Raw genomic sequence first — 72,089 nt, forward strand, 5'->3', positions numbered from 1 at the left:
CAATCCTGAATATTCACTGGAAGGACTGATGCTGAGGCTGAAGCTCCAATACTTCTGCCACCTGATGCGAAGAGCTGACTTATTAGAAAAGGCCCTATTACTGGGAAAGATTGAGGGCAGGAGAAGTGGGTGACAGAGGATGAGAAGGTTGGATGGCATCATCAACTCAGTGGACATGAGTTTTTGAGAAAACTCCGGGAGCTAGTGAAGGACAGGGAAACCTGGAATGCTGCAGTCCAGGGGGTCACAAAGAGTTGGACATGACTGAGCAACTGAACAACAAAATCTTTACAAAAGTATTTTGCTTATTGTATTCTAGTATTTAGAACTTTAGAGATAATCTTATTTAATCTGAGAAAAATGAAAAAAATGAAGCCCATTAAAACTCCTAGTCATTACTGGGAATTTCTGCCACCCAAACAGGATCTTTCCACCATGAAATACTTGCTCTCTGGTTTCTGGTTGTCTCCAAAAAAAAAAAAAAAAAGGATATTCAGAGTTGACAAGGAAAAAGAACAATAACTAAACTCCACTCAACCTATCCAAAGACTGGCACTATTAGCAACAACCATTAAGCAACATCCACTTAGCAACACCCACTAAGTTTTTTAATGGCAAAAGATAAATGAGCTGGTCAACACAATCTCAGGTAACATGAAGACAAAGAAAAAAAAAAAAAAACTCAGCTCCTCTAATCAAGAAAGAAACTCACTGGCTAATGTAGCCAAGTGGTTGTTTTCTTTCTTGTTGATTTTTTCTTTTGAGACTATTTCAAAGCTGGAACTCAGAAATCTTTTTTAGCAGGATTGCTTTAAGTTGTTAGGGATGTCACAAGACAGCCTTTTACAAGGCACCTACACAGCCTTCTGCTTCAATGTGAGGAAAAAAAAACTGCAAGAAGCACAATAAAATTTTAAGTTCTTTTCAAAGTGTTACAAAGAGGGAAGAAAACAACAGTTTGAGTTAGATTTTTTAAATGTCGTGAGAAGATTAAAAAGGCAATTCTTATTAACTAGATACTAAATATATATAGTTTATATAAAAGACTAAGTAATTTTCAGTTATTATAAAAATTCACAATATAAAGAACTGAGAAAGACTAATGAGAAAAAATGTAGTAGAAATTAGAATGTGTGATTCATGATCGTGTGTTAAAGCAATACAGTAAAGGTACCTGATACATCAGTGTAGTTTTAGGTTCATTCCTCTCTTGTGATATTCTGGTTGTGCTAAGAAGGCAGAGGAGACAATCCATTGCAACTGCCAAATCTTTATAAAAAAGTAGATGGTTCCCCACATAACACATTATGAATGATGGATGCTTAAAAAAAAATAAGGTTCTGGTGTAAGTCGATGTTTTACTGACACTTGTGTGATTTTATGAGAAAAAGAATACAGATTCTGACTGAAACTCATTTAGAGTGGGAAAAATCTTTCACTGCTTGTTTTAATGCTATTGGACATACATTTTTTAAAAAACACATTGGGTGAGGGGGCTTGAAAAGCTGGTGGGATGCTAGATTCTAAGAACACTGAATTCTAGTCATCTGTAGGAAAATCACAATCGTTAACAAAATATTTCTCCAAATTGGGGCTCAACTAAATAAAAAATTAAAACCAAGCCCTGCAGAAGTATATATTTTTTTAAAAAAATGGATTTCTAACTTTCAAAGGAGTAAAGCACAGCTTCCCTAATGACATTGCTTTTCTGGTATCACATCAACTGAGGAAAAGCTATTCTGGAGAGCCATTTCCAAGGCTAACCTCTCTCCAAAATCAAATACTGCCTTTTTATTTCACTTAGTATTTTTTGTTTAGAAATATTTCCTAATTATTCAATACTTTGATTCATTCATTCAACAAATATACATTGAAAGGTCCATATAGTCAAAGCTATGGTTTTTCCAGTAGCCATGTACAGACGTGAAAGTCAGACCATAAAGGCTGAGGGCGAAAGAATTGATGCTTTTGAATTGTGGTGCTGTGGAAGATTCCTGGAGTCCCTTGGGACAGCAAGATCAAACCAGTCAGTCCTAAAGGAAAGCTACCCTGAATATTCACTGGAAGGACTGATGCTGTAGCTAAAGCTTCAATAATTTGGCCACCTGATACAAAGAGCCAACTCACTTGAAAAGACTCTGATGCTGGGAAAGACTGAGGGCAGAAAAAGGGAGCGACAGGATGAGATGGTTAGATGGCATCACTGACGCAACGGACATGAGTTTGAGCAAACTCTCCGAGACAGTGAAGACAGGGAGGTTGGGTGTGCTGCAGTCTATGTGGTCGCAAGTTGGATACAACTTAGTGACTGAACAACAAGAATAAGTCCCATTCAGTACCTAGCACAATGTAAGGTTATACCATAAAGATAAATAAGGCTCCTGTTGTGAAGGCTCATTAAATAACTCAGGAAGGCAAACATGTAACCAGACAATTATGGATACATTCATGGGTAAGAGGTATTCCTGGGCACTGCAGTGAGGTGGGCAAGAGCTAGGAGGGATGATTGCACAAGCATGGGGATAGCTTTCTGGAAGCAATACTTCCAAAGCAGTCTGCACAGAGATTTTAAAAGCTTTAACAAAGCCAAGCACTAACCTGGTAAGTGGACAAGAAGCACGGGGGGAAAATCTGGGGGTTTTAAACAAGACTGATATGTCCCAGAACTATGAGCAGGTGGGTGCTGCTCTAAAAGTATAAGGCAAGAAGTGAGACGAATATGAAGCTGAAGAGCTGAGACCAAACCAAGGAAGTCTTCAGCACTGTTCGGAGAGCCATTTTAAACAGTGAAATTGTCAACGAAATGCACAAAAATGTGAAAAACGTGGCACTAAGTACATGATGAAAAGAACATTAACAGTATGAGAGCTGAAACAAAACGCAGAATATCAGCTTATCCTACCTCAGCTGGGAATTCATGTGTCAGGAAAACTCAGAAACTTTTCATTACTCTGCACATGTCCACAGAAGACAACAAAAGCAGCCCGAGTTGACTTTGGGCATATAAACAAATTTTAACAAGTAGGCAGATTTGCCAACATGGAATTCAGGAATAATGAGGATAAACTGCATGCACACACACACACACATATACACATAAATATATATAACTCTGTATAACACCACACACTGACAATAGAGAATATATTAATACCTTCCTCAAGAATGTTTCCCCCACTGGTGGCTCAGACAATAAAGAATCTACCTGCAATGCAGGAGACCTGGGTTCAACCCCTGGATCGGGAAGATCCCTTAGATAAGGGAATGGCAACCCACTCCAGTATTCTATTGAACAACTTCAAACAGTCTAATCACGTGTAATCAGGAACCCATAAAGAGAAGATAGAACTGGTCTGAACTAAATACTCAAGGAAATAATGGCTGAAACTTCCCCAAATTTGGTAAAAGATATAAATTTACAGATTCAAAATGGTCAAAACCCAAGTAGGATGATAAATAAAGAAATCACATCAAAATGCTTTACAACCAAATTGCTGAAAACCAATTAAAAAGAGGTCTTGAAAGCAGCCAAAAAACAAAAAAGGAACATACTACAGAGGAACATTCATTTCAATGATCACTAACTCGTCGGATGTAAAATGGGTGTTCTTAGGAAATACAAGTACTCAGACATTGAGGGATAAAGATTTAAAGGACTTCTCAGGTGGCACAAGTAGTAAATAACCTGCCTGCCAATTAAGGAGACATGAGACATGGGTTCAACCCCTGGGTTGGGAAGATACTCTGAAGGAAGGCAAGGCAGTTCACCTCAGTATTCTTGCCTGGAGAATCCCACGGAGAATGGAGCCTGGCGGGCTACAGTCCATGCAGTCGCAAAGAGTTGGACACGAATGAGCAACTGAACACACACACACACAGGCAAAGATTTATGTGTGCAAACTGCTCAACTAATTCACAAAAAGAAATACCATAGAAAAGGGTACAGCAGAGGAAGTAAAATATTAATAGGGGAACTCTGGAAAGGATATATGAGAGTGCACCAAACAATCCTCGTGACTTTTCTGAAGAAAGCTAAGTGTTGCTCAGCCGTGTCCGACTCTGTGACGCCACGGACTGTAGCCTGCCAGGCTCCTCTGTCCATGGAAATCTCCAGGGAAGAATATTGGAGTGGGTTGCCATTCCCTTTTCCAGGGAATCTTCCCAACCCAGATATTGAACCGAGGTCTCCTGCCCTGCAGGCAGTTTCTTTGCCATCTGAGCCACCAGGGAAAGCACTGTGACTTTGCTAGTATTTCCTAATTCTGTCCACTGATGGAATTTAGAAGCAGTAATGCCCCCAAATGGTTAAGGCTTTAATTTCTAAATATTCTCTAAAAATTAAAAAAATGTTAAGGCTCCTTAAGTATTTGAACTGAGGGTTGGTGCAGAGAAAGTACAAATCTAGCCTGGAACACCTTATATTGCCAGAAAAGGAAGTGCTCTACAAATGATGTGGACAATGCTGAAAGAAGACAGCAGCCAATATAATGTGAAGGAGCTCTCAATCACCAAGCTGAAACTGAGCACTAGAACAATTGAAAAAAAAATTACAGCTCATAGAACATCCTTACGTCCTTACTGGTTAGATAAATAAAAGTAAATAAACAAAGGTACAGATGTTCCTTAAGAGTAAAATCCTAATTTATGAATGTAGAAGGAAAGAGGGAAACAGAAAAGCAACATCATGCAAACATCACAATACTGACAATGGATGCTAAAATTAACAGCAAAAAAGAAAAAAAAGAAAAAAATCCTGCACAGCTTCAAAAACCTGGGAGACATTTTAATCAAGTAACAAGATTAAAACCACTAGTAACATACATATCAATATATTATACCTCACATAACTTCGCAGGAGGCTCAGTGGTAAAGAATCCATCTGCCAAAGCAAGAGACCGGGGTTCAAACCCAGGACTGGGAAGATCCCCTGGAGCAGGAAATGGCAACCCTCTCCAGTATTCTTGCCTGGGAAATCCCATGGACAGCGGAGCCTGGCAGGCTGCAGTCCATGGGGTGGCAAAAGAGTCAGATATGACTTAGCAACTAAACAACAACAATCTCATCAGACAGACTGAAAAGGATACATTTCTATGGTATTCTTGACAAAAATACATATCTATATTTTCAGAATAAGGAAATAAGAAAAACAAATATGAAATATTTGCTTGGAGAGGCAAGGAAGAACTCTAGAAAGTTGAATCAGATATTGGAGGGATCAGTATGGACTCAATCCTAAAGGAAATTAACCCTGAATATTCACTGGAAGGACTGATGCTGAAGTTGAAGCTCCAATATTTTGGCCATCTGATGTGAAGAGCTGACTCACTAGAAAAGACTCTGATGCTGGGGAAGACTGAGGGCAGGAGAAGGGGGCAACAGAGGATGAGATGGCTGGGGAGCATCACTGATTCAATGGACCTGAGTTTGAGCAAACTCTTTCAGGAAACACTGAAGGACAGCAGGGAGTGGAGTGCTGCAGTCCGTGGGGTAACAAAGAGTTAGACACAACTGAGCAACTGAACAACTTCAAATATACAAACAGTTATACATGGACACTGAAAAGTTTTTTCTACAAAAGGAAAACTACAAAAATAAGTTGAAGCCACAAGATTTATGGATACAAGCAGTTAGAACTCAACTTTATTGTTACAACCAATATTTATTTACAGAATATAAATCTCTTCAAAAAGATACATTCCTTCATTTAATCAATGGTAAAAGGCCTTATTAAACAGAAATAAAGCCTAAACATCACTTATATTTAAACAGAAATACAGATTCATGAAAAGTTTGTGAACATATAGCAAAAATCCATTTTTATTTAAGCAGTTACATGAATGAGGCTGTTTTTAATTTCATTCACTGACAACCCCATTTTAACCACAGAACAAATTTTACTTAAATTAACAGCAGTAAAAATGTAAAAATTAAATTTGAAACATGAAAGTAAGCAACAAAAAACAGGAAGTATCTTCATTACCAAACAGATTACAAGTTCTCAGACACTCAGATACTTTCTGAGGCATATCAAATACACCTACCTCAAACGTTGCATTCATTTGAGAGGTATCAATATATTTTCAGTGCTGAGACTATTTGTAGCACTTACAGTATTTACAGAGCAGCATTATACTACTATGTTTCACATTTGATAAACACAAATTTAACCTTTATGCCACAATTTCCCAATTCAACATACAGCTAATGCAATGACATGTATGAATTTTGTTTTTTTCTTCTGAAATTGATAAGGTCTTTATCATTTAAGAACATGGAATAATGCCAGGTCTTCTTTCTTAAAATAATAGTATATTTTAAAATTCAAATAGTTCAAATTCTGGAAACTTCACCCAGCTATACAAAGGCTCCTAAATAGAACAGAGTTTAAAACTCTCCTCTTTGCAAATTCCCCCAATTTACAATTACTTTAGTACACGGAAGTAACAGGAAACTTCCTCAGATTACTGAACAATAAAAATGTCCGTGTATCACCACATGAATTAGGTAGCAGCACACCACAACCATGCAAGTGCTCTTATTTCCGTCACTGCTTTTTTTGGGGGGTGGTCTTTTTCCAGTTCATAGGATCTAGTATTCATGGATATCATCAGATCATGGTCTCTCTCTTAAAATCCCTTCCTTAAGAGTTTTGAAATTTAACTAATGGAACAATTCAAATCAGCCAGCTTTTTCTTACTCTTCACTAACTAGTTCAAATATAACACATAATGTTTTCAGTTTTTATAAACACCTTGTGTTTTGTCAAAATGATTAATGGTATTAATACCATTAATGGACAAGATGTAAACAAAAATATGTCTACATTTAGGGATTAAGAGGATTTTACACAGCAACTTTTTTCATAACTAGAAAAATTATAGGATGCATAATGAACACAGATTTTAACTGGCTGTTTGGTAACATCAGTAGCATCGTAAGTACATTAAGTATATGAAAGAAGAGAAAGCAGATTTCAGGATAGAACCCTACTAAAAACTTGACTTCTGAATGCCTCCAACTCAAAAAGGTATTTTTCTACAAGCACTACCATTATTTTTTCTATTCAAATAGTTGAAATCTGCCCATTTCAAATTATAATCCAGAAAGGAAACTTTTAGTGTAAAATCTGTTCAGAAAAATCCAATTCATCATCTAATATACTTATTAATTTCAGTTTTTCAAGTACTCAAGTAATGCAAACTTGAGCATTTTCTTTTAGAGCAATACATTTACACACTAAACTTCAAAGATGGGGGAAAATTCATTTAAAATAATCGCTACACTTTTCTCTCTGAAGACACCAAACCCAAGACAAAACACTGTAATCACACAAGTGGTATGTAACAGAAAAAAAGGCGGTTCCCTATAACTAATGTCTTTTGTTAAAAAAAAGAAACAAAAACAAATTGCCTTAATATATAACTAAGTTTCCAGTCAAACACATTCTAAAATCTAACGAACTATATTAGAAAATTCAGAGCAAATCAATTTTGAAATAAAAATTAAAGTTGCTTTTGGACATCCTTATAATTCAGTTTCCTTGATACATAATACTTACTAGCATTTGCCTTTTGTGTTGAGTGATGCAAGTTGCTGTCAATAACAAAACTTTCCTCCTAGCATAAAGCATTGTTAACTCTATTAATTGAACGACTGACTAATATTAAAAGCTTGTCTATATCACTTTGGAATGCAGTATAAAATGCTTATTAAAAGCAATGTAAAACAGAAAATCAAAATGATAGTTTTCTCATTTACATTATGAAGGATTTTGAAAATTGTACACAAAATGTAGGAAAGAAATACTTATATAACTTTAAAAGTGGAGGTTTTTAACTTTTAATTCAGAGCGTTTAGGGGGAATTCTTCCTTTAAATCGGGAAGCTTTCATAATACGTTTATGAAGTTAAACTAAATATTCTTAGCTCCACAAAAATGGAATTAGCAGTCATTAAAAGAACAGTTCTACCTTTTTCTGTATTTTACAATCCCCTAATGAACAATTTCATACTTAGAGAAGCCAACTGAGATATGCTTAAGTTGAACTAGAAGCTATTATTTATCATCTCCCTTGTACATATGGGACTTAAGAGTCATATTGAGATATATAAAAAATTGAAAGTGTTTTTTTGGTAGAAAAAAGTTAACAGCCTTGAAAATAGAAAAGGGTAATACTTCAGTTTGGAATCATAAAACTGCATTTTTAATTTGTTTTAGTTTAGAATCGTGACTCAAAGAATGGAATTCTTACAGAGTATTAATTTAATGTTTGCAAGAATCTAACCTCCCAAAAACTAATGGCCAAATAATGAATGGAAAAAAAGTCATATTAGGCACTGAGAGGCTAAACAAGTAAGTACTGACATTAACAAAAATGGATAACCCTATTTCCAGTTCCTCTTGTTATCCCACTGTACCGCCCCATCTGTTGGTTATTTCCAGTCTAAAACCAAAGAGCTGGACCATTCCCTTACAGAAAAATGTCTACAAAAGGGAAGAGAATGCAAAAACAATACACAATCTCATATGCAAGATACAATTCACACTAATTTACAAACTTTTATTTACACTGTTTTATATACATTCCAGGCAGACCTAGTTGATGAATTTTGTGCTCATATTGATCTCAAATGATCACGTGAACAGTATGATTTACTACCACATCTCTTTAATTCCCAGAAAGTGGTGGTAGCATGGGGTCTGGAGGGAAGAAAGTCAAGTATTACTGGTCAGGTAAGATCACACAAGTAGGTAAGGAACAAAGGGGAAAAGAACTGTGGAATCCTGCTTGTTTTATAAGCATCCAGGCCACTATGGTCTACTGACTAACAATGAGTGTACATGAATGCCACTTCTCTAACAACCATTTTCATATTTACAAAATGAGCTTACTATCAGTTATTAGGTAAGGCATTCAAGTTCCTTAACATGAAAGGGCAAAAGACATCTCAGCAAGCCACAGGACAAATTTTAGAGGAATGTTTTCCCTTGAGAATCCCTTAAATGATCAATTCAAACGGAAGCAATTTTGAACTCTATTTTAGGCTGAAGTATGATCCCCAAAACCTGAAAAGGAAGTGAGAACATCATGATACCCCAAAGAGTGGGAGAAATATCTTAAGTATCTTATTTTGTTCTCAAGATCCACTGCCTAGGGCTAAAGTGAGAGTCTTTATTCCCCTTTACATTCACTTCCTGAATCTCTCTGAACCACTTACAACGGTATCACAGCGAGCAGCTATGCACAGTCTACCAGCAATGGCTCAGTGAATCTCTATTCAAAATAGTCTGAAGAATATGGAGGAAGATAGAAAAATGATCTCCTCTCCTCCCACTGTTCTACAAGATATATACTGTTGCACTTTTAAGAAGTCAGAAAGCAAAAAAAAAAAAAAAAAAAACTCGAGTCCTACATATTCTTCATTCTAAGAAAATGTTCCAGCCAAAGATGAAAATTCCACCAAAAACAATTTCTCAAGTTCATTCTTAACATTCTATCAAAAGCTATTAACTGTTTAACTGGTTCCTTTCCTTTAGTTAATTAGGTAAAATTCTACTGATTCAACAGTAATACGGTTTATAAAAACAGAAACCAACATTTGCAACATTGGGGAGGTAGGAAACAAAGCGTGGCTAACACTGTTACATATTCAAACAGATTTTAAGATTATATTCATGTAACTAGAATTTACCATTTTAAATGCCTGTGTTTCTATTTAACTTTATTAGCTTTAAACATCTTGAGCTAATCCAAGCATTTTAAAGCACTTATCTGAGAGTGTAAGTCATTTGGAATAATACATCAGACTCCCCAGAAGATTTCACAGAGGATAGATTTGCAGTTGCATACTCTGAATATGCAGATCCATTAAGCCAACCTTGTACATGGGCACTTATGTGACCAAAGTGTGCAAACCTTCTCAGACTAATTTTCTAAGCAAAGTTAACCATGACTGCTCAACTCCACAGAGCAGTCTTCAAAACTTGAAGTTTGCTTATCTATCCCAAAGACACAAGTTCCTTCCAAATAATAACTGTCATCCTCTCACAGACAGACAAAAACAAACAAAATCAAAAGAAATCAAAACAAACAGAAGCCCTCCTACCATGAGTATTTTTGCTTAATTCACAGTTATATCAGATTTTAAGTATAGAGGATTGATGTTCTAAATGTTCCTTATTTAATTCTTTTAACCACCTCAACTTATTTCTCTGAAACTACATGTTATCAAGTAATCATTTACTATCATTCTAAAGACACAGAAGTCAAACTAAAACATAAAGCCACAGTGTAAGGAATGAACCTGGAGAAGTAAAAAAGAATTAATCTAAATGACATTTTCTTGTTACCAAATATTATAAGCATTCTACCTTTGTTTCAAAAATTAGTAACTGCTGTACTAGCTACTATTTAATAACAAACAAAATACAGAATATTCCAATAAGTGAAACAAAATTTTTGGTTAGAAACAAATTGATACAGTAAAACTTTAAAAACAAACTTTACCTTAAATGACCATACATAGTACATGAAAACATTATTTAATGCAGATTTTGGTAACAAAACCACAATATAACTATTCCAGGATTATATGGTAAATATTAATATTTATTCTGCCAGACTATGTAAGAAGAGGGAAATTTAAATTCTAAGATGATCCCCCCTCCAAAATGCTTTCCAATACTTCAGAAAGATGTACTAGGAGCATAGACAGTGAATGCATTTCACTCTCCTAAACATGTTTTTCTATGAACACTCTAAGTTGTCTAAACCAGCGTCTGGCATTTCAAGAATAAATGATTCAGTTTACTTACAGTGCGTCAGAAAGGTTACACCAAACACCAAAAATCTTTACTGAAATTAATCTTATTAAAGTAAAACATAACAAAAAAATTTTTTTTCTCTGGAAATTTTTCATTGCTTACACTCAACAAACAGATGAAACAGATGAAAGCAGTCACAAAATTCATGTTAAATTTATAATAAATAATTCACATATAACATAGATTAAATTATAAAAGGATTAAACTGACATCTTTGTATCTTTTTGCCGATTTAACAAACTTCTAACCCACCACATACTGAAAGCAGTAGGTATATTTCTTGACATCATTCAGACTATTTAAAAAATAAATTGGTTGTTAAAAGGCATAATTTGTAAAGCAAGAAAACCAAATTAAAAGAATTTTAACAAATATTGACTTTTTAGAATTTCTTAAAGATCCACAAGCATTGTTCAGCTACTTAAGAATAATTAAATGTCTTCTTTACTCGGGCACTTTTAATGCAGTAACCTCAGGCTTCATTTTAAAGTACTGGTTAAAACGAACAATTGCATACCTATCGAGAAAAGAGAGTAACAACAGAATTAGAGCTAAAAACCTTAATCCTTCCTTTATTTTCACTCACCCTTCTAAGTTGTTTTAAGTCTTAAAATTTAAAACGACATATTTTTAGTTTATTGCACCACCTACTGGACACTTTTCTAATACTGAGAACATTTAACAGACTATACCAAATTCCTTGCAAACCAACTATTAAATGCGTGCAATTTTGTAACATCTGACTAAAAATAATAGCTATATGTCCCTTATGGATTCTAAAATGAATCCAAAAAGAGTAGAGACAAATGTAATGCATACAATAAAATTAAACTTACCCAAGGAAATCAAAATCAATAGTAGAGTATTTGGCTTGAATCAAAGCCCACAATCCCCAAAAGAAATGAGAAGCCTAAAAGAAGGAAAGAAAAATTAAGAATTATGATGATGGATTTCTTTTTAAAATAAATATCAAATTGTAAGTTTTTCCTCTTTCATCAACTCCATGCATAATATTTTCTTGATGCCTTTTTAACACAAAGTATCTACAACACAGGTAATACGGAAGTGCACAATTATCTGCTGCTGCTGCTGCTAAGTCGCTTCAGTCATGTCTGACTCGGCGACCCCATAGACGGAAGCCCACCAGGGTCCCCGTCCCTGGGATCCTCCAGGCAAGAATACCGGCGTGGGCTGCTATTTCTTTCTCCAAGGCGTGAAAGTGAAAAGTGAAAGTGAAGTTGCTCGGTCATGACCGACTCTTAGCGACCCCATGGACTGCAGCCCACCAGGCTCCTCCATCCATGGGATTTTCCAGGCAAGAGTACTGGAGTGGGGTGCCATTGCCTTCTCCGGTATAATTAGGAGCTGCACAATAATTTTTTATCTATGCTTTACTAAACTCTATTTTCATTTAGACATGATAATTTAAGATTCTGATAAAACTAAGACTTCACATCCCAAGAAATATTCTATTGTAACTAGAAATACTGTAACTAGAAAAAAAATTACTAGGTCTGTGGCTGTAAGCAACTTAATTAACCCCTCTGCATCTTTGTTTCCTCATCAGTAAAATGCAGGAGTGATCATTTATAATAAGAAATAAACATCTGATCTACATTCACTGTTTCTGGTTCAGGGCTCCTTGGACTTTCCTAAGCATAAAGCAACTGGGAGCATTTTTAATATAATATCTGGTCTTTTGTCGTTGGTTCCTAAATTAGTTCCAGAGCCATAAAAGTGAAAAGAATGTCTGGTTATTCTTAACAAGTTCCTTTTACTGAGGTATCTTTTGGAAAGATGCTACACTTGAGGGCTGGTTGCTAGGGGGAACCAACCAGGAGATTAGATGGTTGCAACTTTCAACCCCATCACCTCCACACCCCAGGGGAAGGAAGAGGAGCTTGAAGACTGAGATAAATCAATGGCCAATGATTTAATCAATCTTGCCTCTGTAATGAAGCATCCATTAAAACCTAAAAGGAAGGAGTTTGGCGAGTTTCCAGATTTCACAAACCACAAACTATGCACATGCTGTGGAGGGGAGGGTTGTGTTCTACCCTAGCTCCACGGAACAGAAGTTCCTGAACCCAGGACACTTCCAGACCTCACTCTACCATACTTCTTCATCGAGCTTTCTTCTGTATCCTTATAATATCCTTAATGATAAACTGGTGTACATATGCAAACAGTTCTCTAAGGTCCCTGAGCCACTCTGGCAAATTAATAGGCCCCAAGGAGGGAATTGTGGAAACCTCCCATTTATAGTCAGTTGGTAAGAAGCACCAATAACACCCTAGACTTGCAAGTAGCATCTAAAGGGGTGAGGGCACAGTCTTGCGGGACTGTACCCTGAACTTACAGAATGTGACACTATCTCCAGGTGGACAACGTCAGTCTTGAGTAGAATATATATGTAAGACACCCCATCACTGCCTGCTGAGAACTAGAGAACTGCTCTGTGTGTGTGTGTGTGTGTGTGTGTGTGTGTGTGGGTGTGTGTGGGTGTGTGTGTTGGGGGTGGGGAAGGGGAGAACCACATCAGAGCAGCTAACAATAGTATTTACACCTGGCATACAGCAAACATCCAATAAAATGTTAATTATTATAATTACACAAAACCAGAATGACAAAAATGAGGAAGACTTTAAAAAATGGTCTTCTTTCTATATAAGGAAGTGTGTCAGGCATTGAAAGGTGAATTATGACATGCCCTCCTTCTTTTGAAAGTCTAAGTCAGCGGTTCTCAAAGTGGTCCATGAATCCATGGAAGATTCTGAGGCCCAAAACTATTTTCATAATAATACTAATATGTTACTTGTCTTTATGACTCTGTTTACATTTGCAGTAATGGAAAAGCAATAATGGGTAAAGCTCCTGGCCCCTTAACATAAGCCAAGGCAGCGGTACACCAAACCGTACTAGTATAATAGTCTTATTCTTTACCACCACACACTCCTAGTACAAATACAGTCTCACTAAAGAATGTACTTTATGAAGCCATTAAAACTATTAATCTTATTACATCTCCACCCTTGAATACATGATATTCTGTGAGATGATACAGGACGTACACATAAAGCACGGCTGATGCCTACCCAAAGTATGAAGACTGTCTCAAGGTAACACACATATGGTTGAGTTGTGACCTAAACTTGCACAATTTTAATGGAATATCATTTTTACTTGAAAGCACAACTGACATAAGAACTAGTTATTAGACTTGGGTATTTGGCAGACATTTCTCAAATATAAAAAAAGAGAACTTGTCATTTCAATGAAAATAACTGACAGTATTTGTTGCCAATGATAGACTTAAGACTATTCAACCTAAATTAGAACACTGGAAAATCTGTGTTCAACTCTGTGAGATTATCACCTTCTCAATAAAGTGCTTAATATTTTTCTGATATTGGTGGTGATATAAATAAGTGCAATTTTTCAATATATAATGAGATGTATCAACTTTGAGAAGATTATACAACTTAATAAATCCATATTTTCCAAATAACTAATGAATGACATTAAAATTACAAAATCACACACTGGTATAAGAGCCATTCAAAGTGTAAGATAAACTAACAGAGTTTAATGTAATAGAGTACAAAAGTTAACTGATATGCTCAGATTAACATATTACTACTACTATTAAACATTACTACTAACCTTTAAGAAACTATTACTTATTGAATTTTGGTGAAGCATCAAAAAAAGAATATCCACAATTCTCTGAAAAGGCAAAATACTTCTCCTTCCCAAGAACATATGTGTGTGAAACAGGACTATCTTCATACACTTCAGAGAAAACAACACATTATATGAGATGAAATGCAGAAGCAAATATGACAGTCTAGCTTTTGTTAAGTTAGACATCAGAGAAATTTGCAAAAGTATAAAATTATGTCATTTTTCTCACTGAAGTATTTTTTACTTTGGAAAACAGTTATTTTTAATTTTTAAAATGCTGTTTATGTTAATCTGAGCTTTAAAAATATATATATATTTAGTAAATATTTTAAATTTGTTTTAATTTCCAAGATGGTAAATATTGATAACTAAACCATATAAATAAGGTCTCACAGAGGTCTTCAAAAATTTTTTAAAGTATAAAAGAGGGTAATGAGACCAAAAAGTTTGAGAACACTAATAACATAAAAAATCATCTGTGAATAATATCATCTCTTTCTAATAATCTGGTTCTGTAGTAGGAAAACTAAATCAGGGAAAATTCTACACCTAAAAATAACATCAAAACAGCTCTCCCCAATGCTTCAAGCACTGTTATCAACTGTATTTCTCAATTTTTATTCATATAGTAATGTAAAATAACTAAATGATTCTATACTAGAGAAGCATTATACATAAAACCTCACTTATTTTGGTAGGTTAACATCTTTTATAGGCTGAAAAATGAAAAAATTATATCTATATTAGACTCCTATATGAATAAAAAGGAAAGTGAGGAAACAGTCCATTTATTATTTGCATTCTCAAAAATAGAAAAGTGAGAATACTGAAGTACAACTAATACAATAATCTGTGATTCTATGATTTACTATTTCTCTCAGATTTGGAAGTTACAGATATGTAAGTCTATCAAAGGGCATTTTAATTCCTAGCCTACTCACATCTGTTGCCAAGAAAAATTAGAAGCTTTATATAGTGAACAAATAACTTAAATTCTCAAACTCTTTTCTGAAAACCTCATATAACTTTAATATATTATATATAAACAATATAGTTATATGTTTATACATATATAATTATTCACAATATAACTTTACTTAGAATCTGAAGTCTGCCAACATTGTGTCTAAAAACTTGTCAGAGTTTAAAAAACCCATGCATTATCTATTTGGTTTATAATGCAAATACCTACTTTTGTTTGTCATCATTTCAACATTAATTAATTATAGTAAACAATCAATAACAAGTGAAGTCTTTTAATATTTAAAAGTCTGACCATGCCCTGAGGAATAAACATTGACCAACCATTTATTTGGGGGCTTCCCTGGTGGCTTAGCTGGTAAAGGATCCGCCTGCATTGTGGGAGACCTGGGTTTGATCCCTGGGTTGGGAAGATCCCCTGGAGAAGGGAAAGGCTACCCACTCCAATATTCTGGCCTGGAGAATTCCATGGACTGTATAATCCATGGGGTTCGAAGAATCAGACATGACTGAGTGACTTTCACATAACCATTTATTTATTTAAAACATCTACACCTCAATCTGATTACTCAAACCTCTTTTCCTCCCTTATCAAAACAGTCTTATAATGTACGTCAGTGCTGTCTTCTTCACAACAAGTGATCAAAGGAGGAGGAGGAAAGATGTTTTTAAGACACATTCATAAGGAATAAGAGGAACTTGCCAGAAAATACAGGGAAAAGGGCATCCTAGGTAGAAAGAAATAATCTATACAAAAGCATACAGGCTTAAAACACCTTGGAGTGTTTACAAACATGATGACTCTGCTAGAGGAGGAAGTGGGATGTGAGATATACAGTGGGAAATAAGAAAATCTGTAGATTCCATCATCTGTATGTCACTCTGTAAGTCATGGGGAGACATAAAGTAAAAAAGTGACACAATCAGATTCATAAATTAGATTCTAGTTATTAGAAAGTTCACTTTTAAAACGTAGAGTATGAATTACAGACAGAAAAAACCTCAAGGTGAAGAGACAAGTAAAGACTAACATAGGTGAGAGATTAAGTCCTTAATCATAGGTCATGCAATTAAGGAGAAAAGGGTTGGAAGTGACAGAATTTCAGGCACAAAAAAAAAAAAACAACCTGAAAATAGAAAAAGTGTGAGAAGAGGAACACTTGAAAGATAATTCCTTCTTTCCTGGTTTCAGAATACAGCAACAGAATGCACATCATTTTAATTAAGTTAAAACAGTACAGTAAAAAATAAATAATGGTAAACTGAACAGGATGCCAAAAATAAAACTCAAGTTTGGACACACTGTGGTCAAATACTAATGGGACCCTGGAGAGATAACAGTCCAGATCTGGAGCTTGACAGTGGGAGGAAACTCAACTTATAATCATTAAGAGAAAGGGAAGGAAAAGCCAGGGAACTAGATCACTCAATAAAAGTATGTAAAGTAGGGAATTCCCTGGTAGTTCTGTGACTAGGACTAGACACTCTCACTGCTAAGGGCCCAGGTTCAATCCCTGGTCAGGGAACTAAGATCCCACAAGCTGTGTGGCACTGCCAAAAAAATAAAGAAAGAAAGAAAATGGGGCAGAGCCCCAAATGTGAACACTAGGAAACACTTAGAAGGCAAGAGAATTAGAGGAAGAGTAAGAAGAAAGGAGAGCCAGAGAAGCAGAGAAGCAGGAGAGCACAAAAGAGAAAAACCAAGGAAAAATGGTGCCACAAAAATTAACAAAAAACTGGAACCAATGGGAAAATATACTGTCAAATGCTAGGGACAGATAAAGATAAGGACTTAAGAGTTTTAACTGGATGTAGCAATTATGCCGTTATTGTTAAGAAAACCCTATATTCTCTACTTTAAGATCATGCTTAAAAAAGAACAAATAGAAACAGCAGGCATCCTAGGACCAAATGAAGAATATGTCATTAATGTCCTAAAGTCGTCAGAACGGAAGGTAAAGAAGCCACATTTCAGCACATCCTCTTAAGATATATTCTGGATGGCTCTGGAGAAATGCTGCTTTTAATACTATGGAAACAGTACACCCATGAGCCACCACTAGGGTCTATCTATAAAGACTACATAGCAAGCAATTCCTGTGTCAATTGTAGAGAACTGTATTAAAACTAAAAAGACATAATAGCTAAAAGAACTGCAACCCAATATTCAAATTGTCTCAATACCTTAGCTGAAAGCTCACTCTCATGGCATCATGTCATTCTCAAAAGATAATTTAAATGAATTACCTTTTGAAAAAGTAGATGCATTTAGAGTAAAGAGAGGTTGGTCTTGAAAATAACAGAGCATTAAAATATCAAAGATGTGGGAAATACCTGCTTATCAAAAGGTCATGAAGACAAAATACTGTGCAGTTATGAACACAATTCTACTGGTTCTTCCAATCTACTTTTAAGCATGTTAACATGATAAGTTCATACGATGATTACATGTATTCTAGAAATAACCTCACTTCTCATAAATCTATCCTTGATTATGTTTTTTTTATAACATAAAGAAAGAGAATTCGGTATTTTTAAAAAGTGCTTCACACTTTAATCCTAACTCTAACTCAAATCCATTTATTGAACAAATACTTTTATTGAGCACTTAACCTGTAGTTTGGCATTGCTGTTCTAGGGGCTGGGGATATAGTAGTGAATGAAATAAAATCTTTGTCCTCAAAGGCATTACAGTGGGGGAATTTTAAACACTCTTGTTTTGTCATTAAACAACCAACAAGTTCACAAAACTCAAAATGGGAACTGCTTAAAAAATGATGGAAAACTTTTTTTACGCTATTAACATTGTATCAAGAACCTTTCATCAATTACTTAAATTTAAACTTACCAAAGCAAACTGATTGACTTGAATGAAGAGTATTTCTACTTCCTTTTCGGTAACCTCAGTCCCAAAACCTTTATATTCTTTGTAGGCTTCAAGGTAAGAACGCAGCCACTGGCCCTGTAGTTCTCTATCTGGATAAAGACTATAGTCTACATCACTCACACCTAAAATAGAAAAATACACTGAGATTTTTTTAAAACACATGACATATCTTCTGTCTACTTTATTAATGTGCACCATCTACCTATTTTTTCAGAAAAAAATTATTAAATGTCTCCATTTTTTGCTAAAACACTAGATATTATTAAGTAAATAGCATTTATTAAAATAAGAAACCAATCATAACATATTCCTAATTAAATTCTAATACACAATACAGTTGATCAGCATAATCAATTTTCACTGCCTCAATTTTTCCTCAAAATGTGAAACCTGAACCACCTACCACCAGGTGACACAAATCATTTACCTCAGCACCTCAGAAGATTCTTGATTCTTATGCACACTAGCATCATAGAGGCTTTTCTAGAACTGTGGCTCTGAAGCTTCTTTAACCATTACTCCCAAAGTAACAAATACATTTTTTTAAGTGAATAGACCTTTATACTTTTTGTTTTTAGGCCACGAAGCATGTGGTCTATCAGTTCCCCAACCAGTCATTGAACCTGCACCCCCTACATTGGAAGCACGGAGTCCTAACTACTGGACCACTAGTGAAAACTATAAATACATTTTTATATTGAAGCCTTACACATGCACCTGATACTAAATTTCACGAAACAATATTTACCCTAACTACACCTTCCAATTGTGATATTTCCTATTTCTTTTACATTCTTTGCTTTAATTAATTCCCCTACACATCTGATCTCATGATGTGCAGTTTGAAAAATACTAATCGAGTTCCTAGTATTTTGCCTAGCATTTAAGTTGATCCTAAGTTGATCCAAACTTACTTCTCTGGTCTTATGACACTCTATTCTCCTTCATGGATTTTATATCCTACAGGAATAGGTATATTCACCTTGAAGATTTCTTCCTTCTTCCTGCAGAGCCCTCCTTTCTATTTGTATATCCAAATTCTACCTTTTTCAATTTTTTTCTACACAAAATCATATTAAGATCACTGAAGCTTCCTCTTTTGTATCCTCACCAGTGAAGCATATTCATGGTGATAACTCTTTTTACGCACAACTACTCTCCCTTCCTATAGATAAATAAATAAATTCTTGAGCTTTTTAGTTAGATGACATTCGAAAAGCCCAGGTATACAATGGGAAGTCAAAGTCACTCAGCTGTGTCCAACTGTTTAGAACCCCATGGGCTGTAACCTTCCAGGCACCTCTGACCATGTAATTCTCCACTAGGGCTTCCCTGGTGGTTCAGCTGGTAAAGAATCCGCCTGCAATGTGGGAGACCTGGGTTTGATCCCTGGGTTGGGAAGATCCCCTGGAGAAGGGAAGAGCTACCCACTCCAGTATTCTGGCCTGGAGAATTCCATGGACTGTATAGTCCACAGAGTTGCAAAGAGTTGGACACGACTGAGTGACTTTCACTCACACACAATGGAAACAGCAAAGGCCTTTAAACGATAAAAAAAAAAAAGTTGGTTTCAAATCTTACTTCTCTGCATTTTACTGTGACCTTGGTGAATTACTTTACTCAACTATAAACTGAGAACATGGATTGTGTGTAGAAAAAATTAGATGAGATTTATGAAGCAACTATGTCAATTCTTTAACAAAAGCCACAATCATTATTTTTCTCTTATTTTCCTTAAGAAATTAAGGAAGACGTCATCATCTCTTTCCTCTAATAATAAAGAAAAATCAAAATGGTCATGAAAATAAAAATTGTTGCCCAAAGTTGATCTTCTGTAAAGAAAAAAAAAAAATTCTAAAAGCATCCTTTCAAAGTTATATATGCTACCCCACTAGACGAACATGTTCTCTGCTGGATTTTACCTGCAAATTCATTGAAATGATTTCCAATATCATATGCCAGGTAGTTGTATCCAGAATACTCATAATCAATGAACTGTACATCACCTATGTGAGACACAAAAACAAAGACATAAGAAATCACATATAGGATAAGAAAATCCCTATGCTATTTATAATTAAATAGCTTCCAATATTTTGTCTCATTGTACGTGCTTGGTTACATGCACTTCTGAGACAATACAGGGTAAGGCTGTGAATTTTATGGCAATGAGCTTTACAAAATTCAAATTACGTACATAGGTCAACAGCTTCTTTGCGGACATCAATGTCCACTATACTAAATAAAAGTCAAAAAATACAGTCATTCTCCACATTCAAACAAAAGCAAATATGTATTTAACCACATGGGGGCATCAGTTACTTAAAAATTCAAGTTTAGTTAGAAATGAAAACTACCTTTGAAAACAAAAATTTATGCAATTTTCTCAAAAAATTAATATATATTCCAACACTGAGTTTACAGATGGAAAAAATACATAGACTTACTAAGGTTTGAATTCTGTGAGTCCTCCACTTAATCTATAACACTTGCTGATTAACAGAACTTCCCTAAGTTAAGATAGTTGCTATCAAACTCTTAAATATTCTTGAAATGCTAAATAATTAAGGTTTCCAATAGCTTACTTGAAAGGCATTAAGGTGGTCATTTTTATCATTTAAAAGGAACAAAGGTAAGCTGTTTTTTCTTTTTGAGAAATTTTTACATAAACTAAAACAATTCCTATACTAAATTAGTGCTTTATATAGATATATATGCAAATTTTATTATAATTCTTGAGACTATCCTGTTCCATTCGCCCAAGGGACAAACTCCTGCTTAGGAAACTTCATTTTTGAATATTGAGTATTAGTTAGAAGATTTGGCTCAACATAGATATAGGTCCTATTTTTTAAAAGACAGATGAGGAAATGAGAGGGAGGGAGGGAGAGAGAAACATTAAGGGAAAAAAATCAAAATGGGTCACTGTCTACACCAGGGGATCACAAACTCAAAAGGCTCAACAGTTAAAACGGATACAGGAACAGAGATGGCTGCAAGAATAGTTTCTAAGCTGCTGATATTGAGAAAATATAGAGCATGTGTCTAGTTACACTATCTTTTAAAACATCAAGCTGAGGTAATAAACTTCCGGTTTAAATACACTGGGTTTTCCCAGATGAAAGAGACTTTTAACTATCATGTGTTGCTATAAATTTGTATGTTTAATCTTGGACTGTACATTGACCATATTCCAACTCAGAAAAGGAGTATTATATGACCAAAAAAGTATAATAGCAAGTGGAGAATTTGACACAAAAGCAAAAAAAATTAATATAATTGCATTTAATATAAAATCCAGAACTTTCATAATAGTCAAGTCTAGAGTAAAATAAGTGAGATAATCAAAGTATAAAAGTCCAGTTACCAAAATCTATATGCATATTGACAAAATAAGGTTTCTAAGAGCTGGTGACTACATAAACCATTGCAACTCAACCAATTTATATTCTTGAAGAAACAAAAACTATCCCGCTGAAAGTCTTAAAGTTAACCAAATCACTTCACTAACCTGCAGAATGGGAGGACAGAACAAGCTTTAACCAAATCACTTCACCAATAAGTTGCAAAATGGAAAGTCAGAATATATTTAAAAATTTTCTTCTAGGTACCCTTGGGAATGACAGGGTAAAGACCACCATTATGACAAAATACTTTGCAGCCATGATAAAAATTTCATTTTCAAAAATTATTTAATGGCCAGGAGAATTACAAATGTTATATGACAAAAGATACAAAACAGTAAACACAGTGATCCAACTTACTAAAAATATGCCTGAAGAGAGAAGGGAAAAAAAAAGAAACATAATACATAGGGGGAAAAAGATGGTGGAAATAAACCAAAACAAAACATTTCTTTTGGTTTCATTTCAGATGGTAGACAAGTGACCTTTTATCCTTTATTCTTTACAATAAACATTAAGGAGAAAAAAAATGATAGTTTAAAAAGATTAGGATGAAAGAGACTAAACATAATGATTTGGGAAATACCTATCTACCCACCCAGACTTGAAAATATGAGGATTCCAGAGGATTTACCAAGTTGTCTTACTGAGTCAACCGAACAATTTTAATAAACAATTTTTCAAATTACAGCTGTTGATTGTTTTAGCTCTTTAAATACAAATTCTTGTAGAGCTCATACAAACTGTTACATGCCAATAAAAATACACAGCCCAGTCCTGAAGCTTACTTTAGCCACATAAACAAAAGCTTCAATTTCAATTTTCAAAATCATATTTAGAATTTGGCAAATATAAATAAAACAGCAGGTGAAACATGCCTGCTTATAGAGTATATACAATTTAAATAAAGCATAGATCATTTTAACAAAAGTTAAAATCTGTTTCAGTATGAAAATTTTAGCAATGACTTTTTGTAGTAGCATTAATTCATTAAAACTAGCCTTTATTTTTAAATGCTATGTTGAGCTTATAAATAATGAAACTTTAAAAATAAGAAAATGAAGCTAACAAGATACAGATGAGGCTGTTACCAGGCTCCGTGCATGTGAACAAGTGATGCGATAAACCTCCAGTCAGTGCGTTTAAGAAGCACGGGTGCGCCGCCACATGGCAGCAACAATGGCATACCTAATCTGTAGCAGATGAAGAGAATTTGGCAAACTCACATTTTACAGACACAAGCTTAAAAGGAAAAAATTCTTTAATCTGCATTAACTATTCTTTTCAAACTACTGCAAACAAAGTGGAACTCAACCTTAAATTTAATCTTCTGCAACAAAGTAGAATTAAAGAAGCCTGCTTTCCTTATTTTGGGTGCCAGAAAAATCAAATTACTGGAAAATGCTTTCCTACAAGAAAAAAAAAAAGTATCCTGAACTTTTTTTCCTCTACAAATTAACTTCTGAATTCTAAAATTTCTCTAAAAATAAATTATTTAGAGAAACATCCACATCACTATTAATAACTAATAGCTCATATGGCATGACTTGTTTTTCCAAAAGTTACTTTTTCTTTTATTACTATGTTTCTTCATCTTCACAGGAACTGAAGTCCACTCTTACTGAATTAAATAAATTGTTCAAATCTCAGTACAGTTTAGACAATATTTAAAGTACTTTAAAACCAAAAAAAGTTAATTAACGAAGGCTATATAATTCACATGATGCATTCATTTGGACTCCTTGTTGTTGTTACGGAAAAAAGGATTAAAAGCAAAATAATCAATATGAGAATCTGAAAATGTTTCCAATTCACCCTACTTGCTCTATAGTGTTATATAAGGCAGGAAGAGAAGAGAGAAAAAGTAACCACGATTACACTCAAGTTGGCAAAATGTTTTCTCTCTTAGGCAGAAAAAGGAAGTAGTCTATTCTGGGAAAGTTTCCTTTCATTTCTTTCTCTGGAGTCCAGTAACTTTATCCTGGACATGTACACCTTCACCATAGCACTCATGGTTCTGAATGTAAACATCCGTTTTCTTATCTGACTCCTCCATCGTTTCCTGGAGGGGCAGTAGTGGGGGCAGCAGGTCCCTTCCACCTTTCTTCATGCAATCCACAGAGCAAACCCTAGCACACAGGAAGTAGTCAAATGCTAGTGAAATATTAATAAACGGAGATTTTTCAGAGAATGCTCAGACACAGTGATAACACATGTTTAAATGGGAGCGGGAGAGATAAGTATGAAACACTAAGGAACAAAGCATGGCATTTCTGACATTCTTACTCAAGTATATGGTTGAACATACAGTGGAAGTGAATGTATGAGTAAACAAAAAATTCTAAACTAGTAACTAGTTTTTACAGTCCACTTAAGTTTTTTATTATGTGATTTAGGGATATTTTATTTTATGCTAAATAGTGATTTAGACTACAAGGTAAAACAAGGTTAAGGCTATACTTCATAATATTCTACCCTGGAAAATATACGTGAACAAATTTTAATTTAAAAATAAAACTAACAAAAAAAACCTCTTGTTAAAAATCAATAAAATAACCACAATCATGCTTTTTCATGAAATAATAATAAAGTAATAAGTTTTAGAGTCAATCAAATGACTACAAATGGTGACTCACCCATTTTCTAAGTATATTGTTTAAAACTCTGAAAAAAAAAACCTAGCTTACTCTGTAATTGCCCAAAAAAGCTTTGTTTCCTTAAATAGCTATACATTAGCTTCCTGCATTTGCTGACAGAAAAAAATAATCAATGACAGCCATTTAAAGTTACATATTAGGTCTTAAGCTTTTTATGAAGTTTTTATGAATGGGGGGCTTCCCTGGTGGCTCAGCTAGTAAAGAATCTGCCTGCAATGCAGGAGACCTGGGTTTGATCCCTGGGTTGGGAAGAGCCCCTGGATAAAGGAAAGGCTAACCACTCCAGTATTCTTGCCTGAATCCCATGGACGCTATAGTCCATGGGGTTGCAAAGAGTCGGACACGACTGAGCAAATCTCACTTTATGAATTGGGGAAAAGAAGAAACAAAACAGCCACCAGTAAACATTCTGACAGAGGATCAAGACATGAGACGACAAACTGAAAAGCTTTAGTGATTACTTCTGTCAGCAGTTAAAGGATTAGTCGAAACTAAAATACGAGATTTGAAGTCAGTTTATAAGCAATATTGAAATTTGTTCCACTTAGTATAAATTCTTTTTAATTGCTGATTAATTTAAAAGAAGACTGATAAGTCTTATCATACAGTTCTGGAGCAAGAGTCACTGCTTTAGGTTTTATCATTATATAACAAATTCTATCATCATGTCATTAAGTATACTTTTCTTACCTTTTTAAGATGTCATTTCACTGAAGCCAAGGAATGGGACGCTGTCTTACCAAGCACCTAATTCCTGGCACTGACTAACATTTCAAAAATCTTGACAGCTACCATCAACTTCAGAAAGGAAGCTTACTCTTCTCCCATATTCCTGAGTCCTGTCAACTGACATGATGAAAACAGGTAGAAGCAGGATTTCTTCTGTGATGCCTACCAGTTCCTGTAACATTCACAGGTGAAAATGCCTACAAACTGGAGAGTGCTCATAGTCTGTTTGTGCTTGTGTGCGTATGAATAAGTACAACACACATACATATATATATATATATACACATTTTTAACTTTAAATTAATCACTCGAATTAGTTAAGATAAAATCTGCAAATTGCATTTAAAGACAACCTGAATTGTCATCTCATACTACTAAGCCATAAATCCTCCTGGCTTACAGTTATCATTTTTACTTTTTCAGAATCAAATACACTTTGTATAATACATCTCCTATGAACATAATACAGGGGTTGGCAAACAATGTGTTCTCAAGCCAAATTCAACCCAGTGGCTAACAATATGTGGCTGTGTTTGTGCCACAACACAGAGCTTAATAGTGGAAACAGAGACTATAATATGGGGTGAAAAGTCTGAAGTATGTACTACATAGCTCCTTACAGAAAGCTCCTTACAGTTTGCCAACTCTATCACAGCATAATAGTTGCAACTGAGAGCTGTTAAGTACCTAGTCTGGAGCAATATATGCTATATGCCTCACCTAAAATCTTGTCAGGAACCATCTGGAGTAGCTATTATCTCTAGTCTCAAACAGAGCAAACAAAATTTCTAGACTATCAACAGTATAAGCAGCACTTCCTAAAGTCTTAAGCCCATCCATAAAAACTTTTGTTCAGATAGTCTTGGATGGAGCCCAGATACCTACATTTTCCCCAAGTATCCTAGGTGATTCTGGTGCAGACAGTAAAGGATTAAATATAAACACTTAATGAAGACATAAAAATGACTTAATACCACCTACTTCCATATGTGATTGAGCAGGGATCTGCACACAAGAGTGCTTGGTTCCAAAATCTATATTCCTTTTGACTTCTCTTTAAAGTTACTTAAGAGTTTGATTACTCTTTTAAGAGTAATATATCTGCTGATAAGAGTTACTTAAGAGATTTTTAATCTAGTTATACTATATAAAAATCTAAGTTATTATAGCTGAAAAGTACATGCAGAGACCAAGATGATCCAATATACATTCATGAAGTTTAAAATTTGTACTTTCAAGAAATTAAGGGTTTCCTGAAATACACTATGTTTTATTCCTTTATTATGTATCAATAGGTGGGTACAAAATGGTGAAGCCCTGAGCTCAAATCACATGAACGACTTAAGTGATAACAAATCAAACACATTTGTGAACATAATATGTAGCTTAATCATTTATTCTATGTAGAAACCATTTGAATTCTGAAAGACTTAAAACTTGGGATTTCAGATGCTACAAGGCAATAAGTTAAAGAACTCTGCAGTCTATGTTTCTAATTTCAGTGAGCCTCCTGACAGTACAATTAAAACTACTACTGCTATGCTACAGCTCAAATACATACATTCTTTGCTTATTAAATTGACTAAATTTATATAATTTACCTTTTTTAAAAGTATGAGGCAAGTTACTTCTCCTTATAACTAAAGATAACATGTCATAAGCACATTACTTCAAAACCATTAGCTCATAATTCAAAACAAGTAAGATAATAGCAGAATAAGATAATAAAACATAAAAACAAGCTTCTTGCCACATTTCCATGAGTTTCAGATTTTACCTGAACAACATTCCAACCATGTTTTCTTAATGCTTATGTATCAACTAATCACATAGAAATTGAATTTGCAAAGTCCAAAGTAGCCTTCCTAATGAACAGTATAAAACCATTGATAAGAAAAAAAAAACATTGTAAGAAAATATAACAGAATATTTTCATAACTAACACACAAACATAACCACAAAGACAAGAAACAAATGGTATGTAATAGACTCCTATGACGAATGGCAAACTAAAAACTATATACTTGTTAAACTGTGAGTTTTACTCTCCAATGTAGGGAAGAAAAATTAGTCACAAAAGTATGATTTAGGTAACTCCTGGTAAAACAAAAAATGACAAGAAGTTTGAACTTTTAAAGCCCGGATGAAGCATAAATATTTTATTTGAAAATAGGAGAACTTTTCATATCACTAATCAGCAGTTTAGATAGCCAATGAGTTAAATAAAAAAGCAAAAATTCATGTTTTATGCCTAAGACATAGTAATCTGATTTTTTTGGTCCCTTTTATTTTAGATATAAATTAAGCTTGTTTGGTGAAATGAATATGCAAAAGAAACTTATAAAATAAAAATGTGAAAAGTTAAAATTATATTCCAAAGGAAATAACATATTCGCTTAATTAACTTGCAGTTAAAAATAAAGCTGAGTGTCCACTTCAAATGTAAGATGAAGGCCCTTAGTTGAAATTCCATTATATAATATAATGTGTTATTAGATCTTGCACTGAACTTAAAATAAAAGATAATACATCGCTTTAATGAATAACTAATATTCTTGTTTCACAAATGGCATTGAGATTTGGTTACTATTACACAATGTAGTACAAATATACTGTAACAATTATAGGTAATAAGTAGATAACAATAAATTAAAGGACACTGTCAAGTACTTAACGTTTTAGGGTACACTGGAAGCTTTTAAAAAAATTATTCCACAGACTTCAGGACATTCAAAATAGAGATGTTAACTCAAAAAATTTTTTAAATAGACTCTCTAATCCAGATTAAAATATCAAATATAAAAGGGACTTAAGCATGTTTTTGAAAACATGTGCTTCAGTCTACCATGCTTGACAGTGTTCTTTGTTTTTCTTCAAGTTGAAGTTAGTTATAAATATTACAAGCTTTTGCATTAGAACAGTCTCAACTTATAATTTGATAAGAATGGTCATAAATAGTAATTTGACATAGTATGACCACTTAATCAGAATTCTTTGGCTTCAGTATCTTCAAAAAGCACACTTGTAATTCAAAATAATCTTCCAACTGTAATATTCATCTTCAAAACTGGTTTCCTACAAAATGCAATAGCTTCAAAGTTTCAAACAAACTTTTTGAATTAACATTAATCTTTCTACCAAAATTGTGTCTTTTAAATTTCAGTGTAGTATATTGAAGGGCATCTACCATTTTAGCAACCAAACCTCAAACCACTTTATCCAATATTATACAATCATGTGTTTCTTAAATATGAAAACATAAGAGAATTTTAATACAGTAAGATAAAAACAATCCCCCAAAATATTTCACCAAAAAGTATCACTGTCCTCCTCAAAAAATGTTAAGACAATTTACTAAAGTGTCTTGATTATTACTTCAGTAGATAAAATTTCAACAACTACAAACAAAATTTCCTCCATCTGTGGCTTATTTTCTTAGCATCAAAATATCTAACAAGTCAGTAAAATAAACGGGTAATAGGAAACCTGGACACATTTGTTTTTAATACTGCTGTCCCCACCCCCAACACTCAGAACATTTCTATATTTATAAAACAGTGCCATGTCAGTTGGTTTTTCAAAAACGCTCATTACAAGCAGGTGCATTTTCAAACCATGAATTACCAAATATTTACAATTAAATTTATAAACAGTCATGTCATCATTTTTCACTTAAAACTCTAACAGAAACCAAAAACTATTTCTAATAAACCAATTCTAAGAAACATATTTTATACAACTATGCAGAAAATATATATTCCTAATATAGCACAGTTACCATGACTTTGTAACCAAAATAAAACACTTCAGTCTTCATACATGTTTTTAACCCTTACATTTGAATTAAATTTATTGATTGATACAAAGATCAAAAGACTGTTATAAACACAAAGGAAAAAAACTTTACTTACTGCTAAAGTCAGATACCTACCTTGTTTCTCATTGTAGATTATATTCTTACACAACAGGTCATTATGGCAAAGCACAACAGGTGAGCCCAGGTTGGAAAGAATCTTCTTCATCCAAGTCATCTCTTCCTGAAGAATCTGAGAGCTTGGGATATCACTTAAGAACCTTTCAGTTTAAAAAAAAAAAAGAGTTACATCTTGTTTATATTAACGACAACATGTTCTTTTAAGTTTCCCTAAGGAATAAAACCTTTCTTTTTCTTTTTGGTCATATACAACTCAAATTTTTTCCTTCCAGTTTTAAGATATAATTGACACACACAGCATTATACAAGGTGTACAAAATAAAATTTGACTTACATACATAATGAAATGATTACCACAATAAGGTTAGTTAAGTATCTACCATCTCATACAGATACAAAATAAAAAGAAATATTTTTCTCTTGTAATGAGAACTCATGTTCTTAACAACTTTCATGTTTAACAATGTAACAATATAACAAAAGTTGTTATATCAATATAACAACTTCCATATATAACATAGCAATGTTACTTTACCATGTTGTATATTTCATCCCTAGTGCCTATTTATTTTATATCTGGAAGTTTGAAGCTTTTGCCTACTTTCATCCAATTCCCCCTTCCCCACACCCCACCTTTAGTAACCACAGATCTGATCTCTTTTTCTTTGAGTTAGCTTGTTTTTGAAATATAAATGACCTACAATACTGTTACTTCCTGGTGTATGACAATAGTAATTTGGTATTTCGATATATACCCAAAAATCTATTTTTAATAAGTTCTTTTCATTTAAATGAAGACTTCTGAATTAAAACAGGCCAATTATTCTAAGATTAGAATAAAGAAAATCCATTATAAACAACTTTAGATTGAATAAAAAGAAACTGAACAAGACACCTAAAATGCAGGGCATAAAAGTAAAACGTGGATCAGTACAAAACAGGACGAGGGAAGAATATATATGTCTAACAGCTAATGTTTACTAACACTATTCTTCTCAATGTTTTATATTTATCTCCATTTTACAGATGGGGAAACCAAGACATACAGTTTAATAAAAAGAAGTGTTTAAGTATTTAAAGTCACAAAGATAGCCTATTAAAGAACTAAAACATCTATCTCAAGCCTGGAAGGGTGAATGTAGTATAAATTAGTTAAAGTCACATTTGAAAGTCAACAGATATTATTTGGACTTCCAGGTGGCTCAGCAGTAAAGAATCCACCTGCAGTGCAAGAGCTGCAGGAGACTTGGGAAGATCTCCTGGAGGAAGAAATGGCAACCCACTCCAGTATTCCTGCCTGGAGAATCCCATGAACAGAGGAGCCTGGCGGGCTACGGTCTAAAGGGTCGCAAAGAAAGACCCGATTGAAGCAACTGTGCATGCACGCATGCAGATATTATCTATTGCTGACAAATCAATTCATTATTATATGATAATCATCAATCATATAAAGATTACGATACTATCATATGATAACCAAATCACAGAATATTCATCTTTGCAGAGAACTGCCTCAGTAGTTAGACCGGGAAGGGTGGGAGTTAGTTTGGCTAGAAGGAGTGGCGACTATGGCCTTTTATCCTGTACTCGTTTCTGCACTATTTATTGTGCCATATTTGTAATAATAAAAAGACAACGGAACAAAAACAGTGTGCTGCTACTATTTTTACAAAATTGCTGCTCCTCCTTCTCTTCTTCCCTGAAACTTCAGGACAAGTTCTCTTCATTCTTTCTCTATACAGTCTCTCAGATTACCCCTTTCATTTTACAATACAATACACAGTCTGTATCAGGGTTTACTTTAATGAATCTGCCTATTCACTGTTCTCCCAACTGCTGCATTCTCTTCTACACATAGCTTCCAATAGAGATCCGTATATGTGCTTTTTAAAATGGTGTAATTATTCAAGAATTTATTTTAAAAGTACCGAGTTGAATGGAAATAATAGGACTCAAAGGATTATTAACATAATCACAATCATGAACAGACAAAAAGGAATGAAAGGAAATATGAAAAATATTTTTAATATTAATTATTTTTAATATTTTAGTTGTGTATTTCCTATTGGGGCAAGGATCTTTCGCTATCTACCATAGGGCATCTCCAGATTTATCACTAACCTCAAGAATTTAAAGTAACCTCTGAATAATAATTTTTAAAATAGCAGCTAACATTTATTTAGCACTTACACGCACAAACACCGTTCTAAGATATGTGTATATACTGACTCAATCCTCACAAAACCCCTAAAACGTAAACATCCTACCCTTGTTATTTCCCCTTTACAGAAAAGGAAACACAGCAAGGTTACACAGCAGAACCGAGACTTGATCCCCAGCAGTCTGGCTCCGGAGTCTTGTACTCTTAATTCATACAACATCATACTGCCTCTCAACACTGCACCACTGCCATCGTCATTATCGTCATTATCTTGTGATTTTTTTTCCTGAAATCTTTCAATAAAATCATTATTTCACAGGTGGATTTTTTTGTTTGTTTTGATGTGATCACTTTCTGAATATCCAGCACCATGGCCACACTTGCAGATGTCTGTCTGTCCCAGTTTACAGGGTATAACATCCCTGTCCATTCAGAGTTTGACAAACTGTGCAAACAAAGCACACACAGTGAGTCAAACTAATGTTTCAAAATAATCAACTGTAAAACAATAGTTATTTTTTCCTAATGAATTATAAAATATAAAACGAAACAAGAAAAAAAAAAAAATCCACAGCTCCTGCTTACCTCTGTCGTTCTTAAAGACTTCCTGAATACAAAAGTGGAAATCTTCGTGTACATTTTAGATATAAAGACAAAGTGAGATTTGCAATTTCTGTATTAGTATTAATAACACTATGTAAAAACATGCTCGGTGTAGTTTCAGAGGCATGTGTCACAGAGTATTTCAGAGGGTCCCAGCAGGACTGTGCCTCTCTTTTTTAGGAGCAGTCAAGATGGTAAGTAGGAAGACTGAGCTCACCTGCTCCAGTGGGTACATCAAAATTACAACTACCAACAGAGGTACTAATGATGAGAAAGACCAGAAGACTAGCACAAAAGATTTTTTAAAGGTAGAATGGAGAAGCCACAGTAAGACAAGTAGAAGGGGCAGAGAGGCAGTATAGTGAAGACCCCACACCCCTTGGGTGGGCGACCCACAAATGGGAGGATAATTACAATGGCAGAGGTCCTCCACATGGGGAGAAGACAAGCCCCATATCTGGCTCCCTAAACCAGGAGTCCTACACTGGGAAGGCTGGCTCCTAGAACATTTGGCTTTTTAAGGGCACACTTTCAGGAGAATCAGAGGGCTGTGGCAAGCAGAGACTCCACTCTTAAAGGTCACATACAATATCCCACATACTCTGGGATCCAGGGCAGAAGCCATAATCTGAAAGGAGCCTGGGTCACACCCACCAGCTGATCCTCAAGAGCCTCCCGGAGAGGCAAGAGGCAAATGAAGCTGCCCTGGGCTCACGGGCACCGCAGCAGCCATCCTGGAAGCTCATTCCACCAGGAGGACACTGGGCCTGGCAGGCAGCGCTGTGGAGCCCTCCCTCCAGCTCACCGGCAGGACGCAGCCCCACTCTAGCCGATGAGGTTTTAGGACACCGTGGGAGCCATCCAGGGATCTGGCCCACCCGCCAGCAAGCTGATACCAGCTTCCAGGACACCTTGGACCCCAAAAGCCAGCTGTGCTTGAACCAGCCCTGCCCACTGGAGGTCTGACACCCACTCTGGGGAACCCCAGGGCCCTGCAGCCAGAGACCCTGGGCCCTGGCTCCACCCAACAGCAGACCAGCTCTAGGCCAGGAAGCTCCAGGACCTGGGCCCTGCCCACCAGCAGGCCCACACTAGACAGGATCTGTAGCCCCACAACCACCAACCCCAGACCCAGTTCTGCCCACCAGAGAGCCAGCCTGGCCCCCTAACACTGCTGTATGTTATATGCGCAAGTTGTTAAAGAGAGTAAAACCTAAGAGTTCTCATCACAAGGAAAAAAAGTTTTTTTCTATGTCTCTGTTTATTATGAGATTACAGATGTTTACTAAACTTAATTGCAGTAATAATTTCAAAATGTATATAAATCAAATCATTATGCTGTATGTCTTAAAACACAGTGCTGTTTGTCAATTATATCTCGAAAAAACTGGAAGAAAAAAATTGTTTATATAATTTAGATTCTAATTTCTAATTTACACATTTTTCTATGTAGGAAATGAAATATCTTAGTTACTCTGAACCTGAAGTCCTATAAAATCTGAGACTCCAGTAAAAGAACTTTCAATCTCATTACATGAGACTTTAAAAGTCACAATAAACTAAGACAACCCAAACCTTTTCACACTTCAATATGACTACACTGCCCCAATGTAGATCTCTAGGCCCATTCAAAGCAGCTTTCCTTTGAACAGAAAGAATTGCTTTAAAAAGGTCTCTATGGTCAAGTCACACTATGAAAAATATACCCAATAACAGTAACCTTTATATTATGTTTACTGCCAAATAAATGTTCTATATTTGTTTCTTGGCTCCCCACTTCCCCACTTTTATAGGGACTGATTTTTCTTTTGAGCCAACTGAGGAAGACAAGCAGATTTCTGTAGTGCCTTCTGAGAGTCAAATGAATTAATGCTTATTTTACTTAAGTGCAAAGAGATAAACAAAATCAGACTTTACACACCTTACAGTTATCTTTGAAATTTTATATATATATATATATATATATAGCAGAACAATGTAAAACATAATTTCAAATGAAAAAAGTAATTCTACCTTTTATTAATGTCTTCATCTGCAAATCCTGTGGGAATGAGAGAGAAATATTTTCCCATCTTTAGCCACAGGTTAGATTTGGGAATCCAGCCATTGTGTGCATGAATAGCATGGATTTTAGCAAGCTGACGAGCTATTAGCCTGTTTAAAAACAGAACAGCATAAAAAGGAAAGTGTTATGCACCATACAGTTCATATTTACTCAAAGGTAAACTAAAATAATTAGGGTGCCTTTATCTTATAACATGATTTCTTTTCACTTTACATAAGATTCACAATAATATGGCAAGTCAACTCTCACTAGAAAGGGTAAACATTTAAAATATAAGTAGGAAGAAATACCTAAAATTAATACAGCAATTATAGTCCAAAAGGGATTGAGTGGCAGCCTACTTTGACTATACAATGTCTGCAACCAACAGAAGATTACACAACTATAAATGATTTCAAGGCACATATTAGACATTAGTTACTGATGCATTTAAATTACACTGAGTAACTCTAATTTTGAACCTCTGAAGTCACTGAAGTTAAAGGGCAAAGAGGACTAAAAGGTAAATGGACAGATAAAAAGGTTCTATGAGTTAATTTCTGTGTGTTAACAAATTCTCTGAACAAATGTTAGGATTTTATGATGCCAATCAATCTTGATATAATGACAAAATAATTTGAAGCTGTGTGTATCTGTGTCCACACTATCTTTTTATCTGCAGAACCTAACCTAGTACAGCAAATGCTAATGGAGGAATAAGCATACTACATTAGAAATAAGAACTAAATTAACATCCAGTCCATAGAATAGTAGGTAGAAAAGTGACTTAACAATAATCTACAAAAAAAGAACTTAAAACTGGCAAATCTTCAACATTACAATATAATGTAACATCCCTCAAAGTAAAGTCCTAGGACTTACAATACAGCACCACCAAGGAATTTCTGAAGTTCTACCCTGCATCTACTGAATCACAAACTCTAGGGGTAGGCCCTAGCACTCTGCATTTTAAACAAGATTTCCAGGTGATTCCAATTCACTGTGTAATTTAAGAAGTACTGACTTAACTTCCAATTATTCTTTTGAAGTCACTGAGGTTAAAGTTGCCCTTTAAGAGACTAAGGTAAAAAGGTAAGTGGGCAGATAAACAGGTTCTATGACTTAATTTCTATATCTTATGTTAACAAACATTAGCTGGCCTATGTACTAAAATCGATCTTTGGAAACTTAAAAAAAAAAAACAAAGAAAAGAAAGGCCTGGGTATTACCCAAGAAATTAAATGGTTTGGGGTGCAGCCGCAGCATCAAGGTATTTTAAAAGCTTATCAGATGACGCAAAAATCACTTTAAGCACACAGGGAAACTAGTATTGTAGTTATTGTTCACCAATCTGTGATAAAATAACAGTTGTACTATGTTTTCATACTACAGTGAATATTCTTATCTATTTAAGTTTTTAATAAGATTCCTGATTTTCCTTTGGAAAAACTTCCATCCCTCTAACTTTTAGTTCATGTGGTTCCTTCAGAGCTGATCTCCATCCTAACCCCCATCCCAGTTGTACCACTAACTTCAGGAGTGAAGAGATGACACAGACCTGCTCAGAGCACTCCAACCTGCAGGCCAGAGTGATTGGTTCAGGGTATATTACTCAAACACAGGCTAAAAGGATTTGATCCCAAGATTTCTACTGAAACTACTGACTTCAGGTGAAGCCATCAGAAAAAGAGGAACACACCCCCCCCCCCTCCACACACACACACAAACGCACACTGTGCAAATTGATTAGATAAGTCTGCAACTGCTAGTAATTATAACTGTCACTCTTCAGAAAAGTTTGCCAGAAAAAAAAAGCTAACATACAATAAAATAGACAGCGACACTCCTAATGACAGACACTATTAGAGCCCCTGGATCCACCCATGCTTGAACTTGTATTCTCAGATACAGACACCAACAAATTCCTTCTTCTTTGAGCCAAATTATTATTCTCAATAAGAGTCCTGATGCAGCTCAGAAGTGTTTAGGCATGACTGCAAATGAGTTCCAGTTCTACTACAAGAAATATTCGATGCTTTGTTTGAAAGAACATAGCGTTAAAGAACCAACAGATAGACTAATATTCATCTTTCCATTTAGATGATTATAATTCAGCTGACCACATCTATTTTGATTTTCGATAATCTGAACAATAGTTCAGGGGTAATGCTCAATGTTTGTAGGAAGCAGAAAATTGTTACTGGTCGAACAGTACTTGAAGCAACAAAATAAGGTCTATGGGACACAGCCCTCACAGATCTGTCTCTGATGCACAATGCTATAACTGAATTTGCTGTTTCCCTATTGATTCTCCCTTGAATCCAGATACAGAAATTGGTCAGTTTCTCTTGTCTTCAGAGCACTACTGGATTTTACTATTGAATTAAAAACGAGTAACGAAGTATTTGTAACGCTGTTCTTTAACCTACCTAAATTTTTAAAGAGAAACCTCCTAATATTATTACTCTGAAGCTTAAAGATTACATGTAGATCACATCCAGCCAGTTCTGCAACCTAAAAATGCTACAAGTGTCATGTCTGACACATTCAGTATTTTTCTCCTTCTACTGTTTTCTATTCTGAAAAATAAGTACGATGAGGTTTCACTGTAACTGAGTAATACTTGCTTTTGGCCTTTATTTTGATGATTAAGTTACGGTTCTATCAACAGATGCTGAAGTTATTTAAAAGGAGAGGCAAAAGGTATCTTATCTGAGAATAGCTTTTGCCTGAGAATAGCTTTTGACATCCTTGTCTAAAATAGAAAATTTTGCTGATTTGAGAATAAAACTAAGTATGCAACCATGTGAAGAATAAATCATATTTTGATGGAAAAAAAAAAGAATCCTAATGCATTACCAAAATATTAAAATCCATGATCTTTTTAGGTATGTGTGTTTTGGTTCATACTTCTCAAATTACCAAATAATCACTGTTTATAAATAATTATTGTTTGAATGACCTTAAGACAACATATTCTATTAGAATACAGAATAAAAAATGTATTTTTATTACCAATCTCTCATACAGTATTTGCATTAAAAAGCTAGGCCCATAAAAGTGCTATAAATAAACATATAGCACTTTAAGCACTAAAAAATTTCATTTAAAAAAACCAAGTGATAATTAAAACAAAGAGCAAATAGACACAAATATATATTTATATACATGTGCACACACGTATATGTATATGTAAACTGGTTTTAAACTTTAAGCGGGGGAGCTGGGACAAGAGGACTGAAGAAAGGTAATCCATGTTACACAAAACTTAAGGAGAAATCTACATCAACAGAACATTATGACCTAAAACTGTTTACCCAACAAATGAGACCAATGATTCCGGAGAAGGGTCACATATTAGAATAGAAACTTAATACCAACAAATTTTTATTTGCTGTTTTAAAAATAAATAATAATGTCATTTTTCATTGTTTTACCCGAGAGTTTATATGAGACTCTTATTTGAAAACCACAAAATGTAGTTTCGGAAGTTCTCCAAATATAAGTTATTCAGCTACTAGTGACTGAAATGACAATTATACAGTAAACAGAATGGCCACAACTCCAGGAGGCTCTTACATGTTAACAGAGTCTGTTGAACATGAACACCTGCTACAAGAAAAAGCACCTACTAATTGTGAGAATCTTGACTTCTAAGGCAAAAAGGTAGCTAAGTGGAGCTAGGTCAGGATTTGAACTGATTATGTGATGCAAAGGCCAAGGTCTTTCCATCACAGTATTCCGCAGTTAACACTGCACAGAATTAGCAAATCACTGCATTTCTCTGAGTCTCTGGGTTCTTACAAGGAAAGCCAAATTACTCCTATAATCTTAAAAGCTCTCCTTCAAATCTAAGAAGGGATGTCTGTGAATAAAAGAAAAAATTTACATAAATATCAGTTTAGAGATTTAAGTTCAATAATGACAACAGGAATTTCACATTCATATTCATATACAAGGTTCCTATACACTAACTTCCCATCTCATACCAATTTCCTACTAGTCATAATAGAAATATTAAATATACAATAACTATGGACTAAAAGAGGCAAAGTTTTCCAAATGATACTGATTTTTATCAAAAATCAGCAACTATTTTCGCCTTTGAGTAAATTTCTGAAATTACAAATGATATTATAAAAATTATTTTATATGAAATCTTAAAAATACTGTTGCATAATGAGATACATATCTACTCAAATGGAAAACAAACTATTAATTACCAACATACAAGAGCAAAATTAGTATTTTCAAACAAAGTTATATCGTTATATCAAAACTTAAGAGCTAATGATTAGTATCTTCTAAAGTAAATTATAGATGTATTTGTCCTTTCTAAAGGTGCACTGTCAAAATAGTATTTGATTATATAAAGGACAATGTTAATATTAAATGATAACATCATGCTTATATAACAGGTAAAGCTATATTCAGAATATTATTTAAATGTTTTACAGTATTTTCCAATGTAATTTTTAAAAAATAGCAGCAAATAATAATAGTATAGTTGAGACTGCTTTATTAATACTACTGATCAATACTATCACTAGGTTATCCTACAAGGGGCAAAGACCATGCCTTATTCTTCTCTCAGCATTCAGCACTAAGAGGAGGTACTTAATAGATACCTGATGAATAAGAATCATCATCTTGGTAACAGATTCAGGATACATTTAGAAACTTACCACAGGATTCTACCACTATTAGAATTATTCTCAGGTGGATTAAAATCTATCCTGGATTTTTTAAAAATCTCATATGATACCAGTTGTGCCAAAATTAACAGAGCTACAGAAAGACAAAGAAACCATCCATTTGAAACACTGCCTGTTCTTTGACAAGACATAACTTGTATAATAAGCCTTTTTTTTTTCCTCAAAATTTAGAATTCAAGCCAATTTCTGCAGGTCTTAGAACTACTGGTCTATCTTCTCTGTAGCAAAATTAACAAGGAAAGGAAGAAAATCTATTCACAAATATCCTCATGGAAATAACAAATATAGTTAAACTGCAAGCACAGCAGCTACATACTTAAAAACCAGACCTTGCTAAGAGATTTTAAAAATTAAATAAGTCCTATGTTTACAAGTTCCATACTCGTCTGAAATTTTTGATAAATTGGTCTTGAAAAAACCCACGCAATTTGTGAAGGATAGGTTTGTTAGGAAAATTTACGGTTTTCACTTGTAACTGAATTCAACACAGTTGCAGAACACAAAATCAACACATAAAATATGTTGCAGTTATACATTATCAATGAACAATTCAAAAAGGAGATTAAGCAAAATAACTCCATTTACAATAGCATCAAAAAGAATAAAATGCTTAGAAATAAATTTATCCAAGAAGGTGAAAAAATTTCTATACAAAATGTGGCTGAAAAAAATTAAATACAGAATTAAATGGAAAGATATCCCTGTTTGTGGACTGGAAGACTTAAATTGCTAAAATGTCAGTACTACCCAAAGTCATCTATAAATTCAATACTATCCCTATCAAAATCCCAATAGCAATTTTTACATTAAACAGAAAAAAAAAAATTCAAATGTAATTTTAAGGAATCCCAGACAGATAAAAACAAGTTAAAGAAAAAAGAGTAAAGCCAGAGGTCTCACACTTCCTGATTTCAAAACTTATTACAAAGCTACAGTTATCAAAACAGAGTGGTACTGGCATATCACCGGGCACAGAGACCAATGGAAAAGAGCCCAAAAATAAACCCCCCAGTTTATGAGCAAACAATTTTCAATAAGGATTGAAAGACTATTCAATGGCAAAGGACAGTCTTCTCAACAGCTGGTGCTAGAAAAACAGAATATCCACATGTAAAAGACAGAAATTCCTTAATCCTTTCCTTAAATCATACATAAAAATTAACCTGAAGTGGATCAAAAATCTACATGTAAGAGTTGAAACTATAAAACTTTTAGAAGAAAATACAGGGGGAAAGCTTCATGACACTGGACTTGCTAACAATTTCCTGGATATGACACCAATAGCACAGATGACAAAAGAAGTAAAAAAAACTGGACTACATACATCATTTTCCCCCCCCAGACAGGTAGGTGGCAGATTAAACAAGCAAGAGAACTTACATATAAGGCTTGTCTTAGGTAGCTGCAGGAGAAATAGATCTACCTGCCTGCCAGAATCTTAGAAGTTTATATATAAGTCTTAATGGGGTTCAGTAATGTATGCCATCCAGATAGTCTCAACATCACCCCATTCTCTCAAGGATCCGTCCTCCAAAATAGCTTTCACTGGGGGAACAGTGAGCAGAGTACACATTTCAAGGGCAGGGGAGGGGGTGAGGAACCTCCTATTGTGTGAGTCCAGCCCAGGGGGTCAACTGGTGGTCACATTCTCTTGATGACCTCTTCCAACAATTGCAGAGGTTGTTACTGATCAACAAAACAATCCACATACATTAAAATTTAAAACTGTGCATCAAAGGGCAAAATCAACAGAGTAAAAAGGCAACCCATAGAAAATAAAGTACTTGTAAGTCATATATATGATATGGGGTTAATATTCAGAATATATAAGTACTCTTACATCTTGACAACAAAAAATAATCCAATTAGAAAACTGGAAAAAAAGAAAAAAAGAAAACTGGAAGAGGACCTGAATTGACACTTCCTCCAAGAAGATACACAAATGGCCAACAGGCATAAGAAAAGCTGCTAAACGTGACTAACTATTAGGAAAACAGAGATCAAAACCACGAGATACCATCTCCTTCACTAGGATGGCTACTATCAAAATAATACTACTAACGAGTCAGCAAGGACTTGGAAAAACTGGACCCCTGTGCACTGCTGGTGAGAATGTAAATTGGTATAGGTGCTATGGAAAACAGTATGGCAGTTTCAAAAAAATTAAAAATAGAATGACTGTATGATCGAGCAATTCTACTTCTGATTATATATCCTAAAGAACTGATAACAGGGTCTAAAAAAGCATTTGCTCACCCACATTCATAAGAACATTATACATAACAGCAAAAAAGTAGTAATAACCCAAATGTTCATCCACAAATTAGTGAGTAAACAAAACATAGCCTACACATACAATGGAATATTATTCAGCCTTAAAAAAAAGGAAGGAAATTCTGATACATGCTACAACATGGATGAAGACATTACATTAAGTGAAATAAGCCAGTCAAAGACAGAAGTAACACTAATATAAGGTATCCAGAGCAGTCAAATTCACACAGACAAAAAGTAGTATAGGTGCCAAGGCTGGCGGTAGGGAAGAACGGGAAGCTGTTGCTTTTGTATATAAAATTTTAGTTTTGCAAGACGAAAAGAATTGTGGAGACTGCTTGCAAAACAATGTGAATGTATTTAACACTATGCAACTGCATACTTAAAAATTAAGATGGCAAATTATGTTACATGTGTTTTATTGCAATTAAAAATAAAAATGTTAAATAATATAATCGGTCATAAAAAAGAATACAGTTCTTAAAAAAGACTTAATTAGAACAATTCAATTATTTTCTATTAGCAAATTTTATATACAACAGGAAAAACAACTCAGTAATAAAAAATAAAGATTTCTTATTTTCACTATCACAGATGGTCCTTCTTCTATCTAGTCTCAAAAAGATAAGGTTTTACTGCACTAACATCAAGGCAAATGCTACTTTAAATTCCATACTCAATAAAGCCAAATGTTTGAAAATCTCAAGGCTGCAGAGAATTTCTTCAAATACCCACTAACACTCACTAGTTGCTCCTTTCTTGGAAGCTTTTAAAAAACTGTAACAATAACAGGCATTTTTTTGAAATTGAAAAAAAAGATCCCCAATCCTACCTTCCCAACAGAATTTATTTCTTAAAAACTCCTTTCAGTTTTTTATATAAACAAATTGCTGCCTGATTGTAGCCACAGTTCAACTAGTAAGCTGATTTTTTCTTAGTGCTGCATCAGACATTTTGCATGCTTTAGACAACATTCAACAGTAACATAACATTTATTTGTGCTAATGTACCTTTGTTATATTCAAATATGACTTGTTATCACACAACCAAGTCATATGACTTTCTTTTATGACTTACTATATATCGCCATACTGATTTCCAAAAGAGAACATTACCAATTCTATTTGCAACCCATAGTTTACCAGTTCCACTACAATAGGCTCAGCACTGGAAGTTGGTATTTTTTAGTTATGTTTATTGATAAATGTGCAATAACTCATTTTAAACTGCACTTCTCCCTGTATGTCTGTTGCTGAGTGGTTTTAATTACACTTCAGCCAGTATTCCCAGCAAGAGGAAAATTTTAGAGAAATACCAGGTAAGAAAACTCCTAAACACCTTAGAATTTAAAAAATAAATAAGTAAATAAAGGTTTCTGCCATAATTGACTGCTGTAGAGAAATTCAAATAAAAAAGGCCATGATAAACTTGTATAGGCTAAATTACTAGTTAAGTATTAGCATGATATAATTTATCTTTACCTGTCATCTCCCTCAGACTCCTCCATGTTCTGCATCACCTTAAAGGTCCAATTCAAATATCATCTTAGTTAAACACTGTTTATTTCCCAACCATACCACAGTAAATTAGTTCTACTTTTTTTAAAACCTTTTCTACTCCTCTGTGTATACTATTTAGCTTATTTTCCCCCAAGGCTATTGTCTATCACAGACTGTAAATTACTAGGACAGCAGCTGACTGTTTGAATTACTTTTCCTCCCCTAGATTAGATTAAATATAAATATATTCCAATGCCCAGTATATCCAAAGTAGATTCTCTTTATTATAATCATAATACAGGTGAGTAGCTATGTCTGAAGAAGTCAAAGCAAGAGAATACTGTGGACTTTGATCTATGGCTCAAGACCCTTTCAGGAGGTTTGTGAGATTAAAACTATTTTCATAAAGTGTTATTTAGCTTTTTTACTCTTCTTTTCTAAATGAGTGGAGAGTACAATTTTGAGAAGTTACATGAAATGGTATGATGTCATCATGTTGACTGATAGCTGAAAGAATATGCACGTTGGTAATCTTCCATTCTAAACACTTTGTTTTAATTTCTAACATAGTTCAGTTCAGTTCAGTAGCTCAGTCGTGTCCGACTCTTTTTGACCCCATGGACTGCAGCACACGAGGCTTCCCTCTCCATCACCAACTCCTGGAGTCCACCCAAACCCATGTCCACTGAGTCTGTGACGCCATCCAGCCATCTCATCCTCTCTCATCCCCTTCTCCTCCCGCCCTCAATCTTTCCTAGTGTCAGGGTCTTTTCAAAAGAGTCAGCTCTTCACATCAGGTGGCCAAAATGTTAGTTTCAGCTTTAGCATCAGTCCTTCCAATGACCATCCAGGACTGATCTCCTTTAGGATGGACTGGCTGGATATCCTTGCAGTCCAAGAGACTCTCAAGAGTCTTCTCCAACACCACAGTTCAAAAGCATCAATTCTTCGGCGCTCAGTTTTCTTTATAGTCCAGCTCTCACATCCATACATGACTACTAGAAAAACCATAGCCTTGACTAGATGGGCCTTTGTTGGCAAAGTAATGTCTCTGTTTTTTAATATGCTCTCTAGATTGGTCATAACTTTCCTTCCAAGGAGTAAGCGTCTTTTAATTTCATGGCTGCAATCACCATCTGCAGTGATTTTGGAGCACAGAAAAATAAAGTCAGCCACTGTTTCTACTGTTTCCCCATCTATCTGCCATGAAGTGATGGGACCAGATGCCGTGATCTTAGTTTTCTCAATGTTGATCTTTAAGCCAACTTTTTCACTCTCCTCTCACTTTCATCAAGAGACTCTTTTCTGCCATAAGGGTGGTATTATCTGCATATCTGAGGTTACTGATATTTCTCCCAGCAATCTTGATTCCAGCTTGTGCTTCATCAGCCCAGCATTTCTCATGATGTACTCTACATATAAGTAAAGAAGCAGGGTGACAATACACAGCCTTGACGTACTCCTTTCCCTACTTGGAACCAGTCTGTTGTTCCATGTCCAGTTCTAACTGTTGCTTCCTGATCTGCATACAGGTTTCTCAAGAGGCAGGTCAGGTGGTCTGGTATTCCCATCTCTTTCAGAATTTTCCACAGTTCATTGTGATCCACACAGTCAAAGGCTTTGGCATAATCAATAAAGCAGAAATAAATGTTTTTCTGGAACTCTCTTGCCTTTTCGATGATCCAGCAGATGTTAGCAATTTAATCTCTGGTTCCTCTGTCTTTTCTAAAACCAGCTTGAACATCTGGAAGTTCACAGTTCACGTATTGCTGAAGCCTGGCTTGGAGAATTTTAAGCATTACTTTACTAGCGTGTGAGATGAGTGCAATTGTGCGGTAGTTTGAGCATTCTTTGGGATTGCCTTTCTTAGGGACTGGAATGAAAACTGACCTTTTCCAGTCCTGTGGCCACTGCTGAGTTTTCCAAATTTGCTGGCATATTGAGTGCAGCACTTTCACAGCATCATCTTTCAGGATTTGAAATAGCTCAACTGGTATTCCATCACCTCCACTAGCTTTGTTCGTAGTGATACTTCCAAAGGCCCATGTGACTGCACATTCCAGGATGTCTGGCTCTAGGTCAGTGATCACACCATAATGATTATCTGGGTCGTGAAGATCTTTTTTGTATAGTTCTTCTGTGTATTCTTGCCATCTCTTCTTCATATTTTCTCCTTCTGTTAGGTACATACCATTTCTGTCCTTTATTGAGCCCATCTTTGCATGAAATGTTCCCTTGGTATCTCTAATTTTCTTGAAGAGATCTCTAGTCCCTCCCATTCTATTGTTTTCCTCTATTTCTTTGCAGTGATCACTGAGGAAGGTTTTCTTATCTCTCCTTGCTATTCTTTGGAACTCTGCATTCAAATGGGTATATTTTTCCTTTTCTCCTTTGCTTTTTGCTTTCCTTCTTTTCACAGCTATTTGTAAGGCCTCCTCAGACAGCTGTTTTGCTTTTTTGCATTACTTTTTCTTGGGGATGGCCTTGATTCCTGTCTCCTGTACAAAGTCACGAACCTCCATCCATAGTTCATCAGGCACTCTGTCTATCAGATCTAGTCCCTTAAATCTATTTCTCACTTCCACTGTGTAGTCATAAGGGATTTGATTTAGGTCATACCTGAATTGTCTAACATAGTAAATATTGATAAATATAATTCACAATAACAAAAGCTCTTTAGGTCCTCAGTAAACTTTTTTTTTAACTGGTAACCTTTTGGGGTATTTATTCACAGACATATTTAGAAAGCACCATTCACTTGTATATGGATTTTAAACGTCAGTCACATGGATACTTTCACACATGCCAGATGAAAAATGATAAAAGAAAAAGTGTAACGATAGACAGCACCTGGCTTATTATTCTTTACCACTTAAAAATGCTGTAGGAGTTTTGTGTGTTTTTTTTCCATTTGTTTTTATTAGTTGGAGGCTAATTACTTTCAAATATTGTAGTGGTTTTTGCCATACATTGACATGTATCAGTCATGGATTTACATGTGTTCCCCATCCTGATCCCTCCTCCCACCTCCCTCCTCCCACCTCCCTCCCTCCCACCGCCCCCTCCTCCCCCCGCCAGTAAACTTTAAAAGTTGTAAAACAGTCTTGGGACCAAACTGAGAAGTTTAGATTTAAACCATAAATGAACTTGCGGTTTTCAAATGAAGCCCATTTATTACAGTTTTCAAGAGCAGAAAACAAAATTTTATCTATTTTAGAAAATGTTTAGAGCATTTCCTTATAAAACACAATACACTGAATTAAATATAGAAGTTTAAAGAGTAACAAAGAAGTGTTAACAGTATTAAAAGGATCTTAGTGAGCAATAACTCTGAAACTATGAGCAACTGAGGGACAAAACAATAAGAAATGTGTAATGCTTTGATTCAAGCACTACTTTAAAAAATTAACAAGAAACCTTGACCTTCTATAGCAAGCTAATCTAAAACCTCTCACTGTTATTTCTTTTGTAGAGTTAACTATGAGAATTCAGATAAAAAGGAATGCTTTTTCTCTAGCAAAAACAAAACAAAACCTGAACAAGAGAAAGTTTCTACATTAACCAAATAGTTGCTTAAAGAAAGAAAAGGCAGTTTCAAAAAACATTTCCATAGTGCACTTAATAACTTTTCAAAAGGATAAATTATTTAGGAAAAGAAATGTACCTGAAAATGGCAGGGTTGCAGACATGCTTTGGATCCAATGCTTCTCCCTGTATAAACTCATAGCACAGTCCATTATTGAACGTACAGTAGAGCTGTGGTGCACAGCCATGAGCCTGCAACACTCGGAAGCTCTTCACTTCCTCATCACGGTCGACTAACAGCTCAGTCTTATTGCCATAAATTCGCACCAGCACGACATCCTCCATCGTGTTACCCACATAACAGCCAATAAGTTTATTTGTGATTCCATCAGTGAAAAGCTGCCCCAAAAGAAAAAAAAAAAAGGGAAAAACAATTATTCACTGTTAAGGAAGGGTTAGGAGATAACTTGAAAAACATTAAATACTAATTGAAAGAAAATATCTACTTAATTTTTTAATATAATTTTGCCCAACATGTCTATAATTTTAATTCTAAATGTAAACAAAATGGAATGCTGCTGTTTAATATATTGTGTGGTACAACACACACACTCTTTCTCTCTCCTATGTCTAAAAGATTGGAAAATCTCTGAAGAGAGGGAAAGTGGCTTTCTTGCTAGCACAATATATGATATAAAAAAGTCTTTGATAACATTTACAAGTTTAAATTTACAAATATAATGTACCATAATTTCTATTATGGTAAATCTCCAATTTATAAAAAACTTAATTTTAAATGTTATTTTCAAAGATTACTTAACATAATATGCACTAGAAATTCTTCTAAGTATTCAGGTTATAATAATTTAAACTTGAATGCTACAGCTAAATAAGCAGCAGCAGCACAATCTTAATTAGACAAAGATAGAGAAGTAACTAGAGAGTCCACAGATATTTTCTAAAAGGGAGTTTGGGGACTTTTCAAGATTATTTTTTTGCTGCACCATGAGGCATGAGGGATCTTAGTTCCCCAATTAGGGACTGAACCCATGCCCCCTGCAGTGGAAGGGCAGAGTCTTTATAACCAATAGACCACTAAGGAAGTCCCCTCAGGAGTTAAGTACTTAAAGTCCTTTTTTAGATTTGAGTATAATATTGTATTAAAAACCAAACAGATGATTAGCAATATTAGTTCTCTAAGTCTACTGAAAAACTGCAACTTTTGTCTTCCTCTACATTAATCTGACACTCAGTTCAGTTGCTCAGTCGTGTCTGACTCTTTGCAACCCCATGCATGGACTATAGCCCACTAGGCTTCCCTGTTCATCACCAACTCCTGCAGCTTGCTCAAACTCATGACCATCGAGTCAGTGATGCCATCCAACCATCTCATCCTCTGTCATCCCCTTCTCCCAAAATTGACACTAAAACTTTCTATTTACCCAATTATAACTCAGAGCTTTTGGAGGTTCTCAGGTGGAATAAAGGGATAAAAGTGAAAGCAAGTGCTAAGGACATTTTTCCTAAGACAACTGGGAAAGAACAAGAATAATGGACAAAGGAAAAGTTTTAAATGCATACACATATAACTAATGCCTCAGGGTAATCATTTTTATTTTGATAAGACTGTTGTAATGATAAATGATACCTGAAAAGGCTTTAGATCTTCAGGTGAAATTTTAAAGAAGTATTTATTTATCCTTATTCACCTAATGTACGTAAATTTAATGAGCTAATGTGAAAAGATTTATTTTGAAAATCTATGTTTTGGGGGTATGCAGAGACATACAAACTCTGCTTTCCACCTAGATTTTAAAAAGCTGGTAGGTAGGGAGACAATGACAAGAAGCATATGCCCTTATACTAAATTCCAATCATCATTTTCTTAAAACTTATGCTGCAAGTTTGTTATTTCTTATTAAAATATCAACTCACACTTATTACTGTGTAACTCCTCCAAATGCCATGTAGAAATAAAATATTTCGATTATTGTAATAAAGTCTGAGAAACTAACATTCTGAAATGCTTATGATGAACTACACGCCACACTTCTCAAAAGCCAGGAGTAAAATCTATGTTTTCTACATCCTCCCAACAAATATTAGTAAGGACTTAAATACTAGCTTGTCTTCTTGATCTAACTTATAACAAATTCACTCTTTCACTCTTGCCTATAAATTTCTTTAATTGTGCACGCTATATTGTACATTTATGTGTACACACAGAAACACACATTTAAGATGTATGCACTTAAAGGGATAGAAGCAGGTAACATTACTGGATAAGATCATTGAACAATATACACACATTTATAAGGATGACACTGAGTCACAACTCCAATGACACTAACCCTAATATACTCTACTATACAAAATAGCTACAAATTTACAATAAAATGATAGTCACAATAAATTTCTGGGGCAAAAAAATATTACTTCATTTATAAGAGTATTTTGCTTCCCTGATGGCTCAGCAGGTAAAGAATCCACCTGCAATGCGGGAGACCTGGGTTCAATCCCTGGGTTGGGAAGATTCCCTGGAGAATGCATAGGCTACCCACTCCAATATTCTGAATGAGCTCAGAGCAAGACTGCTTTGCCTGACTGCAAATTCTAGCTGTGTTAATCTATAAATTGAGTAACCTTAGGCAAGTCACTTAACTTGTATGTGCTTTATTCATCTCATGTTTAATACAAACAATTAGAATCTACTTTATAGTTTTAGTTTTTGTTTTTTTACTTAATAGGTTTTTATGAGAATTAATAGCTTCCCTTGTGGCTCAGCTGATAAAGAATCCGCCTGCAATACAGGAAATCTGGGTTCAACCCCTGGGTTGGGAAGATCCCCTGGAGAAGGAAAAGGCTACCCACTCCAGTATTCTAGCCTGGAGAATTCCGTGGACTGTATAGTCCATGGGGTCGCAAAGAGTCAGACACAACTGAATGACTTTCACTCATGAGAGTTAATGACTTAACATATACAAAAGCACAAAAAACATTTCTGACACAAACTAAGTTCATATCAGGTATGCAGATTACTATATATTTAAATTTCAACACAAGACAGCAAAATGATTCATGATGAGATCATAAAAGTTAATAAGTATGACAACATCTACGTTACAGATTAGCCCTAGACTCTATGCTGCTGTACTGCCCAAATCTGTATAGGTTGCCATTTGAAGTAACACAGAAAATCTGGTTGGCAAAAAGAAATTACAGTTTAATGACACCTCAGAATTTAAAGTGACTATCAGTGAACCTGAAGACCTTGAGACCCCCAAAACATAATCTAATGCCTCCTTTCAGTACGTGACACTATCTTGCAATGACAAACTCTAAAAGTATTAAACTCTCTATCTTAGCTACCACGAAATTTCTTTAGTCCCTAAGATGATTAAGAAACCAAGCAGAGTTTTGATATTTATTTATGGTTTAAAATGACCAATTAACTACTGAATTCAAACGAATAAGCTTCCATGGGCCAAGATAATGGGAAAGACAAGTTTCAATTATTCTTTTAGAGTATGACTACTAGACAAGACCAGAAATTTAGAAAGATGGAATTAATTTGTGTCAGTTAACTGTTGTGTGGAAGAAACTATTGTGATTCCACAATCTTCCAAAATGACAGAATTAAAAGCAATGTAAAAAGAAAACAAAATACTATTTTCATGTATCTAACTGGCAAAAATTTTTTTAATTTAATATCAGAGATTGGACAAGGTATAGAGAAAAAGATACTTTACAATACTGTTTTGAGGAATAAAAAATTACATACACTAAGAAATAGCATGACAGTTTTATGCCAACTTGGACTGACTATAATGTCCAGTTATTCAATCAAACATTTAGATGCTACTCTGTAGGTATTTTGCAGACTCATTAACCAGATAACTTCAAGTAAAAGATTAATCCCCATGAGTGAGCCTCATTCGATCAGGTGAAAAGCTATTAAAGCAAAACTTAGGTTTTCCTGAAGATACTCTGCTTTAAGGCTACAGCATCAATTCCTGTCTTAAGAGTTTCCAGCTTACCAGACAGTGCCCTACAAATTTCAGAATTACCAACCTCTTCAACTGTGTGAGCCAGTTCCTTGAAGTAGATCATATATATATATATATATACACATGTATATGTGTGTGTATATTTTTTTTCTTTAAATTTAATTTCACTAAGAATTTACTCTATGGATATACTTAAAGAAGTTACCCAAAATATATGCATAAAAGTACTTCACTGCAATACTGATTTCAATATCTAAAAAATAAAAACAAAATTAAAAAATATGGAGATTACACACACTGACATGGAGATATCGAAGATATATTATTTTAAAAGCATGATATGGGATAATTTAATTATACTTACTATATTTATAAATGTAGGTCAATAATGTATGCTGGTAAATCCATACATAAATTATTTATGCTGGTAAATCATCACACAATTTTTTATAAGTCAAAAGAAATTGTTCACAAAATTACCTTTGAGGAGAAGGACTTGGTGTTGAGGGATTTAGGTTTTTTACTTTCCATTTTATAGCTTTATTTATGTTTTAAATATTTTATTAAGAGCATGAATCATTTGTATTTATTAAACAAAAATCAACAGGGTTGGATAGTATTCTTTTATGAATGTGATGAATGCCTATGTGCGTGTATAGTCGCTCAGTCATGTCCAACTCTTTGCAACCCTATGGACTATGGTTCGCCAGGCTCCTCCGTCCACGGAATTCTCCAGGCAAGAATACTGTAGTGGGTTGCCATTTCCTACTCCAGGGGATCTTCCCAACCAAGAGATCAAGCCGTCTCCTGCAATGCAGGTGGATTCTTTACCTGCTAAGCCTTTCTAATTTTCCTCTTTATACTCTTTAGAATTCTTTTTAAAACTTCACTTTAAAAGTAATTAAGTCACGTGATCTTTAACATGATCAAATATTATGTTTCTAGCTATCAAAAGTTGTGGTCAATACCATAAAAACATGAAAATATTTACAACGGACATGAGTTTGAGCAAGCTCCAGGAGTTGGTGATGGACAGGGAAGCCTGGCGTGCTGCAGTCCATGGGGTCACAAAGAGTCGGACACGATCGAGCAACTGAACTGAACTGATGTGAAGAACAGGAATACAAAATGTACATAAGATTCAATAAAACAACTGTAAAATATTTAAGGGAGAAGTAGATGGTAATAAAATAGAACAGTTGATTGTTTAATAAAATATGAATAGGGAGTGGGGGTTTTTTCCTACTCAAAGTTTTAACATTGTGTTACATCTTTTCAGTAAAAATTTCAGTAAAACTAAATTACTAAACTAAATTACTTCATGATCATATAGTTCTTTATTTAAAAATATAAAGTTCTTTCTTTATTTAGAAAAAATGACTAATTCAATTCAAAAATATTGTTCTATTAATTTTTTTTAACTGTTACTGTGATTATCACTAGAGGGAGGGAAAAGTTAGGAGCACAAAGGGAAGTGAGAGATATTCTGGGTTGCTGGTTAATATTTTCTCTCTTTCCCTGAGCGAGGGCTACAAAGGTATTTGTTCTACAACAATTTATGTTTCACTTTTTCTGTAGGCTTGTTGTATCTCACAATTTTTAAAAGGGTGACAAAATTTATCTATAGCCCATAAGATGTATCAGAGTAAAATAACTTCTAAGAAAAAATCCTGGGGACTTCCCTGGTGGTCCTGTGTAAGATTTTGTGCTTCCACTGAAGAGGGTTCAGGTTCAATCCCTGGTCAGGGAACTAAGATCCCACCTGTCACATGGCAAGGCCCAAAGATAAAAAACAATGACAGAATCCTGAAAAATACAACTTGATTCCTTAAATAAAGGCCTTTCATTACTGCCCTATCTTTGTCAGCCACAAAAAGAAACACAAAACAAAACAAAGCCCTTAAGCTTCCCACTTCCTCCCTGACCTGCAAGCAATTAACAAGTCCTGCAGATTTATTTTCTGAAATGTCAAATCTATCCCTTATTTCCAGCTTCAAGGCCACTGTCCTAATTTGGATCCCAGCACCGCTTATCTAACATAACAGTCTCTCCTCAGTTGTCTTTCACAAACATTTTTTAATGCAATACACAGGAAAAAAAAAAAGTATTTATCGTTTAATTCAACACATATATACTCTTATGTAAAACTAAAACAAGTTTCACAAGAAATACTTAGCCGTATTACTTGCAATGCTCTCTGATCTATCCTATCACATCTTAACTCATCTTTTTAAACTGTAGTGGTTTAAATCCACTATATTAATTTAGCATCCTCTTAGTAAGCAGTAACCAAGAGTTTCAAAAATAATGTCCTTTCTAAGTGATTACTCATTTCCCAATTCAAAACATTTTCTTCAATGGATGCTGCCTAAATAGTAATCTGCCACTTCTCTAAAAAATATGTAACATACCTGCTTAAAAACATTCACCAACTTCCCATTGCGTCCTAGATAATAGAATACCACCTCCTAATGAGGCATAAATGCTTCATATCTAACCTCTCCCTTATTTGGAAATCATTTCATACACCATTCTACCCAAGACACTCATAGTCTAAGAAACACTCATAGTTTACGAAAGTGGTTTTTCTTTGCCCAGAAATACTTCCCCATTCCATCTCCTATCTTTCCTTCCAAGCTGAATTCAAGGTACCCCTTGAAGTCTTTCTGTGAAGACTTTCCCCCTCCATTCTCCCATGCCTACCTTCTGCTACAAGAAATGTGCTGAAAATTAGCATTATGCCAGCACAAAAAAAAAATACATGTCAAAATTACTGAATTTTAGGAGCTTACAATTCTTTTCGAACAACTTTCTACTTGCAAAGGCTGGGGACTGAGCCGGGGATGGGGGGTGGGGTAAAGTAATAAAACATACTGTGCATAATTTTTACCTATTTCACTTAATTCTCCTGATACTCTACTCTTAGTAAGGTAGTAAAATTAGTAAAAGAATAGTATTAAAACTACTATTTGTAGTAGAGGAGTAGTTAAAAGTGAAAGAGGAGAGTGAAAAAGTTGGCTTAAAACTCAACATTCAGAAAACTAAGATCAAGGCATCTGGTCCCATCACTTCATGGCAAATAGATGGGGAAACAATGGAAACAGTGACAGACTTTATTTTGGGGGGCTCCAAAAATCACTGCAGATGGTGACTGCAGCCATGAAATTAAAAGATGCTTGCTCCTTGAAAGAAAAGTTATGACCAACCTAGACAGCATATTAAAAAGCAGAGACATTACTTTGCCAACAAAGGTCCGTCTAGTCAAACCTATGGTTTTTCCAGTAGTCAAGTACGGATGAGAGTTGGACTATAAAAAAAGCTGAGCACCGAAAACTGATGCTACAGAAAACTGATCCAACACAACTGTGGTGTTGGAGAATACTCTTGAGAGTCCCTTGGACTGCAAGGAGATCCACCAGCCCATCCTAAAGGAAATCAGTCCTGAATATTCATTGGAAGGACTGATGCTGAAGCTGAAACTCCAATAGTTGGCCACCTGATGTGAAGAACTGACTCATTCATTTGAAAAGACTCTGACGCTGGGAAAGATTAAAGGCGGGAGGAGAATCAGACAACAGAGGATGAGATGGTTGGAGGTCAACAACGGACATAAGTTTGAGTAAACTCCGGGAGTTGGTGAGGGACAGGGAGGCCTGGCAAGCTTCAGTCCATGGGGTGCACCATAACTGAGTGACTAAACTGAACTGATAGCAGTTAAATTCTGCTGTTTTGTACTACACAACTATTTTCCAAGGTAGATAGTAATTTCTTTTTATAGAGATTTTTAAACTTGCCAAAGGTGACAAATGGCTGGCATCAGGATTTGAAACCATCCTCTTTCCACTACACTATGCTGAGGCCTCAAAGAGTGGTGAAATGGTTGCTCAGTCCAAGACACATAGCTACTAATACCTGAAAGTGAACTAGCACATTAGGCCCCTGACTTTGCGGTCACACATTATCAAAACACATGGGAGCCTATCAAACATTACATATCCTTCACAGGAGCCTATTAAATATCCCATTTCTCTTAGTCATACCCAAAATACTCTTAGGTATTATCACCCACTCAAATACTTTCCTATTAGACAGTAATGATTTTAAAAGAAAGCAGAAGTGAATCCCTTTTCCAAAATAATGCCACATGTGGAAAAAGTATGAATTTTTACTTGTAAGGAATTAAGGCAAAATCTTTCTATGAGCCAAAGATTTAATTTTTTAACAAATTACTAATTTTGCAGAGAAATGGCTTCCCTGTCTTAATCATAATATACAAACTGCAGTCCGTGGGGTCACAAGGAGTTGGACACGATTGAGCAACTGAAATGAACTGAACAAACATAAACTTTTATCAGTCAAAGAGCAATAATTTATGAGTTCTCATCCCAGATTTGCCACTACTAACTTCAAGTTCAGTATTATTTAACTATAAAATACATATTAACAGTCTACATTATCTCACAGGATTGTTGGGAGGAGTGTATGCCAAAGTGCTTTCTTTATAAACAGTAAAATATTTTTAAATAAAAAACACTCTGATGTATTGTTTTAGATCTACTCCACCTATTCTAACATACTATACTCCACAAAGCTACTTTTATATTGTATTCTTTTAATTTGGCAGAGATAGGGAAAAAATAATTCAACTTTTTAAAGCTCTATCTAAAATGAGATATATTAGCCCCTATGTCCATAATTTGTGAGCAAAGACCGGACCCTCTATCATTTTGAATGCACTAACGTGTTTTTTTGCTTGTTTCTGGATTTTGTAATGTGCTCTCAAAGTTCAGCTGGCAAGAGTAAGTGCCGGGTAAATAAGTATTATCAGAGTAAGCTTCTAAGGTATGTTTAAATAATATTTTGTATCACATAAGAATTTGAGAAAAAATCTTTTAAAAATATGTGCTATTATTACTGATACTTGTTTTAGTCTTTTGACTGTATGTGAGGTATGACTTTTATCTTTATACTTCAAAGGAAATAAAAGCAAATCTCAAAAGAAAATTTTCCTGTCCACATTTACTGAAGAAATCCTGAAGCATCATAAAAGCACAGTTTATAATGACCTAGAATGTGGGAGTCAGATCTACTAAATTGAGAGATGAATAACCATCAACTCAGCTTAGCAGTTGTCCCAGCTTCTGGATCAAAAGCTTTGCTTGCACATGGAGGGATTAGATTTCTAAATAACAATCATCATAAGAGCAAAACAAATGGTAATATTTACCTTCATTTACAAATAAGCACACTGGAAGTTTGGATAATGAGCACAAAGATCTTAAAGTCAAAAGTTGATACATGGATATCAGATAAGACTCAATCTCAAGTACTTTTCAACAACCAGAAACAGTCTGAATGTTAACACATTTTATCCTTTTTTTCAACCTATATCCTGACTTTACTTCACAGAGCTACCTAAAAAAATGATAGTACCCATCTAAAATGGTTGTCTGAGGGATTAAATGATTTAAAAAAAACACCTAATGTACCTCTGAAATTCCAGTCATCAAAGCTTCAAACTCTTAAGTCTCTGCTTAAAAAGTAATACAGCTTATCAGAACCAGAGTTTACCAGAAAACAGCAATGTCTTTAATTAATATGTTTAATTAATAATTGACGGCCAGAACATAGCTTATTTTAATAAATGTAAGAAACTTCTATAGTAAACTAGAATAAGCTAATAAATAATAAACTAAAGAAGTGTAGAATTTCAACTTGGACATTTCCATTAAACTAATTTTCCTTAAAGAAAATACGTTGTTATTGTTCAGTCATTAAGTCATGTCGGACTCTGTAACCCCATGGACTGCAACACGCCAGGCTTCCCTGTTCTTCACTATCTCCCAGTTTGCTAAAATTCATGTCCGTTGAGTTGGTAATGCTATCTAACCATCTCATCCTCCACGCCCCACCCCCTCCTTCTCCTTCTGCCATCAATCTTTCCCAGTATCAGGGTCTTTCCAATGAGTCAGTTTTTCAAATCAGGTGGCCTAAGTATTGAACTTCAGCATAAATCCTTCCAATGAATATTCAGGACTGATTTCCTTCAGGATTGACTGGTTTGATCTCCTTTCAGTCCAAGGGACTCTCAGGAGTCTTCTCCAACACCACAATTCAAAAGTATCAATTCTCTGGTGCTCATCCTTCTTTATGGACCAACTCTACTTTTTATTTTTTAATTACACATGAAAATCACTTTTGATTCACTATGTCCTACATATCTGGCTAACAAACACTCCCTTAAATTTTCAAAATTTTTGTCTGATAACTTTTTTCCAAAACATGTGGGTCCTTTTAGTCTGCTCAAAACTCTTCCAGACAGTAAGAACTGAAGCCAACATTTCTGAAACTGAAGTGTCAAGAACTGTTCTGGGCCCTAGGGCACTATTCATGTTTTATTCATTTTTGTATAGGTGACTACTTTAGCAAAGCACCTGAGATACTGTTAAGTCAGTTAACTTTGCTGAAACAGTCAACAAAATAAGGCAGATGATCTGGCTACTTCAACTGAATACTCGAATTCAGATTTGAAACAAACCTCAAATATGCCAGCCTTTAAAATTACTTTGTGTTTGCAAGGGAAAAGGAGGTTCATTTTCGTATATAGTACCTAAAACTCCAAAAGTTAAAGAGAAATAAGTGCTCAAAATACATTTCCTGTATGCTGCATCATAACTTATTAAAAATAAGCTATTCAAAAACGCATAGGTTCTCCAGGACTTTTTCTCCCAATTTCTGTCTGTGAATACAGTGGCTCCGGAAAAAGAAATATTCACAAGCCACCTATCGTTCTACCATCAGACATTGTTAGTTTCACTCACACGACTAAAACCTTCACAGAAATACTGATACAAATAAAATAACGTGTGCAGGGCTACCTAAGAACCCAATCTGATAATGCATGATGACCATGGTCATTACTTTGGGATACAGGGCTGTCTCCAATCCCAGGATTTGAGAAGATAAAACGCAGCGTGAGCATCAATGGGTTACACCGACAGGGGGAGGGTTGAGAAGGGAAAGGAAAAGATCAGAGAAAATTCATTACTGCATTATTTGTGAAAGGAGAGGCGACAGTGACTGAGGCCGACGGGCGAGGAACCCCTTGCAAGGGGAGTGAACAGGGTTCATTCCGCAGTAAGAAGGGATAGAGGAGGGGGAGGAGGGGCAACTATCAACAAGAACCTTCCTGAGGTGGAAGGGGTGCGTCACTAACGTTGCCGCTTCGGGAAAGAGGAAATCTGCCCTCAGGTACAACCTCAGTAAGCAATGATGAAAGAAGGGGGAGTGACCTTCCTAGGTGTGAGGGAGGAAACAGAGGGTCACTTCCCAAAGAACGGAGCGAGAAGACGTTCCCGGAGCTCCTCCTGGGTCCCCGGAGACTATAAAGGATGGGGAGGTGAAAACCCGCCACTCCCTTCCCCCCTGGGCCGCGTCAAGGTCGGGAGAGAGCCGGGGCTGAGGTGTGGGCGTTACCTGCAGGGTCACCTCCTGAGGGTCCCAGTGCGGCCGCAGGTGTTGCAGGAGGCTCAGGGCCCCCTCCCGGCAGCGCGGCTCCTCCTGATCTGGCACCGTGACGTCCAGCTTAGGGACCTCCGGGGAGCCGGGCGGGACGTGGATGTAATTGGCCATGGCCCAGGCGACGGCAGAGACTACCACAACGACGACGGCGACGGCGACCACGAGAACGGCGGGCGCCGACAGGCTGCTGGATCCTTCCGTCCCGGGGCGCCCTCGCGGGAGGGCTGGGGGCGTTCAGACTGACGGGCTAGCGGTAGGAGAACCGGTGGAGGCGGCACTCTCGCCGACCCGGGTCTGGACAGCGGCTGAACTGAGCGGGGAATGCTCACGGGAAAAAGATTCCTCTCGTCTGCACTCGGCCGCCGGCGGGCGCGGAGCATGCCGGGACTGGCCTGACGCTGGCGTCACGCGCGGGGCGGGGCCTCGGCTGCGTCAGGCTCAAGGCCGCGTGTCTAGCTCCGGGGCACAATGGGCCTGGTTCCCGGGGCTCGGTTTCTTGGCCTTTATCAGACTCTTCCCGGCGTGCTGTTAGTCGGATAAACGCGGGGCTCGCCCTCTGGAATGAGGCTGAGCCCTGCCAAGTCCCGAGCGAAAGGCAATGAAGCTTTAGCTCACCTTTTGGGCGGAAGGGGTGGGTCTTGGGATCTGGGTTTTGAGGTAGGGCTGACTTTTTCTGGAATGCCAGGGACGCGTCCTGAAATAACCTCAGGGTCAGCCTCTGAGTTTGGCCTGAGTCTGGGCAAGCTGAATTAACTGGGTCGCCTTGATCTCGGTGCTGCTGTGTACTGAGGTCCACATACTTGGGTTGACGACTGAATTACCATCAGCAGTATACTGAGCTCATGGTATACTGGGACAGTTAAGATAATTGAGTAAAACGGAGACTGCACTTCAAGATGTATTTTTAAAGGTCGGTTATTTGACTGTCCTGAGAATTTGAGTCAGGAGGAACAGGTTATAGTCTAGGATGAAGATGAAAGGGAAGGGAAGTAATTCTGAGGCTCAGCGATAGAGGTGCTGGGTGGGCCTTATATCATGGTCTTATATCAGCTAATACCACTGCTGAGGGAATACTGGAAACTGGGTAATCCACAAGTAATTTACTGCGACTTCCTAATTTTTCTTATAATGTGAGGAAATTGGGTTTAGATTTGAGCTCTTAGTCTGTCTTCTCTGCAACACTTGGTAAATGGTGAATATAATTGTTAGTGGTGAATTACATCACTAACAACTCAGCTTAACAGTCAAAATGTTTAATTATCTGATTAACATCAGTTTACATTCTGATTGTTCAAAACCTGCTTACCTTTGTAAATCACAAAATAGTTTACTGTCAATAAGGGGCTCTGTGTGTATGTGTGTGTGTGTGTGTGTGTGTGTGTGTGTGTGTGAGATACACACACACACACACACACGCCAAACTTCATAAACTAAAAACAAGGAAAAGAGAGTGTTATAGGCGGCAAGAAAGTTGATTCAGCATATTCCAAACTTAGTGTTTTTTAAATCGTATATTGCAAGAAACGCTAAATTACATGTTCTTCCAGCTTGGGTGGTAATAATATAATTTCACATTGCAGGTAAAATCTATTTTATTTTTGTATAATTTGAACTTTTATTAAACAGTTGGAATTTTAAGAATTTTGAAACTGTTCTGAATTGTGAAATGATTTTAAAAATTATTTCTGGAATTCCACGTTTGTAATTTTAAAGAAACATCCATTAATAATTAGACCCCCCCCAAAAAAATTATTAGGTGCCTAAGAATAAAACTAACAAAATATGTGTACTACTTTATGGGTGAAATTATATTGATGGAGAAATGAACCACATCCATGAATAAGAAAGCATTTTACTATAAAGATCTGTTTTCACTGAACTAATCAATAAGCATACTGCAATTACAATTAAAATCTCAACTGAGTTTTTCACAAAACTTGTTAAAGTGACATTAAAATTCACAACAAAACTTAAGGTCGAACAAAAGCTGCTATGATGCTTGGTGGAAGAGGGAGTTGGGAGAACACATCCTACCAAGATTTATTATATAACGGTTTAGGAGTGGGCAAACCAACCCGTAGAACAAATAAAGATTCCAGAAAAAGATCTACACATTTATGAGATCTTTGAATATGATGAAAGTGGCGTTAAAAATTAGGAAAGGATGGATAAATACTACTGGAGTAATTGCTATTTGTATGGGAAATTTTTTTTGATCCCATTGTTACCGGAAAACTGGGTTTGCCACTTCATGAAAGTTGAGCCAAAAGACACAACCAAGGCAAAGATCTGGACAAGGTAATATTTATTACTTGCAGCAAGTGAAGAGAACACCAGGGAACATCTAAGCAACATCTAGAACAGCAAAATTGGAGAGGTTTTAAGCTAAAGGAGCATGCATATTCATGAAGCCAATTGGGAGGAATATGCATATTTATGAAGGAACTTGAATAGAGGATAATTCAGCATACTACTGGGGCAAAGGTCAACAGAGTCCAAGCTTTAGTTGATGGAAGTCATGAGGGTCAGAAAAGGTCAGTGTCTTCATTCCTTAGGTTGTGACCAGTCTGGGTCTTCCACCTGGGCGAGGGGCCTTACCATCTGTAGAACAGTTCAAGGATTTGTGTCAAATTATATAGATAGATAGATATACTTTGAGAAAGAATAGGAATATTTTATAACTTAACTGTTGTTTCTTGACTGCTTTTCGTTTGTTTCTAAACTCCTTTGTTCCCTTGAGATCATTAATTACTGAGACCTGTGCAAGGGCAAGCATTGCAGCCAAGCTCAGATCACAAAATGGCTTAGGCCAAAAATGTCTTCTCTTATGTCAAGAAAGCCATGCTTGGTTTTCTTTCTCTGGAGACCCTCTATACTATCTGCTTACAGGCTTAATTAAAATTAAAAATTTCTGCTCTGTGAAAAACATCTCTGTATTTAAGAGAATGCAAGTCCAAGTCATGGACTGGGAGAAAATATTTGCACAACACAAATCTGATAAAAGATATGTATCCAAAATATGCAAATAAATTTTAAAATTTACTAATGGAAAACAAACAATCTAATTTAGAAATGGGCAAAGGATCATAACAGTGACCTAACCCCAATTCCATACACAGACAGCAAACAGGCATGTGAAAACATTCAGCATCATGTCATTAGGAAATTGCAACTTAGTATAACAATGCGATATGGCTACACACTTATTAGAATAGCTGAAATCCAAAATACAAAAAATGCTGTTGAAGATGCAGAGAAACAGGAACTCTCATTACTGACAAAGTGATAATGGTATAGTCACTTTGGAAGGGAGTTTGGGAGGTTCTTACAAAGGTAAACGTTGTCTTACCATAAAATCAGTAATCATGATCCTTGATCTTTACCCAAATGAGTTGAAAACTTACATCCACACACACAAAAAAACCTGCATATGAATATTTATAGAATTTTTATAGCATTTTTATTCATAATTGCCAAAACTTGGAAACAAGATATTAGTGAATAGGTGAATAGATGAATAGATGGCATCCAGTCCCATCACTTCATGGCAAATAGATGGGGAAACAATGGGAGCAGTCGCAGACTTTATTTTTGGGGGCTCCAAAATCACTGCAGATGGTGACTGCAGCCGTGAAATTAAAAGACGCTTACTCCTTGGAAGGAAAGTTATGACCAACCTAGACAACATATTAAAAAGCAGAGACATTACTTTGCCAACAAAGGTCCATCTCATCAAGGCTATGGTTTTTCCAGTAGTCATGTATGGACGTGAGAGTAGGACTATAAAGAAAGCTGAGTGCCAAAGAATTGATGCTTTTGAACTGTGGTGTTGGAGAAGACTCTTGAGAGTCCCTTGGACTGCAAGGAGATCCAACCAGTCCAACCTAAAGATCAGTCCTGAATATTCATTGGAAGGACTGATGCTAAAGCTGAAACTCCAATACTTTCGCCACCTGATGTGAAGAGCTGACTCATTTGAAAAGACTCTGATTCTGGGAAAGATTGAAAGCGGGAGAAGGGGATGACAGAGGATGAAATGGTTGGATGGCATCACCAACTGAACGGACGTGAGTTTGAGTAAACTCCAGGAGTTGGCAATGGACAGGGAGGCCTGGCATGCTGCAGTCCATAGGGTCACAAAGAGTCAGACATGACTGAGCGACTGAACTGAACTGAACCGAATAGATGTAAAACCAACAACAACAGCAACAACAACAAAAACCACCAGGACATGTATCCAATGGAATATTATTCAGCAATAATAAGAAAGGAGGGATAAATCCACCAAAAAAAAAAAAAAAAAAAGGAAGAAACTACTGCATATTACTAAGTCAAGTCTGCCAATTCGAAAAGGCTATAAAATGATTCCAACTGTATGCCATTCAGGAAAAAGCAAAACAATAATAGAGACAGTAAAAAGATCGATGGTGACCAAGCATTCAACCAGAGAAAAGGAAGGATGAATAGATGGCTCACAGGGAATTTTAGAGCAGTGAAACTCTTCTGAATGTATGATACTGTAATGTGGCTACATGACTTGAACTTTTCAAAACCCATAGGACTGTACAACACAAAGACTGAACCCTAGTGTAAACTGGGAACTTTAGTTCATATTTATGTCTTTGGCAAGGCAGTAGTTATTTTAACTATGTAAATGAATGAATGAAAAAATTATAGAAGAAAACATAGGATCAATTTTGCAAGTTAAGGAAAGATTTCCTAAAGAAGTTTCATAAAGCACACACCATGAAGGAAAAGGATTGAAAATTTTGAAAATATTAAAATTTAAAACTTTATGATATTAATTGGCTAGTCATAAAAAAGACATATTAATTGACAAGACATAAAAGAGACAAAAGATAATTGTAATGTATATCCTCAGAAAAGGACTAATATTCTGAATACCACTAATCAATAGGAAAGTCAAGTCACCCAAGAGAAAATGAAGAATATTAATTTTCAGAAAAGAAAATCAAACAGGAAATAAACATCAAAATATACTTCTATAACTAATAAGCAATGCAAGTTAAAACAACGAGACATCATTTTATTTCCATCCATTAGACTGGGAAAAATTTTGAATACTTATAGTGCCAAGTGTGCATTACTGGTAGGAAGGTGAATTATTTAAAAAAAAAAACCCATGGGGAGCAATTTTGCAGTAATTTAATTAAGATGAATATAAGCGTTCTTTGCCATCCACCAACTTCAATTCCAGGTATATACAAAAATCTCACAAATGTACATGAGAAAGTGTGTAAATAATGTACATGCATATATGCTAAATCACTTGAGTTGTGTCTGAGTCTGTGACTCTATGGGCTGTAGCCTGCCAGGTTCCTCTGTCCATGAGATCCTCCGGGCAGGAATACTGGGTGGGTTGCCATTCCCCCTCCAGAGGAGCTTTCTGACCCAGGGATCAAACCCACATCTCCTGCACTGGCAGTTCTTTACCAATAGTGCCACCTTTGAAGCCCAAAGAATGTGCACTGCAGTATTAATCATAATAGCTTATAATTGGTAACAACCAAGCTGTCCCTCAGTCAACAAATAATTGGATAAATGATAGATAGATGGATAAATAGACAAGTAGAAATATCCTACAGCAAAATAATGACAGCAGGTGGAATACATCCATCTACCTATACATACATTAGGAGACGACAATGGCCGTAGAAGTCAGAGGTCAAGCTGTAGCTTTGAGGACCCAACAGCAACAGTGCCTCTGGATAGTTTGCAAATAGCTGACTTCTCTGTCTCCACTCTTCCCCTGTTTTTCTCTCTAGTCTGCTTCTAATTGTCTGTTTTTGCTTTCTTGTGATTTCTCCCTCCTGGTTTCTTTCCATGGGTTCCGTGTTACTCAGAGCTTACTCAAAGCTTACTCAAAAGCTGTTCCCAAAAAGGTCTTTCCATTGCTTCCTTTATCACAATAACCTGTTTTATTTATATATATATATATAACTTGTCACTATGTAACTTATCTCAAAATCAATCTATTAACTCTTTTAGTAGCTACCTTTGTAGCACAGTGTTAGCCCTTAAAGAGCAAAGCCACAACAGTCTATCTTGTCTACTGCCCCGTTTCCACTACCTAGAATAGTGCCTAGAAAACAAAAGGTACTTAATGAACAAACGCTTAAGTTCACCTCATTAGCTCCTGAAACTGCCAGTCACAGATAAGAATAGCATTAGCCAGGGGCTGAATTAGCTGGAGTTGGTGATGGACAGGGAAGCCTGGCTGTGCTGCAGTTCATGGGGTTGCAAAGAGTCAGACATGACTGAACAACTGAACTGAACTCAGAGTACTCTGATCATGCTGAGCTATGGAGCCATGGTTTTTCCAGTAGTCATGTATGAATGTGAGAGTTGGACTATAAAGAAAGCTGAGCGCCAAAGAATTGATGCTTTTGAACTGTGGTGTTGGAGAAGACTCTTGAGAGTCCCTTGGACTGCAAGGAGATCCAACCAGTCCATCCTAAAGGAAATCAGTCCTGAATATTCATTGGAAAGACTGATGCTGAAGCTGAAACTCCGACACTTTGGCCACCTGATGCGAAGAACTGACTCATTTGAAAAGACCCTGATTGAAGGAGAGAGGAGAAGGGGACGACAGAGGATGAGATGATTGGATGGCATCACCGACTCAGTGGACCTGAGTTTGCGTAAACTCTAGGAATTGGTGATGGACAGGGAGGCCGGTGTGCTGCAATCCATGGGGTTGCAAAGAGTCGGACACAACTGAGCAACTGAACTGAACTGAACTGATCACGCTGAACTTTCCTATCTCTGACCTCTTCCTAGGTCATAAGCCAGCCCATAAATTATCTTTGGCTTTCGAAAAATTCCTTAGCTTCAGGGTATCATTAAAATTGTTCAGCATCTTGCTTGTAAAATAGAAGTGAAGGTATAACAGCAATATAACATTCCAACAAACTTTAGTCCCCTTCCAGTATTTAGTATTACATCATGGCCCTGCAATACTTGGGAAGATCTGTCTTCCATCTCTGCTTCTTAAAATCAGATTCATCCTTCAGAGTTTAACCTCCAGCAGCCACCTTCACAGAGTTTAACTAGATTTTCCCAATCTAATTTTACTTTTATCCCTTTTATGCATCTATTAGAACACTTAAAAAAGTCTGCTTTGTGCCACCCATATTGTAGATTTAAGTCATAAAGATTATGCCACACATAAAAGACTAGTAAAATATTTATAACTTGCTACATAATAAGCATTTTGTATGAGGGAATAAAAGGACCACTGAATACACATCCAGAGGCTCTAGTCATAAATATTTTAATTACAGTGGAGTTAACCTTAGTTACCAGAGTAATAACACAAAGAAGTCCCAGAAGAAAATATTCTGTGAAACAAGATTATGTGGGCATATCTAATAGTTAGATCATCCACCAGATTCAACACGTGTTTAAGAAGAAATCACTCTTGTACACCTACCAGAGAATCAGGGTTCATTAATGCTATCATAGACTGAACTGAAAATTCAGAAATCCAGAACATCTCTGATCCCTCCTTCATGTTCAAGGACATGCATGCTCCACACACCTGCTCCCTCTCTAAAAAAAAAAGAAAGAAAGAAAGAAAGAGAAACAAGACCCTCTAGGTGTTTAGATTTTCAGATGCTGCATAAAAAATGAAGCTGCCCCTGTTCTTCACTTTACAACTTTAAGATAGGCTAAGGGAGCTGACCATCTATAAAACCACTGCAACAATCACATGTGTGCTCAGTTTTAAGAGCTAATAAATATTTAACTCTATAAAACATGTCTATTGGTGCTTGTTCTAGCTTGCTTCTTTCTCCTGTTCTTAGAATCAGATTATAACTATTTCATATAATAGGTTAATTCCTTAATAGCAAGAATTCCATCATTTTCCTCTTAATAGCCTCGATGGTGTCAAGAGTGTCTTGCATACTGTAAATTACAATTGTGGATTTAGTAGAACAGAGAAATATTTCAAATGATTATTTCAAATTATAAGAATCTAAAATATGTAAGAGGGGAAAATGTTGTTAAAGATATATAGGTAATGAGAGGGAATGCACCTTACCAACTATTGAATCATATTGTAAAGCTGTAAGTTGTGAGGCTGGCACTGAAATAAATAGATCCCAAAAAGAAAAATCCATGTGTAAATGGGTATTTAGATGTAATAAACTTTAATAGTTTAAATCAGTGGGAGAAGGCAGATTATTAAAAAATAATGTTGAGATCATATTTTTCACAGAATTTGTTAAAATTGGTTTAGCAGTGTTTATTATTTTTATTTGTTTATTTCCTTTTGGGGTTTTTTTTGGCCATGCAGTGTGGCTTGCAGGATTTTAGTTGCCCCACCAGGTCTTGAGCCTGGGCCCTTGACAGTGAAAGCATGGAGCCCTAACCACTGGACAGCCAGGGAATTCCCTATTATTGTTATTTAAGTGATATTAATTAAAAGTTCATAAGTACTGATCAATATTTCATCTTTCGTTGTTGTTGTTGTTGTTCAGTCACCAAGTAGTGTTCGCCTCTTTGTGACCCCATGGACCACAGCACACCAGGCTTCCCTTTCATCTTTAATTCTATATAAATCACAGCCCAGAACATCATTTTAAAAAGGAAGAATCAGGAAATTTCCTCGGAGGCCAGAGTTTCACTGCTGTTGGACCAGTCAGGGAACTATAAGATCCCACAAGCCATGTGATGAGACCTAAAAAAAAGGGGAACTGTATTTAGCTTAATTAAATCCTGTGTTTTTTTAATCCATTTTTCCAGGACTTTGCTGATGATTGTCATTTAACAATCACTTAATCATTTCTTGAATAATAAAATGAGCGACAGGCTAAATATGTTCTGCATTATAGTTTAAAACAATTTTCTCAGACCCTTGAGGTACACTGAATCACTCTATATTGTTTTTAGTACCATTCCAACTCTCTCCCAAATGCACCCAAGAGTTTAAATACCAATTCCCAAATTAAACATTTAATATGCCTATTTTCATGCTTATTCAGTCCTTATAAGAAGTGTTTGAAACTGTGTTTTAATAGTTGGAAATCAGGATTTCAGAGCAATCATGTATGCACACAAACTACAAAGGTCTAATGTCTACTACTTGTGGGCCTACAGCATTTGAAAAATACAGCAAGTAAGAACTAGTCTCTCCAAGTTCAGATTCTACTCTATCTTGTTCCAAAGGATGAAACTTTGCTTTCTAGCTCTTAAAGCATGTTATACAGATACTGGAGGCATATCGAAGGGCCTGAAAGGATTTGAACTTTGCAGCTAGATGATCCTACTGCAGAATTTGAGCAATGTATTTAATCTCCTTTAACCTCAGTTTTCTCATCTGCAAAACAGTGATAATAACAGAGATGCCGAAAAGATGCAAGTAGATGATTGTCCAATCTTCAGGATAGTGCCTGGTCCCAATAAGGGCTCAGATATGTGTTGAGCCCTTATTTAAGTTTTCTATCTGGATTAAATGAAGACTCAATGGACTTGAGTTTGAGCAAACTCTGAGAGGGAAACCTGGTATGCTGCAGTCCATGGGATTGCAGAGTCACACACAACTTAGCGACTATACAACAACAACATAATAATTAGCTTTTATTAAATAGATAGTGCTATTATTATTTAACTATAAAAGGTAAACGACCTTCTTAACTTAGTACAGGAACATTGTCGCAATGCTTAAACCTTAGTTCAGTGAAGGGATTTCAAAATCTGAAACTAAGTCATGGTTTGGAGGTCTGCCTAAACTAAGGAAATCTCTTTTCTTTCCTTGGGAGAGGTGTATCAGGTGCTAGAGGAGAAGATTCTGGGGGAAGGGTAAGGAGAGTATCAGGGACCTACTTTCTCTGGCCCTTTGTAATCCACTAGGTCTGCTCAGGTTACTCACCTTTTCTTCCCTTTGTATATTTTAAAGCTGCTCTGAGTAACAGGACCCGGAAAGGGAGCACAATAGCAGGGAATGAGGGGTGACGCAGTAGCTGGCGGCTCACTGATAATGTCTGCCACGCTCCTAAGACCTGAGCGGAGCGATGGGGCCATTATATTGCAGGACTGATGGGTAATGACAGAGGATGAGATGGTTAGATGGCATCACCGACTCAATGGACATGAGTTTGGGTAAACTCCAGGAGTTGGTGATGGACCGGGAGGCCTGGCGTGCTGCGGTTCATGGGGTCACAGGGAGTCAGACACGACTGAGCGACTGAACTGAACTGAACTGATGGGTAATGAAAATTCTGAAGACTGCTGAAGAGTTAAATGAAATACAAGCCTTTTTAAGGAAGGTGGGGAGAATGTCACCCTATTAATAGTAAACTGATGAGATAAACCAGGATTCCTAGGTAACTACTAAATAACAGATTATTAAGCCATCCAAAAATAGGCATCTGGAAGAGCCTTAATACGGAAAGGCAAAATTCTGATCGCTTAAAGAGAACATAGCCTACTGTAATAATTAATTAACTTTCATGATGGTGTCAGGCCAAAATGAGAAAACACTGAATTTCACGTATTTGGACTTCAGTAAGATGTGGTTCTTTCTTCTTATCAACATGTTAGGATTATATAGATCCAGTCCTATAAATTAGAATTCAGTATTATATATTAGAAAGAAATTTGACTTAAAATCTTATCCAAGTGGTTAAAAGTATCACAGATGCTGAAATGTGCCAGGTGGGCTACTTGAGGATCATTTCTAGAGTTTTGTTTTTTTTTAGTACACTTACATATGACAAGCATTGTAGAAAACCAGTAGGAATTTCTATCCACTCCCATACCCTTGAGTTAGTACTCAGTGATAATAATAGCCAAACCAAGGTACAAATGGGGCTTCCCTGGTGGCTCAGTGGTAAAGAATCTGCCTGCCAATGCAGGAGATGCAGGGTCGATCCCTGGGTCGGGAAGATCATCGCCTGGAGAAGGAAATGGCAACCCACTCCAGTGTGAGAAGTCCCATGGGCGAAGGAGCCTGGCAGGGCTACCGTCCATGAGGTAGCAAGTTAGCAACTGAAGCAACAACTACAATAAGGTACAAATATATTAGCGGTGGCTAATATACAGACATTCATATGGAAGAAGTAAAACTTTGGGTTAGGGAGAAAAGAGAGAGGAGCAGAATATATTTTTTTTTAATGTCTAAATAATGTAAAGTGTTCTAATTGGACATAACGAGAATATGAAACATGTATTGAAGTACAAATAAAAAAAAGGAAAAAGTTTTTTAAAATATTTATTAATTTATTGTTTGGCTGTACTGGGTCCTCACTGTTGTGTTCAGGCTTTCTCTATTTGCAGCGAGTAGGGGCCACACTCTAGCTGTAGTGGTTTCTCTTATTGCAGAGTGTGGTATCAGAAGTTGCAGTGCACAGGCTTAGTTGCTCTGAGGCATGTGTATCTTCCAGGACCAGGAATTGAACCCCAGTCCCCAGCACTGGCAGGCAGATTCCTATCCACTGTACCACCAGGAAAGTCCCAAATTATTTTTCAATATGAATTATATTTTGAGTTGTTTACAAAATAATAAGCATTAAAACAGAACGCATGCCAAATCATACAAAATCAAAATTATTAGCCTGAGATTAAAAAGAAGGGCCCAACATTAAGAGGCAAATGGATATTCTTCCAAATGAAAACTAAGTCAAAAAGGAACTTAAAAATACAGTAACAATATATGGGAAATAATTGATATGAAAACAATGTTGCAAGATAGACTTCCGCTAAATCAGAACTCAGACTTGTAAGTTAATTTATGATTTTGTGTTTTATCATCAAAATTAAAAAAGAGAAAATAAGCACTGTAGTTTTCATTTAAAAAAATACCCCAAGGAGGGGAAGGGGAGGGGTGGGCACACACCCCATGAAATCAACCTTTCAGCTCAGCCAAGGCTATCTTAGCTGTAATAGAATATGCAGATATAAATGGGATCCTTAGGTACATCCAATAACTAGTTTGGGAGGAAAAAAAACGTTTAAATTGTGTTGGCAAACCAAACAAAAGAATAAATTACCCAGAAATTAAGCTTTTTCTATAGTACAAGCTCACTTTTTTAAACTATGAAGTATTAACATGTATAAAGAAAAATTCAGTATTTTTTTCCTCAGTAAAACATCTGCAGTAATTATCAATGACATAATCAGATAGCATTAACTCTAATAACAATAGCTCCAGATTTTTGGTTAAAAGTAATTTTAATCAACACAGCAATTGAGGGATTCTCCAGGGGTCCAGTACTTAGGACTAAACACTTTCACTACCAAAGACCCGGGCTCAATCTCTGGTTGGGGAACTAAGATCCCACAAGTCACAAAACAAAACCAAAGAAAACAAAACAGCAACTGAGCAAAATGACAGAGTGGTGAAAACATATTTCCAGTAACTTTATTTTTTTTTTCCAGTAACTTTAAATTTCACACACATGATGCCTTGTTTCACAATTTCTTCATACATCTTTTAAAATTTTTGTCTGTTTCAGGATTTTCTCAGATTATTTTCGCTTTTCTTCCTAAGTATCTACAGCTACTTATACTGCTCTGAGCTATTTAAAATAGTGAAGTTTGAAAGTAACCTAAATATTCAAAACTAGGTTTGAATATCCCTGTGTGGCATAAATTTATGCAATCATAAATTAAAATGTAGTTTCAAAATTTTACATTTTGAGGGACTTCCTTGGTGGTCCAGTGGCTAAGACTCCACACTTCCAATGCAGGAGACCCAGGGTCAATCCCTTGTCAGGATCTAGATTCCACATGCCACAACTAAGACTCAGCGCAGCCAAGTAAATTAATTAATTAAAATAATTTTTTTTAATTTACATTTAGAAATGAAAGACAAAATGTAATGTATATAATGTGTTTTCAAGATAAAGAATTGGGTGTGTGTGTGTCTTTGCAGGAGCAGAAAAGGAATTAGGAAGATAGATGCCGTTGCCTTAACAGGCTTCCCAGGTGACACAGTGGTCAAGAATCTGCCTGCCAATGTAGGAGGCGCAGGTTCGATCCCTGGGTCTGGAAGATCCACTGGAGAAGGAAATGGCAACCCACTCCAGTAGCCTTGCCTGGAGAATTCCACGGACAGAGGAGCCTGGCAGGCTATGGTCCATGGGGTCGCAAAGAGTCTGACATGACCGAGAGACAGCACACATACAGAACCTCTGGATAAATGTTTAACTATAGGTGCCTTACTGTTAGCTGTTTGCACATTGCTCTGTAACATAGCTCTAGAGTTTTTTCATCTTTCATGACTGGAATTCTGTTGAACAGAAACCTCTCATTGTCCCCTTACCCTCATCAACTCCTGTCACCCTACTTTTTGCTTCCATGCCTCTGACTGCTTTAGATACTTTATGTAAGTGAATCAAAGTATTTGTCCTTTAGTGATTGGCTTCTTTCACTCAACATGATGTCCTCAAAATTCATCTGTTGTAGCATATGACAGAATTTCCTTTTTTTTTTTTTAAGTCTTCATTGAATTTGTAACAATATTGCTGTCATGTTTTGGCATGTGGGATCTTAGCAACCCGACCAGGGATTGAAATTACATCCCCTGCATTGGAAGGTAAGTCTTAACCACCAGAACACCAGAGAAGTCTCCAGAATTTCCTTCTTTTTGCGACAATAATATTCCATTGTTTGGATATACATCATTTTCTTTATCCATTCATTCATCTGTGGACTTTTAAGTTTTCTATTTCTTCACTATTTATGAATAATACTGCAATGAACATAGTGGCACAAATATCTCTATGAGATCCTGTTTTCAATCCTTTTGAATAAATCCCCAGATAAGATTTCTGAATCATACTATAGTTCTACTTAAAATTTTTTGAGGGACATCCATGCCATTTTCCATAGTGATTCCACCATTTTACATTCCCACCAACAGTGTACAAATATTCCAATTTCCTCATATCTTTACCAACACTTTTTAAATAACAGCCATACTAACAAGTGTAAGGTGATATCTCACTGTAGTTTTGATGGCATTTCCTTGAAGATTAGTGATGCTGAACATACTTTTTTCCACTCATAGACCATTTTTATGTATTCACTAGAGAATTATCTATTTATTAAGTCCTTAGCCCACTTTTAAGTTGGATTATTTGGGGTTTTGCTATTGACATGTAGGAGTTTTTCTTATATTTTGGATATCATTTCCTTTTCAGATACATGGTTTGCAAATATTTTCTCTCAGTCCATAGGTTACTTTTCACTCTGTTGATTGTGGCACAAAAGCTTTCTATTTTGAGGTGCTCCCATTTGTCTGTTTTTGCTTTTGTTTTCTGTGATTTTAATGACATATCCAAGAAATCATTGCCTAGACCAGTGTTAGAAAGTTTCCCCCCTGAGTTTTCTTCCAGGAATTTTATTTAGTTTCAAGTCTTATGTTTAAGTCTTTAATCCATTTTGTATTGATCTTTGTGGGTGTAAGGTAAGGGTCCAGTTTCAATTTTTTGCATGTCCATATCCAGTTTTCTCATCACTTTTTGAATAGACTGTCTTTTCCCCACTATGTACAATATGTCTTGGCACCTCTGTCAGAGTTCATTTCAATGTAAATACATGAGTTTATTTCTGGGTTCTCTATTCTGTTCAACTGATCTATATGCCTGTCTTTATGCCAATACCATGTTATTT

General features: G+C 35.8%; 1 protein-coding gene across 1 annotated transcript; it reads right to left on the reverse strand.

Annotated features, from left to right (window-relative positions):
- Positions 1–5,610: 5,610 nt before the first annotated feature.
- Positions 5,611–57,560, reverse strand: ETNK1 (ethanolamine kinase 1). The gene is made up of 8 exons (XM_065940415.1): positions 57,405–57,560; positions 46,061–46,320; positions 33,878–34,018; positions 29,098–29,240; positions 20,299–20,382; positions 18,338–18,498; positions 11,661–11,734; positions 5,611–11,341 (listed from the first exon to the last, which is right to left on the reverse strand). Exons 1-8 carry the CDS (start codon positions 57,558–57,560, stop codon positions 11,269–11,271), a joined length of 1,092 nt encoding a protein of 363 aa, XP_065796487.1. The 3' UTR covers positions 5,611–11,268.
- Between the last annotated feature and the right edge of the window lie 14,529 nt (positions 57,561–72,089).

This window comes from Muntiacus reevesi, chromosome 1 (genome assembly GCF_963930625.1).
Source record: "Muntiacus reevesi chromosome 1, mMunRee1.1, whole genome shotgun sequence".
In the NCBI taxonomy this organism is placed as follows: Eukaryota; Metazoa; Chordata; class Mammalia; order Artiodactyla; family Cervidae; genus Muntiacus; species Muntiacus reevesi.

Coding starts and splice junctions, on each gene's coding strand:
- ETNK1 (XM_065940415.1), bottom strand. CDS start 57,560: ATGGCCAATTACATCCACGTCCCGCCCGGCTCCCCGGAGGTCCCTAAG. Junction 34,019..46,060: donor TGCAACCCTGCCATTTTCAG/GTACATTTCTTT, acceptor GTTTTTAAACAG/GCTAATAGCTCGTCAGCTTG. Junction 20,383..29,097: donor AATCTACAATGAGAAACAAG/GTAGGTATCTGA, acceptor TGTCTCACATAG/GTGATGTACAGTTCATTGAT.